The sequence below is a fragment of the Amphiprion ocellaris genome, chromosome 3, assembly GCF_022539595.1.
Source record: "Amphiprion ocellaris isolate individual 3 ecotype Okinawa chromosome 3, ASM2253959v1, whole genome shotgun sequence".
Lineage (NCBI taxonomy): Eukaryota > Metazoa > Chordata > Actinopteri > Pomacentridae > Amphiprion > Amphiprion ocellaris.
The window spans coordinates 35,448,750-35,506,554 of NC_072768.1; the positions used below are offsets into that span (position 1 = coordinate 35,448,750).

At 38.0% G+C, this 57,805-nt stretch overlaps 3 protein-coding genes across 3 annotated transcripts; 2 read left to right on the forward strand and 1 right to left on the reverse strand.

Moving 5' to 3' along the window:
- Positions 1 to 3,731: 3,731 nt before the first annotated feature.
- On the reverse strand, positions 3,732 to 14,006 carry usb1 (U6 snRNA biogenesis 1). The gene is made up of 7 exons (XM_023291815.3): positions 13,682 to 14,006; positions 11,282 to 11,421; positions 11,013 to 11,196; positions 9,175 to 9,228; positions 7,176 to 7,281; positions 6,101 to 6,181; positions 3,732 to 4,038 (listed from the first exon to the last, which is right to left on the reverse strand). Exons 1-7 carry the CDS (start codon positions 13,855 to 13,857, stop codon positions 3,931 to 3,933), a joined length of 849 nt encoding a protein of 282 aa, XP_023147583.2. The 5' UTR covers positions 13,858 to 14,006; the 3' UTR covers positions 3,732 to 3,930.
- Positions 14,007 to 15,827: 1,821 nt separating this feature from the next.
- znf319b (zinc finger protein 319b) lies at positions 15,828 to 25,343 on the forward strand. The gene is made up of 3 exons (XM_023291814.3): positions 15,828 to 16,179; positions 18,951 to 19,107; positions 19,196 to 25,343. Exons 2-3 carry the CDS (start codon positions 19,103 to 19,105, stop codon positions 21,048 to 21,050), a joined length of 1,860 nt encoding a protein of 619 aa, XP_023147582.1. The 5' UTR covers positions 15,828 to 16,179; positions 18,951 to 19,102; the 3' UTR covers positions 21,051 to 25,343.
- Positions 25,344 to 26,813: 1,470 nt separating this feature from the next.
- On the forward strand, positions 26,814 to 49,650 carry csnk2a2b (casein kinase 2, alpha prime polypeptide b). The gene is made up of 12 exons (XM_023291811.3): positions 26,814 to 27,326; positions 27,617 to 27,728; positions 32,690 to 32,791; positions 36,864 to 36,914; positions 37,028 to 37,087; positions 37,249 to 37,332; positions 40,211 to 40,321; positions 41,164 to 41,265; positions 43,296 to 43,396; positions 45,064 to 45,212; positions 45,317 to 45,398; positions 48,996 to 49,650. The coding sequence occupies exons 1-11, from the start codon at positions 27,223 to 27,225 to the stop codon at positions 45,391 to 45,393; spliced, it is 1,053 nt and encodes a 350-aa protein (XP_023147579.1). The 5' UTR covers positions 26,814 to 27,222; the 3' UTR covers positions 45,394 to 45,398; positions 48,996 to 49,650.
- The last annotated feature ends 8,155 nt before the right edge of the window (positions 49,651 to 57,805 follow it).

Consider the following 57,805-nt stretch of genomic DNA (forward strand, 5'->3'; position numbering starts at 1 on the left):
GCATATTTTGATAGTTAATACATAATTTGCATATTTATTAATAAAAAAAAATCTCTTTTAAAAGCTTGTAAAACACAAAAGAACTGTCTTAATATAAATAAACCGGGGAAGTACACAAGAACTTCACACAAAAATAGTGTAGAATTTTAAAAATATACAGAATTACTGTAGATTATAAGTTTTTTTTAATCATTCTGATTTATAGAAAATGTTATACCTAAAAACAAAGTGAAAATTAGTTTTTTCTCACAATATTTTCTGATTATGTATTAATCCAAATTCCTCTCTGCAAAAACTTTTAATATGTCAACAAAAACTTAATTTTCTAACCTGACTTGCTCTGGAAATGAGTGCAAATTCATGTATATTTTGGCAGTTAATACATAATTTGCATATTTATTAATAAAAAAAATCTGTTTTAAAAGCTTGTAAAACACAAAGCACCTGTCTTAATAGAAATAAACTGGGAGAATTTCATCAAGTAAGCAAGAACTTCACACATAAATAGTGTAGAATTTAAAAATATACAGAATTAGTGTAGATTATAATCGTTTTTTGCATCAAACTTTACAATTCTAAACTTTATTCTAAAGGTTTTTACGGAGGAGTTTCTTCATAAGTCATTCTTCTCCATATTTATTTTATTGCTAAAATCAGGGTAAATGTATTTTCTTGGCAGCATTTTCTGATTTATCTACTGATAAAAAAGAAAAGATATGACAAAGTTTGTATTTTTTTTTCAGTTCTATATTCTGAAGGTTTTTACTGAAGGGTTTGTTTAAATCAGACTTGGGCATCCTACGGCCCGCGGGCCACATCCGGCCCGCCGGACGACCCTGACTGGCCCGTATGAGGTCATTTGAAAATATTAAAAGTCAATGCAAATATATATCATCACAATACATGCAAGCAATACGCCTGCACTGCTTTTATTTTGAAAGATCTGCTAAATTAACGTTTTTTCGCGCGTGCTTTCCGTACTTAGCATAAGGTTTATGCACTGATTGGTTTGTTGGTCAGCTAACGGCAAAGAAAGAAAGATTGATTCCCAATGCAGAGTTTTTAACAAAGCATGGACTTCCAAGTATTTCTTCACTGAAGTCAGAGGTAAAGCTGTGGGCTAGTTTGTGGAGAACAGATCGCGGTGCTCAAGGATTATAATCTGAATCGACATTACGAGACCAAACATGGCGGAGAAGTACAAACATTTGATGCACAGCGGGGAGGATATCTGAAGGTTTGCTAGCTAAACTGCTAAAGCAGCAATGACTTTGTTTTACCAAAGCTCACATCAAGGGATGCAGCAGTCAAGACGAGTTTAGTAATATCCTACAAAATCGCCAAAAACAGTAAACCATTCTCTGATGGAGAGTTTATAAAAGAATGTCTGATGGACTCTGCAGCGTTTATATGCCCGGAGAAGAAAGGAGCGTTCGTTAATGTGGCCCTTTGGAGGCGAACCGTAACGAGGCGGGTGGAGAGCAGCGCCGAGAATCTGGAGCTTCAGCTGCACAACAAAGTGAACGATTTTGACGTTTTCTCCTTGACTCTGGACGAGAGCTGTGATGTCCGTGACACAGCCCAGTTACTCATCTTTGTACGTGGACTAACAAAAACTTTTGAGATGACGGAGGAGCTGGCAGCTGTGCAGCCAATGAAGGAACCACGACGGTGAGTGATTTATTCACTGAGGTAAATACACGCATGAACAAGCTGGGACTAAAATGGGAGAATTTGGTTGGTGTTACAACTGATGGCTGTCCAAATTTGACAGGGAAAAATGTTGGACTTAGTGACTGAAATAAGCCCAGAACAGAAACTGATATTTTTGCATTGTATTATACATCAGGAGGTGCTGTGTAAGTCAGTGCTAAAAATCAACCACGTGACTGATGTTGTAACTAAAGTAGTTAACTTCATCAGGGCAAGAGCATTGAATTACAGACAGTTTGTTGTCTTTGTGGAGGAGATGATAGTGAACATGGTGACCTTGGTTACCAGACAGCTGTCAGATGGCTCAGCCTGGACAAGGTGCTTAAACGAGTTTGGGATCTGAGAGCAGAGATTCAAGAGTTGGACATTGTACATCATTGTGTTGTGTAATTTACTGTTTTTATTGAGATATATTGAACATTGCTGTAAGTGTAGTGGGGAGCTGTTGTCTTTCTTTATGCTTCACAGTCATCTTAATGTAGATTTAGAAAAACTGACAACACCTCATAGCGTTCATGATGAACAAAAACTGACATGATAAGGCAAGTTTCAAATCTCTGCCAGCTGATGGTCATATTGTTGTGGAATAAATTCTGAGTGATGGCTTACTTACTTCGCTTGTGAAAACAGTGACTGCTGAAAAGTAATTAAAGCACTTGGAAAATCAGTTTCACATTTTAAGTATGTCTTTCTGATAGTAAATATCTACAACTCAATAGGCAGCAGTCATAGTTTGAATGAAAAAACAAAATCTTTCATTAAAGAGTTGTGTTCTGTGTTCCACATTTTCATTATATCATTGTATTGTTTCATTTATTGTTTTTATTGAGATATATATTGAGCAGAGCTTTTAAGTGTACTGGTCCGGCCCTTAACAACCGTCAAAGTTTCTCATGTGGCCCTGTATGAAAATTAATTGCCCACCCCTGGTTTAAATATTAAATCATATTCTGATTAATAGAACATTTTAGCCCTAAAAACGAGGTGGAAATCAATTTTTTTTCTGGCAGTATTTTCTGATTTATGTATTGATCCAAATTCCTCTCAGTACAAATCTTCAATATGTCAACAAAAAACACATTTTTCAACATGACTTGCTCTGGAAATTAGTGCAAATTCATGCCAATTTTGGCAGTTAATACCTAATTTTCATAGTTATTCTTAAGAAAAATCTGTTTTAAATGCTTGTAATATGAACAATAATTGTCTTAATATAAATAAATTGGGGAAGTACGCAAGAACCTCACACATAAATAGTGTATAATAGAATTACTATAAATTATAATAGTTTTTTTTCTCATATTTTGAGCCAGAAATTGCAATTTAATACATCAAGCTTCACAATTTTATTCCCAACTTCATTGCAAAGATTTTTACGGAGGGATTATTACGTAAATCATTCATATCCTGATTTATTTCATTCCTAAAATCAGGGTAAAGGTGTTTTTTCTAGTAATATTTGGTGATTTATCTACTGAAAGTACAAGACATCCAAATGTCCTCCTCTGTAAAAAACTTTAACTCTAATATGTCAAAAACTAAACTTCTCAACCTCAACTGCTCTGGAAATTCCTGCAGTTAATACCTCATTTAGATATTTAAACATAAGGATTAATAAAGTGTTTTTGTCAGTAATAAACTGGGGAAGTTTCCTGGTTTGATCTCCTGATTTAAAGTTATTTTTGCTCTTCAGACAATTCAGTCCGTCTCTGAATCACCACTTTTCCCCCCTAAAACCTACAATTAAAGATAGAAACTGACCGTTAGACTTCATTTAATCTCTGGTTTCTAGTTATTTGCATTTAACGACCCTCAAGACGTTGAGTAAAATCAGCACAAGAGTCATTTAACCGTTTAAAACGATGACAAACTGCTTCCTCCGGCTTCCTGTAAATGACTCGTTGAGGTTTTAACACTGATTAAGTCGATAGTTTCCCCTCAGTGATACTTTCACGTCTCACACGAGCATCGAAACTCTTTAAAAGCTTGTAGTTGCTCTTAACACACAGAAAAGTAAATATAAAACCAGCTTTATTTATTTACAGTATTAAATAACGCAGGAATGACAAGAAACTACTGATTAAAAGGGACTAAAAGGGGTTTTCTGAGGGGTTTCTCATCCTCACAGTTAACATTTGAGTAACATCTGGATTGAAACTGATGAATCCTCCTCGTAGATTTTTGCATTGTGGGAAGTTTTTCAGTTTCAGTTGCGTTTTAAGGCTCCAGAGGGAAGCGAAAAGTCTTGTTTCCGGTCCGACAGCGGAGCTCTGCACAGTCCAGCCTCAACACGAACGCTCCGTCTTCATGGTCGTCGACTAAACTCTGAAACAGGAAAAAATAAGAATCTGTCAGAACTACTGGAGTCCAGCTGGATGGAAAAGATTCAATGTTTTCCAACTATCTCTGGTCTGAACTCTGGGTTTGGGTATTCTCTGCAGGATCCTGACACTTAAAACTACTGGACAGACAATAAAATGGCAAAAAATAAAGAAAAACTGATATTTTTATGTCTGGATCACTTTTCTGTTCCAGGTTTATATGGAGCCAAAACAGCGACGGTTTGGCACCAAAAATAAAAGGTGGCCTTGAAAACTGAACTGAAAAAAGATACAATGAAATTGAAATACTGGAACTGAAACCAGTATTTAAAAAAATAAAATAAAATCTGCAGATTGCCATCAAGAAGCACATCAAAATACAAAGTAAGTAAATAAATAAAAAGAAATTATATTTAATGTTTTTGTTGTATTTTTCAGTTGAACTTCTTTCAGCATCATTTTACCTTCTTCACTGTCAAGGCGATTTTTTCCAAAGACAAATATTTTAATTCTAAATAAGTAAAAAAATAAAATCAGGAACTGAAAACTAAACCTGAACTAGAAAAGGAAGCACTGAAATGTAAATATTGGAAAAAATATTTTTAATTTGTGGGAAATACTGACAAAATGTGTGAACTGTCACTGAGAAGTATGTGAAAATATAAAAATATATTAAAAATAAAATCAAATAATTTTAAATATTTGTTTTTGGTTTTTTAGTTGAATTTTTCTTTCAGTGCCAAATATTTCTTTCAAACCCAAAACAACTTTTGCAAATAGAAATACTTCAGCTATAAGTAAATAAAATAAAAAAGGACACATTAGAACTGACATAATGGAAGTGAAACCAGTGAAAATATGAAAATATGACTTAAAAAAATAACTAAAAACCTGCAGAATGTGATTGGAAAGCACATCAAAATATATAAGAAATAAATACAATTTTGTTTTTTGTTTTTTTTGTTCAATGTCAAGACAATGTTTTTCAAATACAACTATTTTTATCATAAATAAATAAATACATTTTGGCATCAAAAACTAAACCTAACCTGAAAAAAAGACAGAATTTTTTTCATTTTTAAAATTTTTTGGAAATACTGCTGACTTAAAAAAAATAAAACCTGTGGATTGTTACACTAAAAATACAAAAATATATGAACATAAAATAAAATAATTTTAAATATTTCTGTTTTGTTTGTTATTTGAACTTTTTTCAGTTCCAAATATTTTTTAAAGCTAAAACAACTTTTGCAAATACAAATACTTCAAGTATAAATAAATAAAATAAAAAGTGGCATTGAAAACAAAACCTGAACTCAAAAAGGAAACATTAAAACTGACATAATGGGAGTGAAACCAGTGAAAATATGAAAAAATGCTAAAAAAAAAACAAAAAAAAAAAAACCAAAAACTGCAAACTGTCATTGAAAAGTACATAAAGACACAAAATAATAATAAAAAAAAAAAACAAAATTAAATCATTTTTAATATTTCTGTTTTCAGGTTCATTTTTTTTCTTCAGTGCCAATTAATTTTTTTCCAATATAAATATTTAAATTATAAATAAATATTTTTTTTCATATACAAATATTTAAATCATAAAGAAATAAAATAAAATTTGGCATTAAAAACAAAACCTGAATAAAAACAGTGTGACTATTATATTATTATAATCATCACAAATAGGGATTAGATTATTAATAATAATAAATATTACATCATTACATAGTATTGGATTGTTTATATTGTACTTTTATCAGTTGCATTTTTTTCCAATGTCAATAAAACTTTTAAAAATACAAATATAAAAAAGCTCAATAGAAAAAAACTGATATTCCAAATTATGTCATTTCATTTTTTTATTTGTTTTGTATTTTGATGAACTTTTCAATGACAGTTCTTTCTTTTTCGTTTTTCAGTCATTAATTTTAATTCCAGTATTTTAACTCTAATGCTCCTCTTTTCACTTCAGGTTTTGTTTTAATCCCACATCAACCTAAAAGCCTGAAAACACCACATGTTTGAGGATTAACTGTAAATCAGGAGAACACTGAGGTTGTGAGAACCTGCAGCTCCTGCATGGATTCCTTCATGTTCAGCGTCTGGTCTCCGACACACCAGGCCAGACTGACGTGGAATGAAGGATCCTGGAAAACACAGCAGAGGAAACACTAATGAGCTCTACTGCAGGCTCTCTGAATCATTTATTCACATTATTAACAGATATAATGAAGTAAAATGGTTAATGGACTGATAACAACAACAAACGGAACTGTGTGAGAGATATTTTAATGAAAAGCCATAAACCCACCAGCAGACTGGAAATGCATGTTATCTTCTTCAAAAATCAAGAAAATTATGTCAGAAATAGCAAAAACAGAAACGATTCTTAGATTTTCAACTTTCCTATCGTGTGTAACTTATGCTTTTGTTGGAAAACTTCACCAAATCTCAGCTTCAAATTGTGATATTTTGTCAAAATCAAAATCATTTTTTTCTGCATGTCTCTTTTAAAAAATTTGCCAAAAATAATCCATTTGCTCAAACCAGATTCTGTAAAAAACTAATAATTCTGCGTTTTTCTGCATAACATAAGTGACTCAGCTGTAGCCAAGAGTGATGTGACAAAAATTCTGAGATGTTTTGGTTGAACTGCAGGCAGTGTTTAAACAGCATAGTTATGGAACAAGTATGTAGGAAAAATAAAAAGTATATAGAGTCACTATTTTTTATAATTTTTTTATTATTTATAAATTGGTAACTCAAGTCAGCCATTAAAATAATGTTGCACATGGTAAATTTTATAATTGCTTGTACTAAAATTAATTAAAGAAATTCCACGTTTATTGTTTTCTTTATAATTTATGGTATTATTACTGTTGAGCTGCATAAAAGACATTTCTGAGTTCTCTCTACTTCTAGTCCTGGTTGTTCTGTTTCCATGGAGCTGCAGGACTTTATGTCGCAGTGAAAAATGAACCCACAGTGAGTAAAAATGCAGCAGATGTTCAGAAACTGCCTGGAGTTCAGAGGTTAAATAAAAAATGACACATACCTGCCATCCTGCAGATTTACTGAGGCGTTATTAATCACTACAGCTGCTAAAATCTGGGTGTGTTTTAATAATAAATGATTCCTGACCTCATAGAAAGTTTCCAGGCGAAACTCCGTCATTGTTTTGTCCACAACTCGCACCAAATCCAACAACTGAGCATGCCCAGTAGAGACCTGCATCCCCAGGAACGTCCTGCAGGGGACACATTATGAAGACGGACTAAAAGCAGGAAAAGGCTCTAAACATGCATGTATAAATGAGTTTTTTCCACAAATATTTACCCAGTTCTATTTTTAAAAATGCTATTTTTAGGACAGTTACACATTCAATTATTGACAACTTTGGTTGGACAACTCTGATTATTTTTTTATGTTTACCTTGTATTTTTTTTCTGTGATTTTACTGCTTCTATTTTGTTAAATTATCTGTAATTTAACAAAACAGGAAAAATCTCTGTAAATCAGAATTTTTTTTGGCTGATTAAACAACCGTAAAATTGTGTGATTCTACAGTAAAACATTGTGAAAGAAAAAACTGTCTTCTAAAAAAAGCAGAGATTTACGATGAGAAAATTGTTGACAGTTCTGGGTTGTATTTGTTTGTTTTTTTTAGCCAACATGTAATTTTTAAATTTAATATTGTTTTGTGATTTATTATATTATGTATAATAAAAAAAATTAAAAAGGGAAATCTGTAAAATAATAATGAAGTGTTTTTAAAAAATGACATATAAACCATTAACCCTCGTGTTGTCCTGCAGGTCAAAATTGACCCGTTTTAAAGTTTGAAAATGTGGAAAAAAATCTATATTTTCAGAGTGAAACTTCTGATGTCCACATTTTTTGGAAATTTTTGAAATTTTTTTGGTGGAAAAAAAGAAATGTTAAAAATGTTTCTTAATTCACAAAAGAAATCAACCAAAATCCAGCGAGTTTTTTTGTGAATGTTCTTAAAGAAAATATTAGAAGTTTTACTGATATATATGGAATCACTTTAGATATTTTTAGGATTTGTTTGGGAAGATTTTTACTCATTTTTTGAAAATATTTACAAGAATTTTCTTGCCAAAATTGGGGGATTTTTTTTATTAAATAAAACTTTTAAGGGAAAATTTTAAGGAATTTGTGGAATTATCTTCCAGAAGGTTTTGCAAATTTTCTGAAATTTGGGGAATTTTTTTGCAGATTTTTGGGATTTTTTTCAGACAAGGAAGCAATATTTTTTGGTGCCGGTAAATGAGGACAACAGGAGGGTTAAAACAGCACAATGATAGTTTACAAAACACTCTAAATTTCTGCTTTGGTGCTTTTAGTGTGAAATAAACTAATGGATTCTCTATGGTGGTGCCAAGTGGGTTACTATCAGTATAAAGAGATCTGTGTGGCGTTAAAGGCCTTTGAACACACCGCTGAAAGCTGTGGAGATGTAAAAACGGAGCAGATGGTGGACAGATTATGTAAAAAGACACAGAAAGGAAAAAAGTAGCAGTGAGAAGAAAAAAAAAGCCAGAAATGTGAAGAGACACAGCAGCGACTGTCAGGTAAATATGAGCAGGACGACGGCTCGATAAAAACAGGAACAGGAAACTGTAAAGTGTTCTCCCACTTTCAGTGAGCACAGATGTTCATGATGAATTTGAGAGTTAATATAAAAGGGATGACTTCATCTACCCAAGCTAGACCTGGACTCCACTCACTGACCAGACAGTTGCTTTCTTTTCTTTCCTTCTTTTATTTTGCAGTTAGCCGTTTCTAGTTCAGCAAGTGGCAGCAAAGCAACAGTTCTGATGGCAGCTTCACAAGTAGATAAGTAGATAAGGTGAAAAACCAGCTGCTACTCAGATCTTGTAGTTGAATCAGTCCTGCACAGCTGGCCGCAGATCTTAACACGCTTTTTTTAACAGAAGCTTACAGTGACTTTGTTTGAGCGTGGTCTCACCCCAAAAAAGTCACAAATATGACTCCAAAATACTGGAATGAAACAGACGAAGGGAATTTCCTGAAGTGCAAAGGCTGAAGGATGTGCAGCTGTCAGATAACTGGACTTCTGCACCATAAGAAACAGAGATAATTAGTTTGACTGTACCTCGTCTTCTCTGCGTTACAGTAAACCCTCAGCTTCCCCGCAGAACACACAAACCTGGAAACAAAAAACACACTAAAATCAGCCTGAGGTAGAATTTTCATATCATTCCCTACTAATTTATAGCTTCACCAGCTCTAGACAAGATTATACATTATACATATATAGTTCTGCTACATGAACAAAATGCAATCACATTTGGTTTGCAAACACTTTACACAAATAAAGTGCTTTTTAACAGCAGTCTTCCCTTTACACAGCAGCAGTTAAAACAGTTCTTGTAAATCTGAACCGAAACATGAATGTAATCAAATCAAACCAAAGCTATTTGCCACAGCAAAGGCATGAACGTTTTATCTGGTTCGTTATAGAAAAACAAGTTACGCTCAGAGTCCAGAGCCACGATCATAACATTAGAACAGGAACCTTCCCAGCAACAGCAAGTTAATATTTATATGTCTGTATTCTTATTTTTTCTGTGGTACCAGCAGAAACATTTTTCTTTCATCAGTGAGCAGCAGAAACAGTCTGTGTTCAGTAGCAGCTGTCCCTGTTAGTGAGGTGAAAAAGTCCACAGCTGGGACTGACTGCAGAAGACTTTGTAGTCTGTGAAGTTCATGTTTGGACTTCTTTTTTTTGGCCCTAACAAAATGACAAATGAGACTATTTGATATCACCAATTCCCATCCCTTGTCATCACAACTGAAATTCAGCTGTCTCTGGTGGTCTGAGCGCGTACACAGAGTGACTAAACCCAGCCTTCTTCAGTGTTCTGAAAGAGGGTACGAGGCCCTACAGTCCCAGTTTATATCGTCACATACAAAAAAACTTCCAGTGATACAAGTTGAGGTTCATATGTGCCGTCATTCATTGTAGATCCTAAGAACGTTCTTCAGGCCAACATCTTCCACAAACTAACCAGAATGCAGTCTATAGCTAACTACTTCTCTGCAGCATTTGTTAGCTTGTCTTGTTTTAGTTTATCTTTATTTCTTCCACATGCTGCATCCAACCAGTCTGCTGAAGTTTCCCTCCACTGTTAGTTTGGGTGAGACGTGATAACATCCCATCCCAAGGACTGATCAACATCCAGCCCTCCTGTGATCCATGGTTTGTCTGTCTGTGGATTCAGAGCCAGGGAGCAACGGACTTTCACAATAATAATAATAATTTAAAAAAACTGCATTAACACATGATAAAATAATTGTCAGCATGAATTAATTAATGCATTAACATGTTAATAATGCGTTAACTTGCCCAGCGCTAGAAAATATCAGGGCTGGCCCGAATAGCAATTTCTGGGCTCCGAATATTCGGCCCGATTAGTGATGAATACGGGGTGCTCCGAATATTTGGATCTCGAAATAAATACTCGGATACCACTGTAACGACCGAATATTTGGATATCCGGATATTCAGGTCCAGCCCTAGAAAATATACATACAACTATGAAAAAGTTGACTCATGCTATCTAAGTGTTGGACCAGAAGATGTCACAGAAATGCCAGCAGATATGTGTGAGCTGTGATTCCAACAGTGTGGCATCTTGTGGTCTGAAACTGACATAATTGCTGTAAAAATTAAGATATTTTCAGTATTTATTCATTATTTTTAAATTTGGTGTCTTAGAGAATATATGCTTCTCTTACCTGGACAGAAAAAACAGGTAAACATACATTTGAACTCCAAATATTGAAGTTAGTAGACATCATTTTTAATCTCTTAACAGCCATAACACACCATATAGCAGGAGAATCTCAGCCTTACTGCCACTAGCTTCATACAAGTGCTGTTTTGTTTATTTTTTATAAATTTTCTCAATCATGAGCAAGTGAACAAACCTTCTGCAGGCAGCCAGTCCCGCCCTGAGGCTCTGAGTGAAGGGCTGGATCCAGTGGTGTCTGAGCACCACCGTCTGGGACAAACTGAGGTGGAACTCCTCCTGCCGGGTTAAAACCACGCCTCGGTTAGCCGCCGCCGCCAGCAGCTCCTCCAGCAGCTCCTCGAACTCCTCCTCAGGACGGTCTGACGTGAAGAGGAGGCAAAAACGAACACAGCGTGAGAAATCAGGATGTGATTTTTGCTGATAATCACACGGTGTTGATCTCACATGGAAAGTAAACATAGGTGGCCCAGTTTCCTCTCTCGTGTTTGAAGGAGCGAATGCGTCCGCCGTGGAGTGAGCTGTCATCAGTCTGTGGATCCACTTCATCTGGAAACATGGTCAGCAGGCAGCCGGGGAGAGGAAGTCTGCAGCAGAGAGTCACTTTTATTAACAAGCTGCATAATTACATCAATATATCTAACCTGGGATGGATCCTTATCAAGAGTTAGTAACATTTTAAGGTCATATCGTACATGTTTCCTAAGTAATCCTGGTCATACATCAACATCTAAGAAATATGAACAAGTTTAAAAAAAAAAAAAAACGGACATAAAATTACCCCACATGTAGATTTTAAATGACGACATTTTTTGAGTGATTTTTTTCACACTTGCTGCAAAAATAATTAAATATTTTAAGATGACATTTAGTCTTTTTCTTAAAATATTTGACAGCAAATCAATCAAATATCATAGATGCTGCTTTGTAAGTAATAATTCTGTATAAAAATAATAATATATTAATAATTTCTGCAAGATTATTACTTCTCTCAGTATTTCTGTCCATGAAAGAATAAAAAAATGTGCAGTACTGTTGTTTCTAGAACTAAATTTGTGTATTTTTTTCTTTGTTTCTTTCCTACTGCTATTCCTTAAATGTTTGCATCTACTCTGCTGCTGTACAAAAGAAAAGCTTATCTTAAACAAAATAAGTATGGAAAATGATATTGAAAAGTCTAAAATTACTCAAATGGGTTGAAATAAAATGAAGACAAATTGCGTCTAAAGACTACAATGTTCTCAAAATGATTCAAAATGAGTCTAAAATGACATAAATCTTGTCAAAAATATTTTTCTAAATGTTCCAAATGACTAAAACTTATCCCAGATTCCCAAAATGTGTCGAAAATTAGGTGAAATCCATCCAAACTTACCTAAGTTTACCCAAAATTAGTCCAAAATGACTAAAAGTTGTCCAAAATGCATAAACATTGTGTACCTGGAAACACATGGCACCACATGATATCTGTTAAATTTGCAAGGTAAACTTTTATATTAATGTCGTTGCATCCTGGCATCTTAGGCAGTTATTTTCATTGCTGATTAATCTGGTAGTTATTTTCTTTATTAACTGAAACCAGAAAATGGTGAAAAATGCCTCTTGTAATGTTGAACAGATAAAATGACGTTTTTAAAAATCTTGTTTTTCATTTTTTTCTACATACATAAAAATCTGTGCAATATCAGTACGTTTAATGTCAGTATGTTCAAATCTGTGCATTATCACCAGTATTTATTGTTTTTGGGTTTTTTTCTATTGATGCACCTTTCTTTTCTCTGCAGCACATGTAGCAGAGTACGTATCACTCCTGAGCAGATGGTGGTGTGGAGTAAAGTGGTGTTATCACAGTAAGCTGCTAACTAGTTTGTGAAATACATTCACATAATTTCCCATTCGCAATAATACTCGAACATAAATACATATATGTAGAGGAAATATTGTCAAATACATCAATATTTACATTTTTATTGCCTTAAAATTGCACTATCTGCAGCACACGTAGCAGAGTATATATCAATGCTGAGCAGACAGTGGTGCGGAGTAAAGTGGTGTCTTCACGGTAAGCTGCTGACTACTTTGTGAAAAGTATTTCCATCATTTTCCCTTCTCAACAACACTCCAACATCACTATATGCATACAGAATATTGACAAAAATATTAATATTAGATATTTTTTATTGCCATAAAACTGGTACTGGCCCCAAGAATCCAATATCTATCGGTCTCTAGTGGACACTCAAAATAGTTTATGGCCAATTTAAATACCCTCTAGTGTTTTGAGGCATCTTTATTATCTTTTATTACATTTACAGCCAACAGAAAGCCACTGGAGACTCAGTTTATGCCTCTCATGTATTGATTTAGCATATATGAAGCTAACAGAGCTAACCGTTGGTTTTGTATGAGTAAGTGGAAACGGGTGATGTTTTACAAGCCCAAGAGACAGTTTTAAAACATTTAGATTTTTTTTAAGGCATTCTCCAAATCTTTGAGAACTTTATTAACCATCCAGGTGGAAAAATACCTGTTAACAGGAAGACAGAAAAGATTTTTTTAACCAAATTGCGACCTTGTTTTCTATCCGCCCTTCTTTGTTTTGACTCTCTAAACTTGGAAAATGAGTTTAAAATGGGCTGTAATCGCTCTGTGGATTGTTTGTTTATTAATTTAGATGATTAGAAAATATTTTGACGATCCCTGAAACTTTCGAAGCAATTTTAAGTATTTTTATACCACGTTTTGAGTTTTCCAAACATCTTCCAGCTACCTTCCTTACATTGACGGTTAGCTCTTTATGCTAACACTCGGACACGTGACAGGAGGCCGGTTAGCTACAACACACACCTGCTTTTAGGAGCTTCTTCCTCCGTTTTGAGTTTCTTCCTTGCAGGTAAACCATCATCATCCTCCTCCTTCTCTTCTCTCCTCCTTCCAGGGTAACTTCGGCTGTCTGTAGCCGCCGCTGCCGCTTCACTGTCGGCCTCACCGTCCTCCTCCGAGCTGCTGTAGCCGACCAGCATCCTCAGCTACCTGCTGCACGGCCACATTATTTACTGTTTAAATTAGTAAATCAGTGAGAAAAGACCGACTAAAGGAATTAGTGAAGTAGTTTAAGTTCCGCTGGCTTCAGCGCTGCGCTTCCGGTGTAAACAACCTGTTGTAACCAGAATAAAGGTCCGCCAGAAACACGTCAGTTACGAGCTGAAGTTTGCTTCCGATTAAGCAGTTAGAGGAAAAGTTAAGTGACTTATTTTTTTTTATCTTCACATTGTAATGACATAAATTGTGTTGAAAAACTTCAGGTAAACTTTTAATGCAGTCAGACACCCATTTACACATTTCCCAGACCTTTATTCTCTTCATAAAAAATGCAAAATAGGTAGATTTCACAGCTGTTTACTCACCTGGACCATATTAGACCAGGTTTAAATTCAAAATCACTACAGAAAAACGACTCACATCTGAACTAGATTGCCTTTACATAATCGCTTATTTGTAAATGAGCAAAAAAAAGTGACATTTCTCTTCCAGAACATCTTTGGTTATCCCACCTTTAAGAAAGAACATTCTGGGAACTAAAAGAAAACAATGAAAACAATAGTTGAACTTTGCTTTCTCAGAACGTTTTTAAAACAAAATATATTTGTAGGTGGGATCGGTGATGTCAGACAGTGTTGTAGGAACATTCCTTGCTAGATGGGTTTAATATTTACTGTCTTTAAAAAAATAATAATTTTGAACTTAAAAAAAAATCTAGTACATATTTAGTGTTTCTGCATTATGTTTTGGTGATATATGAACTGCTGCTGCAACTTTGCAATTTTCTTTTGAGGATCAATAAAGTTCTCAATCTGTTTTTCTATTGAAATGTATATAAACTGGTTGAAATCAGTTTATTTTTTTAAATCTTGGTAGATGATGTCTTTTGATAGCATTAGATGATAACAAAGGAAGAAGGCAGAGGAACAAATGAAGTTTTGAGAACATTGCAGCACAATAATTTATTATATTTATTTTTAAAAATAAGCATATTGTGTTTTTTATGTATGTTTCATTGTTGTGCAAACTGCTATAACAGAGGATCAATAAATCTGTCAATCTGCCTTTCTATTGAAATGTATATAAACTGGTCGATATCAGTTTATGTATTTATTTATTTTATTGGTAAATTATCTCTTTTTATAGTATTATATGAAAATAAAGGAAGCACACATTCAGTATAACTTTAACTTTTGAGAACATTACAGCACAATAAGTTTATTTTTATGTTCATTTTTAAAAAATCAAGCATATTGTTTTTATGTATGTTTCTATGATGTGTAAACTTCTGCTACAACAGAAGATCAGTAAATCTGTTAATCTGTGTTTCTATTGAAATGTAAATAAACTGGTTGATATGAGTTTATTTATGTATTGTTTTGGTAAATTATCTCTTATTGATAGTATTATATGATGATAAAGGAAGAATGCAAGAATGCTTTCATTGTAGTTCAGTTTTGAGAACATTAGAACTCAATACATTTTCTTCATATGATATGTATATATATGTATATATATATATATATATATATATATATATATATACACACACATATATATATACACACACACACATATATATATACTATTATTATTATCATTGTATTATATTAATTTAGCGTGTATTTTTTAAAATTTCGTTTTTACGTATATTTTTGTGTTGTGTAAACTGTTGCAACAGAGAATCAATAATTCTATCTTTCTATTGAAATGTATATAAATTCATTATTTATTTTATTTCTGATTCTGATTGTTTCGTTTTGATAACTGTTACAAATGTTGTGAATGAGAATAATTTTGCTATATTACACATGTCGGTGTGTGCTGTGTGTATTGTTGTGTATTTGTGTGTGTGTGTGTGTGTGTGTGTGTGTGTGTGTGTGTGTGTGTGTGTGTGTGTGTGTGTGTGTGTGTGTGTGTGTGTGTGTGTGTGTTGTGAGCGTGCCAATTAACTCTTGGTTTATTCATGTTCCCGTGCGCGGGCAGCGGCTCCGGAGCTAGCCGACAAGCTAGCTAGCAAATTATAGCAAAATGTACATCTGTCCGCCGGCCGAGAGGACGCCCTGAGGGTCGGAGAACCGTCTGCGAGAGGCGATGCCGTTCGTGGGTGAATAGCGGGAGAATTTCCGCTCATTTTAATGACCCGTAACTGCCATCTTTTCGGCCCCCGGAGCCACAGCGCCCGAACAAGAGAAGCACCAGAGCACGGATGTGAGGAAGGGACCTAACGCTACCCGGGGGGAGCGGCTAACCTGCTGGCTTTTTATCGGGGGACACTCGGCGGGCTCGACTGGACGCTCCAGGTGGGTAAAAGCGGGGTTTCCTGTTGTTGTTTACCCGCCGCTACCTGCCTCTTATCCCGCCGTTAGCCCGCTAACGCTCCGTCCATCCTGCGCCTTAGCAAGCGGCTATGCTAGCTAAGCTAAGCTATCCTGGTTACAGTGATCTTTGCCTGGAGACCAAAAACGTTATGATGCGCAGACGCTGCCTTCCACTTTTTTTTTTTAAACCGCGAAACGTTGAGCATTTGGATTTCTGCATAGACAGGGATGGACCTTCACACCCGATAAAATAACATTTAAATAAACACCGATTGTTTGTTGTCCAACTGTGTATGTTAATGAGTCCACTTGCTGCATCTTCACGCACCTCATTGTTTACAACCTGGATTTAACTGAACTGGGACGTTTTTTTTAGCAACACAAAGTCCCAGTTATCGTTCAGTTTCCGTCTACAGCTCGGTGCTTTCTGGATCATAAAGACAGAGGATGTAAACATGAAATTCAGCGGTGGTTTGATGATCACTTTTAGAGTTGGTTGATGTGCAGGAAGGAAAACGTGTTTTTGTTCCAGGTGTGTCTGCACAGTCTGACTTCAAACCTGCTATTACAATATCTCCACTGTCACTAAACAACTTTAAGTGCTTCTGTTTCTGCTGAATTTACTCAAACTGCCTGCTGCAGCTGATGTAACAGCATTGCAAAAGCATATGTGCAGTTTTAGTTTAGTTTTTTGCAAGCATTTCCTCCTGCAAAATGTGTTTTTCAATCAATGTAGTATGTTGTTAGAGGACTCTGTCTAGTCCAGAAAAGTATAGATTGTGACCTGATAATTGCTTGATTTTCAAGTGACTGCAGAGTAAAATTTATCTAAAACCCACATTAGCATCACAGTGAATGCAGACAAGCCTTGTACCCTTGAATTAGTCTAATTTATGATGATTTATGGAGCTGTAATCATATAGAGCACTCTGCCTTGTGACAAATAGAGCAGCAACCATTAATTGATGAATCAACCTAAATTAATTGCCAACTGTTTTGAGTGATTTTGCAAGAAACAAAGTCAAAATTATCTAATTTGCAGCATCTTAAATGTGATTATTTTCCGGTTTCTTTCCTCCTCTATGACCATAAACTGAATATTTTGGGGTTGTAGACAAAATAAGACATGTGAAGGTGATATATTGGGCTTTAGGGAACACTAATCAACATTTTTAACCATTGTCCAACTAATCCATTAATCAAAACAATAAATATAGTATATAATTGTCAGTTTTAGATGTCAGCTGGAGTGCAATTGTTAGATGTTATAGGTTGATAATGATGTAATTTGAGTAACTGAACCTTTAAATAGTTCAGGAGAAGAGTTGCAGGTGCTGGAGAGGGGAAAAAGTTCACAGATCAAAATAAATAACTAATAATATTCAGATCAAATCAGCTCTCTGTGCTAGTGATAAAAAAAATACTGAATATTCTATCCAACTTTATCCAAATCTAACTACAGTTACAGGAGATAGTTCTTCCTCCACGTCCTCTTGTCCTCACCTTTACAAAGTTCCTTTATTGTTATTCTATCCACAGCTGTCCACTGTTGCCTGAATTAATGAGTTAATTGGATACTACCACTATTGTTTACAATAGAATGCACTAGTGTGATGTAGATCTGCTCAAATAAAAGAGTTGTTAAAATCCTGAACTTATAAAGGAAAAACATATATAGCTGTCCAGATATGCATTCTTAATTTCAAATCAGATAAAACGGCTATAACGGATCAAAAATATTACAAAACAAATACAGAAAATATCACACAGGACTGAGATGGATAATAGACTCAAAAATGTTAGGACCGACATAACCAGTAATTAATAGAACAAAGCAGGGCTAGTTAATAGAATATACTTGATGAAATACTGTTGGTAATTAAAAATATATCAAATACAAAACAAACACAGTAATGTACTAAAACCTTCAGTCTGCCTTCTAAAGGTTTTCAGTTGAGTTAAATCCACCAGGTTTGTGCTGTAATTGCTGACTGTCATCGATCGAGTGTCTAAAAATCTTACTTTCAAGGGGTTTGTTGCACAATTGCAATAATTGCAATGAGAAATGAATAAATATGGGGTTGTCTACAAAACACTCTAAAGCTGCACCCTCAAATATCCAGGCTGGACAGTGCCACTGCTCTTATTACCCACGTTTTTTAATTCCAGAGTTAGTTATTGTCCAGGGAGGAAAAATGTGTTTTGTTACAGCTGTTTTCCACCTCATATTACAGCAGCTTTTACCACCTCTGTCTCTGCTGAATTTACACCGACCGCCTGCTGCAGCTGGCAACACTGCAAATGTGCACTCTTTTTGTATTTTTGGTAAGCATTTTACCCACACACGGTCTTTTCAGTCAGGATGTTGGAGATACAACATGGTGCTGAAGCTTAAAACCAAAGACACTTTTGTTATTAAATGACCTACAATTCTACACTTTAATTTAGCTTTTATCCAAAGCGACGTACATCTGAGAGTAGATAAAACACAAGCAAGGATTTAGTCAGAAGAAAAAAACTGGATTAGAGCCATAAAACAAGTTCAAATGTAATATTAGGACCTTGGGGCCTTGGTAATAAATTTAAAGTATTAAAGTTTTTTTTAAATTTTTCTCAGTCTGTCAAGTGCAAAGGTGTTCAGTGAAGAGCTGGTTTTTAGCATTTAAAGACTGAGAGACCAAACAGGGTTGGGTAGCTGGGACCTCTATCTGCAGATGCTGTTCTGATTCACCTCTATTCTGTTTTTCATTCAGATAACTCTTGAAAGGAAAGGATAAAGTGAAAGAAGTGGATTTCCTTAAAGCTTTCCATACAGCTGTTCTCATCTGCACCTGGCTGTCTTAAATCCTCCGTCACGGCCCCTTCACCGAGCACCGTCTACGGTTCTTCAGTGCCACTTGCAGACATGGAGTGAGTGTTTTTTCTTTTCTCCTTGACACTGTCGAAAGCCTTCAGTCCATTACTCAAATATCTGCTGATCTTTCTTCTCTTGTTGTAGTTGGGCCACTCCAGCTGCCAAACTGAACCCCTACAGCCGAGCCCGTATGACCGAGGCCTGGCAGCAGCATGCGGTCGCTCCGCCTCCGGTCGTGCACACCATCCCTCCAGGAGCTGAGAACGCATTGGGCTGCGCTGTGTACGGCATCGTCCTGCAGCCGGACGCTACGTCTCTACAGCAGCAGCAGCAGCAGAACCAGCACGGACAGCACAGCCAGCACAACCAGCAGCATGGAGGCGGACAGCACAGCCAGCAGCAGCACCCAGCCCAGGCCCAGCAGACCTCCCTGCAGGTCGGGACGGAGGGGGGGCACAAGTGTGGGGCTTGCGGACACGATATCTCCCACCTGGCAAACCCTCACGAACATCAGTGCATGGTGAGTCAGGACCGGTCGTTCCAGTGCACCCAGTGCATGAAGATTTTCCATCAGGCTACGGACTTGCTGGAGCACCAGTGTGTTCAGGTGGAGCAGAAGCCGTTTGTGTGTGGAGTTTGTAAAATGGGCTTCTCTCTGCTCACCTCTCTAGCTCAGCACCACACGTCACACAACAGTACCAACCCCATGAAGTGTTCCATATGCGAGAAGACGTACCGACCCGGTTCTTCTGGCAACGCCACGCCCAACTCCTCCAACAGTTCCCAGCAGGCCAGCAGCGACGGGGCGTCGGCCAGCAGCAGCTCGTCTATCCTCCCCTTCCCCTCGGCCCGAGACCGGCCGTACAAATGCTCCGTTTGCCAGAAAGGCTTCAAGCACCTGTCAGAACTCACGCGACACGAGCGGGTGCACACGGGAGAGAAACCCTTCAAATGTGACACGTGCGACAAGGCCTTCAGCCAGTCGTCGCACCTGCAGCACCACCAGCGAACGCACAGCAACGAGCGGCCTTTCAAGTGCGCCGTTTGTGAAAAGAGCTTCAAGCACCGCTCCCACCTGGTGCGCCACATGTACGTACACTCTGGCGAGCACTTATTCAAATGCAACTTGTGCGAGCTGCACTTCAAGGAGTCGTCGGAGCTCCTGCACCACCCCTGTCACCCGCAGGGTTCTCGGCCGTTCCGTTGCGCCACCTGCGGTAAGGGTTTCAAGCGGCCATCGGACCTTCGGCAACATGAGCGAACGCACTCGGAGGAGCGTCCTTTCCACTGTGACGAGTGTCAGATGAGCTTCAAGCAACAGTACGCACTCGTACGCCACAGACGCACGCACAAAGACCCCACCGACCGGCCATTCAAATGCAATCTGTGCGACAAGGGCTTCATGCAGCCCTCCCACCTCCTTTACCACCAGCACGTCCACGGCATGGACAACCTGTTCAAGTGCGCCTCATGCCAGAAGGAGTTCAGCCAGTCAGGGGAGCTGCTCAGACACAAGTGCGGCGAGTCGTCCAATACCTCGCCGGACAAGCCGTACAAGTGCGACGTTTGTGGCAAAGGTTACAAGAAGAGTTCCACATTGCAGCGTCACCAGAACTCACACTGCCAAGAGAAGCCGCTCAAGTGCTCGCTGTGCGACCGCCGCTTCCTGTCCTCATCGGAGTTCGTCCAGCATCGCTGCGACCCGTCGAGGGAAAAGCCGCTAAAGTGCCCGGACTGTGAGAAACGTTTCAAGTACTCGTCAGACCTGAACCGACACCGGCGCGTGCACACGGGCGAGAAGCCGTACAAATGTGGCCATTGCAACAAGGGCTTCAAACAGCGCGAGCACTTGACCAAACACCAGAGCACGCACTCCAGAGAGGGCCAGTTCAAGTGTGTTTGGTGTGGAGAGCGTTTCAGTGACTTGGGCTCTTTGCAGGATCACACGGTGCAGCACACGGCCGACGGAGGCGGTTACCCTGTTCCCCAGTGCTTATAAACCCTCGGACTTTTCTCTCCAAACAGGCAGAAACCCTGAAACACGCTGTCCTCTTGTCTGTCCTCTCTGAGTGATTTCTTAAAATGAATCACGTCTTCAGGATGGTCCCGAGCCGTTATCATCGCTTCCATTCCCACCAGTGCCACATCAGGTCATTGTTGCTCTGCGAACCTGCTCAGTTATCATCACTTCAAATCTGTCATTCCATGAAATAGGAACTTTTTCTGTCTTTTTTTTTTTTTATGCCCCACATTGAAACAGCAAAAAAGGCCATGACCACTAAATTCAATCAGACTTACTTCCTGGTGCCATAATACAGGTTGATATAACAAATAAGTCCTCACTAATTTCCTCCTCCACAGAATTTAGGATGTGTCCTGATCATCTTGACAAAACTTTAGAGCCTTTGTTGTTTTTTAAAGCAGTTTGGCGGGAAGTCTTTTTAATCATTCCCTTGTTTTATCTTTCCCTCTCTCATCTCCTAAGTTTCCTCTCTGCATCATCTCTCTTTTTCTCTTCATCTCCATCTTTAGCTGTTTAGTATCAGAAGACTGGAAAGTCACATTCAGACACTCATTCATTTGTTTTTGGGGTGAACTACGAAGCAAGTTTGACACTTAGAGGCTTTTCTTATGTAAGCTGACTCGACAAAACTTAAAATTTTCACCAGAAATAATAAGAATCATGACGGTGGTGGAGGCTTACTTTGTTAACCTGGTTTCTTTCTTCAGAATCTCACGTAAAATAATTGTTTCACGCTATATATGACTCTTCTGCGCAAAATTGACCAATCACATGCCACCCACTTCAGTCTGACAAAAAGGTTGTTATAATGAAGAATGTAAAAATTGATTTGTGTAAAAAGCACATTTTACTAACTAATGATACAGAAGCGGAATGCTGGTACAAAACTGTTAAACATTTACGTTAATATATTTATTTTCCCACAGATATTCTCAATGTGTTCACTTCTTTCTAACAGGATGGCTCCATGTTTTAGTTTTTAGTTGGTTTATTAGTTTACTTTGCAGTGTCAGCGCACAGTTAGAAGTAACTGAACCAGAGTTAGCTAGCAACTAATTTGCATCTTTTGATAGAAGACAATTTAGTTTTCGGCCAAATTCAATTAAAACTTTTACTGTCTTTGATAAATACTAATAAAATGATCAGTTTTCTGAACTGTATTCAATGAGTTGCGGAACCAGTGGTGTAAAAAAAAAAAAAAGTCAGGATCTGGCAGGAAAACACATTAATGCAATTTTGAGTCACTAGTTGAATGTGTGTAAAGTCCTGTGGCAACACAACATTCAATTTGTGTCGTTGTGCAGCTTCATTCAGCAGTATTTTCAACATAAATAACACATAGCGGTTCTTACAGCTGATTTAAATCCCAAGCACTGACCATAACGTCCTCCAGAGCAGGTTAGCTGTGCGTTATCAGTTACCATGGTGATCGAGCCTTGCAGCATCAGTTACCATGGTGATCTAGCTGTGCAGCATCAGTTGCCATGGTGATCTAGCTGTGCAGCATCAGTTACCATGGTGGTTTAGCTGTGCAGCATCAGTCGCCATGGTGATCTAGCTGTGCAGCATCAGTTACCATGGTGATCTAGCTGTGCCGTATCAGTTACCGTGGTGATCGAGCCTTGCAGCATCAGTTACCATGGTGATCTAGCTGTGTAGCATCAGTTGCCATGGTGATCTAGCTGTGTAGCATCAGTTACCATGGTGATTTAGCTGTGCAGCATCATTTACCACGGTGATCTGTGCATCATCAGTTACCATGGTGATTTAGCTGTGCTGCATCAGTTACCATGGTGATTTAGCTGTGGTGCATCAGTTACCATGGTGATCTAGCTGTGCAGCATCAGTTACCATGGTGATCTAGCTGCGCAGCATCAGTTACCACGGTGATCTGTGCAGCATCAGTTACCATGGTGACCTGTGCAGCATCAGTTACCATGGTGATTTAGCTGTGCTGCATCAGTTACCATGGTGATTTAGCTGTGCTGCATCAGTTACTGTGGTGATTTAGCTGTGCAGCATCAGTTACCATGGTGATTTAGCTGTGCTGCATCAGTTACCATGGTGATTTAGCTGTGGTGTATCAGTTACCATGGTGATCTAGCTGTGCAGCATCAGTTACCATGGTGATCTGACGGGTTAAAACAGAGTTTTAATCTCCACATACTTCGCTAACGTGTTCATCTTGCTTCGTAGTTCACCCTCATGTGAAGAAAGGCCCAAACAGTAAAATAGTGTACCAGCCTCCATTCCTCTCGACTTCCTTCTGTGTTTTAGGATTTATACTTCTCCTTTAAGAAGTTGCCTGTAAACTCCTCGACTTATGTGAAGCGACACAGTATAACTTTGGGAATGTATCGTCCTGCAGTGAAATAATTCTCATGGCAACTCTTGTTTTAAACCAAAAGATGAACCGACCATCCGAAGTTAGCCATCACTTTAAAGCCCTATTGGCTGATATCGATCTCCAGTACAAACCTTTAGATAAATCAACATTTCACTCGTCATTATTCCTGCAGAAGTCAGCGCTCTTAAACGTCTGTGTCCTGAAAACGTCTGACGTTCCATTTCCTGTCTCAGCCTGTACATACTGTGTGAGTGTACTTAGCCGGATGAGTTGGAAACTTGTCTTTCTTAAACAAATGGGGGAAAAAAAATGTATTGAAGAACAGTTTTGTATTCTTGCTACTTTTTACCATGTGAAACATTTTGACAAAATGCTCTTTTTTTGGGTTGTTTTTTAATGTAGTCCACGTAGTGACTGTGCCAGTATGTTGCGGGGAATCTCAAAGAGAAACCTGCGCGTGAGTCTGAATGCGTGAATGTAAAAAAAGTAACGGTATTTCTGTCAAACAGGGAAATTCAGACTGAAGAGAATTGTAGTAGAACATGTTTCAACAGACCTGCGCCTTTCTCTCTGTGTGTGTTTTTTTTTAATTGACTAACCTTACTGGTCTGTCTGAGAGCTGTTTCTGCAGGTTTTCCGTGTTCAGTATTTTTGAAATGGTTCTGTTTTCTCCTGTTACATGTCGAGATGTTGTGTCTGTCGGGTTCGAGTGAATGACGCCTTCCTCCTCTCTGAATGCTACGAGATTCTAGTCGCGCTTAAGAAGCCTGGAGTTGGTTTACATGAAACGCCATCACTCCTTTCTTTAAAATTTTACTTTGTTTGTCTTCGTCTGGGGAGCCTTTTCCCTCCTCTCTCGCCTCCCTGTTTTTCACAAGGTTTGAGTGCAGTATTGAAAAGTATTTAATACAAACTGAGGAGTAATATTTGTTTATGTTCTGTTTGTTTTTGCCTTAAACTCTCTGCCTCCTCTTTCAGCTTTTGAGGTCAGACGGTCGTCGCCTGTTACAGCCGTCGTTTCTTATTTTATGAATTTGGCATTCAAAAGAGAACAAGTTGAAGTGTTTTTTTAACGGTTTCACTTTTCTTTCCGTTATTTTAAATCCTTTAAATTGATATGAAACCTGTATTCCTGGAGGGAGAGACCAGGGCCTTGGGGTGTGTGTTCAACTTTTAAAAGGCCAAATCATAGAAAAGTAAATATATCAGGAACCGGTGAGGGCGGGTTCGTAGTTTGCCAAGAATCGCGAGTGCAGAAGGACTTGTTAATTGGTGCTGACACATCATCAAGATGTGTACAATAAAAATAGATGCTCCAGGTTGCAGATAAGGACCTCACATACGTCTAGTAATAATAATGATAATAATAATAATAATGAGAGTGTATGTTAAAAGCCAAAGAATAACTGAACTCCAGCCCAGCAGCACTCATACAGTTGTTGGCGGTGCATCTGTCCTGTGTTATATTGTTTAAAATAATCCATATCTGGGGCAGTAAGGAGAGGAGAAGCTCCTTTTATAAGCACAAATGATTAAATCCACTCTCCTGCAGTTTCACCGGTGGTTTAGAAGTCGGTCAATCCGCCCGTTTCCTCCTCAGTTTCCGTTAAAAACCCCGTCAGACCCTGGTGTCTCTCGCTCTCTGCATGCTCGCTGTGTTAGTTCCTGTGTTTCTGTCCCTGGGAACCGGTGCTGGACCCCTCCATCCTCCCCGACCTCCTCCTCCTCGCAGCACTGTTCCCTCCTATAGCTTTTTTCAAATTGTACTGTAGTTTATGTGAATGATGTTGAAAAACAAAACTCTGAAAAGAAAAAAACTTTGTGGCGACGTACAGTACGTGTACATTCATGCTAAGATTATCTGTATGTATGTAGCATTCGATTACACACAGCACTAACAAATAAAACTTTTTTCATTTATACATTTACCAGAGTCATGCAGTCATTTATGCAGGAAATCAACTTCGGCGTGTTTTTTCTTCTTGGATTTTGCTCAGGACATTTGTTAAGTTATGGGGTTTTTCTATTAGAATATATTTAATCACATTATTTTATGTTATTTTGACAGATAATTTAGCTATGAAAGTATAGAAAAATACAACCACAATACACTGTAAAAAATGAACTTAAAATAATTTTAACTATTTTTGCAGTATTTTAGTTATTTTATTAATTTCCACAGTTTTGTTGAATATTCAACCATTTTAAACTTACGTCTGACATATGACGCTTTATCAATTAAAATTTTTATAAACAATAAAATATTAAAATATTATTAAAATGTTATTAGTCTCTAGTTGACCCCCTAAAAGTGTCAAAACACTGTACATCTCAATGATATATATATTTATGATATATGACCATAAATTAAGATTAAGTTTATGATTAATTGAATACATCTGAAAAATTATTAATTCATCATGAACTTTAAAATTTAAGAGGAAATGAAGGAGTGAATTGGTTTCTCCTTATTTTTTATTTTTTTAGATTATTTTGAAATATTTGTCAAACCTTTTAATATATACAGATGCATTAATTCTCAATTCAAAGCTTCATAAGCAAGAATTAAATATGTTAATTCTGTTAAAACATTAATTAGTCCTTAATTTACCCCATAAAAGAGACAAAACATCTTAAAATTAAATAATATGTATAATATCTATGACCAAAATTTTATCTAAATGTACTGATTAACTGACTAGATCTGAAAAAAATGTAAATTAATCCTAAGATTTAAAATTGAACAGGATATGGAGTGTCTTCGTTTCACACGGTGTTTTAAGTATGTGACACCACCTCCCGCCGACCAGCAGGGGGCGCTGTGTCGCGGCTCTCCGCTCCGACGCCGCCTGCCTCCTCTTCACCCCGGCAGCCCGCAGCTTTCACATCCGGGCGGCTCTCTCGCTGCTCTTCAATCGCAATCCGCTTCCCTTCCCTGCGCTGTCCACCGGGGAGGTCCGAGGCTGCAGCACGAACCCCCCGAATCCCGGGCCCTCCGTCGGCGTCTCGCACCGGGCCTCCGAGGCGCTGCTCCCCCCATCCCCCTGCACAGCCGGTCGCACATGACGCGGGCTCGGCCGATGGTGGTGCCCGGAGCCGAGCGCTCCCCGTCGGTGCGACATCTCCGCGCTGAAGTAGCATCGCTGGCTAACGTTAGCTAACAACATCGATCTCCGAGCCGCTCCACCCCCCCTCTCCCTCCGGTCGACCCCCGCTGCCGATCCGTCACTTCAGCAGCTGATTGATAGCAAACACCGGACCACCGAGGGCATCCCCCCCCGCCTCCTCCCCGACCGTCCACCGTGTAGCGCAGGAAGCCTCTCCCCCTCCTCCGCCGTCTCCTCTCGGATTCGGGGCCCGCAGAGAGAGAGAGAGAGAGAGAGGACCGTTAGCTCCGGAGGTTTAAACCCGTCATATTTCCACCACCAGCCCGCTCCTCCAGCCCCGCTGTGCTCCTTCAGGGCTCCGTTTCTTCTCTACCTCAGCACCCCGATGCCTCCCCGGGCCTGCGTGTAATCTCCAGCCCCCTCCGAGCTCCACCGACTCTGCTGCTTCTAACTCCCCCACCGAGGGACGCTGCTCGGCGGGCACTGACTGCAGCAAACCCCGGCTGGTTCTCCTCCATCCCCGCCTCCCTTTATTTTCCTCTCCCAGCTGGATCTACTTCCCTCCGGGAGCTAGCTGGCTGGCTACATCCACTCCACACACTCTCTCAGCGGATCCAGCCACCCCTCCAGCCCGGTTCCCAGCCTCCACACCCCCCGGGCCAGATCTCCGTGACTCCGAGCCACGGGTCTCGCCATGCCGGGTCCGGTGGCCGGTAGCAAGTCCCGTGTGTATGCAGACGTGAACACGCTGAAGACCCGGGAGTACTGGGACTACGAGGCCCACGTACCCAACTGGAAGTGAGGACATTTCTGATTGCTGCAGGCTGCTGTGGTTGCATGCATGATAGTGGATTTTTATGACATTTTCTCTTTTAGATGGATGTTTATTTTTACACATGACACTATTTTAACACTTCCTCACACTCTCCTCCCCCTCACCTGCATCTCCATCTCCCATAATCTTCCTCACCTCCACACCAGAACCACATCAGCCTCCATCTCAGAGCTCAAACATCCACTAAAATGCACACAGACGCTGAAAAATGTCATTTTCTCACCTCGACTGTTGTTTCCGTCTGCCCCCACAGCAACCAGGAGGACTACCAGCTGGTCCGTAAGCTGGGCAGAGGGAAGTACAGCGAGGTGTTCGAGGCCATCAACATCACCAACAATGAGAAGGTGGTGGTGAAGATCCTGAAGGTGAGCATCTGGAGCTCCACCACAGTGTCCTGCATGTGTGTTTTGGATGTAAAATATGAGAAATTGGAGGCTTAAATTGCTAAAATGTTCTGATGATGATGTTTAGTTGAATGGTTTGGTCTCAAAGCTGTTAGTTTTAGAGGAGGTGTCCTGATTTTACCTTGTTTCTGGGCGTTTTTTGCTCACTGTGGGCTCATTTTTCACTGCACTGCTATGGAAACAGAAAAACCATGAAGAAAGACTGAGATCAGATGAACTTTACTGATCAGCTGCTAGAAATAAATGAAGTAAAACTAAAGTTGTAATAAGGACAATGTACTCCTTTCCCATGTACAGATGTGGTATAATAAATAACACTGAATTGTAGGATGCAAGACCTGCAAAATCAGATAAAATAAGACTTAATTTTCTTTTTTTTTAAAAAAAGACTTAATTTTCAAGTTTTGATAAGTAATAATTAATCTCGAAGGAAATTCTCATGCCAGATAATGTTCAAAGTTTAGTACTTAAAATTGTAAAGAGTTCAAAAGAGTAAAAGTGTTACTGAACTTGAAAGAAATATATAGAAAAAGACCAGTAACATTATCCATCCATCATCTATACACCGCTTAATCCTCACTAGGGTCATGGGGGGGTGGAGTCTATCCCAGCTGACTCAGGTGAAGGCAGGGGACACCCTAGACAGGTCACCAGTCTGTCACAGGGCTACATACAAAGACAAACAATCACTCTCACATTCACACCTACGGGCAATTTAGAATGATCAATTAACCTCAGCATATTTTTGGACTGTGGGAGGAAGCCGGAGTACCCGGAGAGAACCCACGCATGCACAGGGAGAACATGCAAACTCCATGCAGAAAGATCCCGGGAAAGCCGGGACACAAACCAGGGATCTTCTTGCTGCAAGGCGAAAGTGCTAACCACTACACCACTGTGCAGCCCCCCAGTAACATTGTTATTGCATAAAAAAATGCATTAAAGGAGATTTCTTTGATTATTTATTTTGCTAAAATGTAAAAATTCTGGAATCACCATGTCCAGTATTTGTCCAGATTTCCCCAGGTGTTACCAAAACTGAAATATTAGAATACAAGACAGATTCTACCAGTGGAATTTGAATAACATTCTTGTTCTCAAGGTTTTTATTGTAAGATTTGTTGTGATTAATTGAATATTTTTGGGTTTGGAATGAGAGTAAAGCAAAACATGCATCTTAAACATGAAGTATGAGAAAACTGCAATTGCAATTTTGGTTTAGTTTAGTAAATTTCAGAAAAGTCAATCTAACGGAGCAAATAATAGCAAATAATTTGCTGATGTATGTATTTTTTAATTTAATCTACTGATTGATTCGTCTGTAAAACACTAGAAAGCAGCAAAAATAACACAAATAAATCCAGCGTTACATCATCAAATGTCTTATTTTGTCGGAACAAATGGTCCAAAATAGAAAAATATCCGATTTGCAGTGGAGCCCGATACGTACAAGCAGCATGGAAACCTTTAACCGTCTAATTTTAGCTTTTCATGCTCAATTGATTAAAACTAGTGGAGTCATGGTTGCAGCTCTGGGTCACTAACTGCTGATCTCAGCCTGTAAAACCTTCTTTAAATCCCAGCGGAGGATTAAAGAAGTTGGTGGCAGCAGGATGAGTTCTGACTGCAGCATTCAGTGACAAAGAATTAAATATGTTTACTGTTGCATAAATAGAGTGATACGTACATGAATAAGAAAATAAATACATTATTTATAGTATTTTTTGGTTAATTTGTGTTTAACGCTTCAAGACCTACTATTGTGCAAGTCCTACAGGACATACTCTTACATTTTTACATACTGTAGTGCAATTTTTTTGAGTATTTTTACTTGTTTTACATCAATATAACCCTTATATCCCAAATTTTAATAATATGTATTAACATTTTATGTCTTAACTACTACAATAAATTGCTTAAAAGTGCAACAAACCTAAAAAAAAGAAAATATTTTTTGTTTTTTCACATACTTGAAATACAGAAGTAGCATAGCTGTATCCCTCAAATTTGTAAATTTAAAAAAGTTTCACACTATCCTGTGGTCTCCGTTTATAAAGATTTTTGTTTTGTGTGCTTTATTGTGTATTTTTACAAACCCATCACTGCAAATAAAAAGTGCTGTGAGACCAGATGAATGTGTGAAACATTAGTGGAACTCTCCAGATTTTATATACACAAAGAATGATGGATCTAATCTGGTTTCAAATCTACAACCCATCAAAAATGCAAACGCAGTCCATTTTAAATTGAAATTTCAAGCAATGCAGTTAGCTCCAGTTTATAATATATAATATGCAGCACGTCTGACTCAGGGTTTATGCTTTGTCATTGTTATTTTATTGAACTTAACTGCAAATTGTGAAATATTTAGGTGCTGCTTATGAGCCATGAATAACCACAGATTGTTTACAGAATAGCGTCTTATTGGAAATATATATATATTTTATTGTTATTGTTTTATTTATTCAACTTAAGACATTAGCAGCTTTTGTGATAATTGTTTTATCTCATATGTCATTGAAAAATTAAAATAAATACGTGTTTTGAAGCAGTTTAAATCTTTAGCCTGTCATTTTTGCATTAGGTAATATTTTGATCATCTCTTTTGTTATCTTGCACATTAAAGTTTGAGTCAGAGCTGTAAAAATATATTACAAATTGCCATATTTTTGACTAAATTAAGTGGTTTCTCCTACATTTAACAGCTGTGGTGAAACTCAGTGATTTCAGTTCCTGCTAACAGACACAACGTAAGCAGTGCCTATAACCAGATTTATTATCTCTATTGAATTAACATCTGGTCGCTGATTTCTTTGTTTTGTTCTGGAGGACGATCATGTGAGGAGCGAGACGATTCAGGAGACAGTAGTTTCTGAAAGTTTCTTAAAGTCCAGACTAAAATGTGACTCCAGAGTTTAAAAAAGTTTCAAAAAATTCTAATACTCAGTAGTAGCAGTCGTTTTTATTAATGCGAATGTTGTCTAAAGTAGCATCAATATCGGGTTGTTAACATTAACACTTGCGAATGATGTTTTTCCATGTCGAAGCATCACTTTCTGCTCTGATTTCCTGGAAACTTTTTTATTATGAACTTCGGTTATTTAAAATGGTATCTGTTAAATTTTACCTGCATATATTAAGTACTCTTTGAGGTAATTTTTTATAAAACTGCCTGTTAGCCCACTTTCAGTAGGTTTTTCCAGATGTTAAGCTTTAACCCAGAGAACACCAAATCTATTGTCAAGCACGGTGGTGGCAGTATCATGCTCTGGGGATGACATAGAAATTTGAAGCTGTTTGAATAACAATATCTCAGGAAGTATTAAAGATAAAAGCCTGAAATGTTCACTGTTATCTCTCCTTTCTTCCTATATGTATTCAGTAATTATAAAAGGTCACTCTGTTTTCTCCAGATTTCATCCTAATGTGGTGATAATTTCCAAAAAAATGGCACAAAACTACATGAAAAGTCTCCTCCAAACCAAAGTTTGTACCCACAGAGTTCGGTCTAAGTTTGAAAAATATGCTGACTTTCAGAAGTAATTTCTTGGTTATATTTTGAGAACCATTTAGAAACTCCAGTGATGCCATATTTTCAATTTTGTGTTACAACTTCACAAACCGACTCAATCAGTTATGAAAGTTCAACAAAAATAACTTTACAGGGGGTCCTCGACTTACATCAGAGTTCCGTTCCTACAGCCGACGCAAGTCGATTTTCGCCGTAAGTCGGAACTCCATCAGAAAAGCATAACTTACACTTGGGAGCCATAATGAAGGGCAAAAAGTTAGTGAATGTAGCACAATCTAAGGTGGCGTACAACCGGAGAATGGAAACAAAGCCGTCTTACAGCACCACATGACGACGTATTCGTCCGCTCCGCTCGCCAGCTAGCTCCATGTAACCAGTTCCGACGTAACGATGAAACGGCGTAAGTCGAGGATGTCATAAAGCGAGGACCCCCATATTTAATTTTTGTGACCAAGTATTTCATCTTATAAAATATTCTATGTTTTATTTTGTATTATCGTGACATGCAGCTATATGTGGTTCATAAAATATCACTCGACTTCTGCTCTATTAATTTTGTTGTTCATGTTCTCAAAGATGGGACTTTTCATGACGACTTCAACATTTTGTTTCATATTTGAATTCGCCCATAATCAGAGATTACTTGATCTCCTTGTCTAATACTGTAGATTCTGAATTAATGCAATGCTATTATAGGAATTAACAGTGAAAATGTCAGGCTTTTATCTTTAATAGTTCCTGAGATAATGTTGTTCCAACAGCTTTAAATTTCAGTGTCAGCCCCAGAGCATGATACTGCCACCACCGTGCTTGACAATAGATTTGATGTTCTCCTGAATCTTGTCTCCTCTAAACATATTTCTGGTCACTCTGTCCAATCAAGCTGAAATTTCACAAACATCTTCATAAATATACGTATTTTATGCCATTAAAATCTCAGGCTTTGACTCTGATGGCTACAAGTTTATTTATATTTGTGTGTCTAATTTATTTCGCCCTCTTTATTGAACAGGCTGTGAAGTTTTCTGTGTTCTCAGATCATATTCCAAGTCATAGTGATATAGATTTCTAATAGTAGCTCCTTGTTGCAGAGGATTATGCAAAAGAATGAATAGATTTTCAGTCCGTTCTCGGCTTGCCACAGTCGGTTGCATCTGTTGGAATGACCTCTAACCAAAGATAAACTCCCTCATGGCTTCACACTGCATCTGTTTGCAGCTTACACCCGAGTTTATAACCTCTAAAAAAAATGGGGACAAGGTGACGCATGGAGGGTCATTTGAATGAGCCTCAAATCAGCAGAATCAAGATCAGGAGTTTCACTTTTCTTATCCTGTACCCAAAGAACTCCATTAAATCTGCTTGTTTTTTGTTTTTCTGGTTGCATCAGCCGGTGAAGAAGAAGAAGATCAAGCGAGAGATCAAGATCCTGGAGAACCTGCGAGGAGGAACCAACATCATCCGATTGGTGGACACAGTCAAAGACCCTGTGGTAGGTTTGATCATAGCGTGTTTTATATTTTATTTATTAAAGCCAGGAATGTGGGTTAAAGCTGCTAAACACTGAGTGACTGTGGGGTCAAACGTGCATCAGCTTCTGTAAGCTGCTTTTTCAGCTGTATTTAATGTCCTGGTTTCCTCAAAGGAATAATGTGACTCAGGATGACAGAATGCTGAATAATTAATTGCTTAATGTTTCCTTTAAATCCTCACTTTAAGAGCGTTGAATGATATGATTCCAGCAACTAAACTTGAGTGTTTCTAGGCTAAAAATAGAGATGTTTTTTGTGCATTTTGACACAATCAAAATTACACAAATCATAAAACAGGCAAAAAACAAAACTCATATTTTTTTTGATTATTTATTTTGCAAAAATGTTAAAAAAAAAAATAAAATAATTTAAAAAAGTTAAAATAACATGTACAGCCTTTTTGTGCCCAGTGGTGTTACCCACACTGGAAAAAATAACTTACTATTTACAATTGTATTTTGTTTATATACTTGATTCCTCTCTGCTCTGTGTAAACACTGTCTGCAGTTCAGCCCAATAGTCTCCAAATTTTTTCTCATGTTACTGCTGTTTGTGACCTCTGGTTAGTAATAGTTTTATGGCTGCGTTAGCAAGTACAGAATCTTTTGTTTTTTACAGAATCTGGTTAATGGAAACGGTTGATTCTTGACAAATTTTTCAATCAGACTTAAAATATAGAATTTGATGAAATATCACGATTTTAAGCTTTGATTCAGTTCAATTTATGGTTCAGATAAGAAAGTTGAAAATCCAACTACTCTTTCTGTTTGAACAGTTTCTGTCTCTGACAAGTGGTATAAATTTGGCGATTTAGAACAAAAAAAAGATGATATGCCTGTCAAATCTGCCAGCAGCAGACGGCTCATGTCGAGTAAAAGTTGAGTTACTGTTAATGTTGTCTGGGCTGAGTTACTGAATTTTTGTCATGTGACTGTTGGTCGCAGCTGAGTCACCAATGCCTTCACAGTTGCACCAAAAAGTGCAGAATTTTTTTGTTTTTTACAGAATCTGGTTAATGGAAAAGGTTAATTTGATAAATTCTTAAATCACTCTTAGAATAAAGTGAATCTGATCAAATAGCACGATTTTAAGCTTTGATTCAGTTCCGTTTTCGGTTCTGAAAAGTTCAACAACTGTTGGACAGTTGAAAATCCAACTATTGTTTCTGTTTTAACAATGTCTGGCTTTGATAACTGGTATAAGTTTGCCAATTTAAAAAAAAGATGCTGTGCCTGTCAAATCCACCAGCAGCAGACGACTCACTGGACTAAAATTAGACGAAAATTAGAACCAGACCTGATACCAGTTCATGCTTCACACTGGTGCATCCCTGTTTACAGTAATCTTTGCATTAAAATATACACTCAGTGTCCTGTTATTAGTTTATTTTATTACTTATAGTTGTACGTTCTAATGCAATTCACTGCAACACTGTCATACATTCAGGCTATTTAGTTTTTAATTTTTTAAATTCAGTAAAGTCTTTCTCTCCAGCCGTTGATTAAACATTTAAAAAGCTCATTTCTGTGTGTTAAAGTCATGGATTTAGCTTTTTTGCCATTAAAATTATCCCCTCTTTCCTTAAAATGGCTTAGATGGATATTCAAGTTGCAGCTCCAGCACACCAGCTCACTTGTAGAAATAATTACTACATTTTCTGGTGTAGAAGGAATTCAGCCAACCAGGTCTGAAACAGATTCTAAAGAAGAATAAAGATACAGAAAGCTTCACACTGCAAGTTGACAGGATTGATTCCTTGTTTTTGGAAATTTCTTTGATTCTCTGACTGCTTATGTTGCTACAGATATGTCTTTAGAATGCAGAAAAAAAAACATGTGAACACTTTAAAACAAACCTTGATTTGTACCAGAGTGTCTTCAAACCTACAACCCTGACTTAATGCTGTTTTTCATTCAAAACTATACCCTGAACATCTTCAATCATCCTGAGCTTGATTGTGATCCAACTTCTGTTAAATAGCTGCAGTTCTGTGAGAGTTAGCATCCTGTTTTTTTTTTTTAGAGAAAAACTTCTGTAAAGTTCATTGAGATTATCTCAGCTTATCTGCTCAGGACAAGAACAGCAACCAAACCAGTTCCGATACATTTGTGAAGTTTACTCCTTTTGTCAGATTGTTTTGTAGCATTTATTGTCTCTGATGCGCAAACTCAGTGTAGATTATTGTTGCTGATGATGGAATAGCAACTTTTCCTGCTTTTTTTTGGACATTTTATTGGATTTAAAAGATTAAGAGGAACAACGTTTTCTCTCTGAGATGGGAGAAGGTGCAGTTGGGAACATTCCGCCTCAATTCATCAAATGATCATCTTCAATTTCACAGATTTTTATTTCGAAGTGTTGAATATTGATTGAGCTTCAAGGTGGTCCAAAATAGCAGGAAACATGTCTGAAATTACCTAAAATTTGCCAAATTGACTCAGAAAATGTCCCAAATGACTCAGAAAGTGTCCTAAATGGATTGAAACTTGTCCAAAATTACTCAGAAACATGTCTAAAATTTAAAAAAGTTGTCCAGAATAACTTGAAACGTGTCCTGAATTAATAAGAATTGTAAAAAATTTCTCAAAAGATGTCCAAAATGACAAATTTGTCCAGAATTATTTAAAACTTGTCCTAAATGACTCAAAACCCATATAAATTCACATTTCACCATTTGAAACAGCTTCATTTTCAGTTTATTGTGTATATTTTTTTTAAAAGAAGACATAATATACATTGTATGTTTCATGGTTATTTTTTCCATATAAAGAGAATTTTTTTCATTTCTTCCAGCATTTTTAACATAAACGAGCTGTATTTTCTCTTTCTAATAAATTTTGTAATGTTATTAGAAACATACATGAACTGGCGAATATTACAGTATAAGGCTTTCTATTAAAAAAATGTAAAATTATACATGTAACAGCATTAATTTGCTGCAAAAATAGCATTACTGTGGTGCTTTGAAGTTTTAGAATCCATGTGTTTATTCTAGGGTCCTACGTAACCCCAAATCCTGCTTCGTTCTACAGGCCTCTGGTGCAGCAAGTGATAAAATCAGTTTTGGGAAGATGCCTACTGTGATTGTGGATGATTACATCACATGGGACAAAGAAACATTCCAATTATGCTTGTTGTGATTTCATTGATTCACACACTACGTTTGGGGAATATCAGGGAGATTTACACCTTCTACTGCGTCTACATATATTTCTATATATTCTGCGTTTTCTGCATTGAAAACCAGCCTGAATCCGACTTTTCTGAGCTGGAAAACATCAACAGACGAGGAAGGTAGAATATTTTTAGGCCGTGGAAGTGCTCTGACTAAGGCAGGACGTGTTTGAGTGCTAGAGACTAGTGAGGGAGGCCACCAAGACACCTATGATTCCCCTGAAGGAGGTTACAGGAAAGAGACTAGTGAGGGAGGCCACCAAGACACCCACAACTCCCTTGAAGGAGTCTACAAGAATGCGGCTCAGGAGGAAGGCCACCAATACATCTGTGATTCCTCTGAAAGAGGTTACGATACAGAGATTAGTGAGGAAGGCCACCAAGACACATATGAGTCCCCTGAAGGAGCTTATAGGAAAGAGACCGATGAGGGAGGCCACCAAGACACCTATAATTCCTTTGAAGAAGTTTACAATAAATAGACTAGTGAGGGAGGCCACATAGACACCCGTAACTCCCCTGAAGGATTTTACGATAAAGGCACTAGAAAGAAAGGCTACCAAGACATCAATGACTCTCCTGAAGGAGCCTATAAGAAAGTGACTAGAGAGGAAGGCCACCAAGACTCCTGAGAGTTTACTGGAAAGACACTAGTGAGGAACACCACAAAGACATGTATGACTTTTCTGAGGCCACCAAGACAGCTATGAGTTCTGCGTGTTGCGGAGGGTGCTGCTGTTTGTCAGATCAGTGATTGATCAGGTGACTGGATCAGTAATGAAGGACTTCTTGCTCTTTTCTGGAGTTATTTCCGTGATTCTGACGCTCCTCTCTCTCTCTCTCTCTGCTGCTGTCCAGTCCAGAACTCCAGCGCTGGTCTTTGAATGCATCAATAACACAGACTTCAAGGTACAAACCACCTTCTGCATGCTGGATTCCAAACTGAATTCTCTGCTTCCTCTGCTGCCTCTTTACTCTAATAAATCCTGATGCAGATGTGTTTTTTTGTTTTATTCCTGCAGGAGTTGTACCAGAAGTTGACAGATTATGATATCCGTTTCTACATGTATGAACTACTGAAGGTGAGACTCGACCTTTTTTTCACCCGGAGTGTTTCCTTTTTCTATTTATTACCACTCCGCTCTCCCACTCAGTTTCTTGGCGAGTTTCCCAGGAAATGGAGAGACTGAGCGCTGATTTGAATCTTTGTCTGCTCTGATGATGTTGTGTGTTTCTCTGCCAGGCTCTGGACTACTGTCACAGTATGGGAATCATGCACCGTGACGTCAAACCCCACAATGTGATGATTGACCACCAGTTGAGAAAGGTAGGAGGTGCCCTATTTAGACTTCTTTTTTTCCCTTCTCTCTGGTGCCCACACTCAGAATATTATCTCTCACCCTGCTATTTCAGCCCTTCTTTCTCTTCTGTCTCTCGCTGGTTATTTTCTCTCTTTGCCTTTTATTCCCCTCTTTTGTTAGGTTTTTTTTTTTTCCCATTTCAAAAAGCAGTCGGTATTGCATTAGCGTAGGCTTTTCTACACACCGAGGCCCCGGTGCGAGTGCATTAGGCGTGAGGTGCTTAAAATAACAGCAGATATAATTTCCATTGTGCTGCTCTCTGTTGGTGCAAAACAATTAAATCTGCGCTCAGTTTTATCAGTGTTTATTGTTGCAAGTCTGAGTATCTCGGAAAACTAAATCTTTACCAGCATCAGCTAAAAAAAACAACATTAAAAGGTTTTTACATTTGAGTTTTCTTCTTTTCTGCTGCAGTAAAACTTCTGTTGGGAGGAAATGTACCATCTTATACAGTGTCTATAAAAAAGTGTTCAACCTCTGTGGTGGTTTTGCATTAAGTCATGGTCAATGTAGTTTGGCTTTTTTGACAAGAATTTATTTTAAAAAGTCTCTTTCAACCAAAACACCTCACAACAACACACTTATGATTCTTCTGAGGCCACCAAGACACCTATGACTACTCTGACGCCACAAGATACCCATGGACTAATCTGAGGTTCCCAAAATACCTATCACTCCTCTTAGGCCACCAAGACACCCATGACCCCTCTGAGGTCACCAACAAACCTATGACTCCTATGAGGCCCCCAAGACATCTATGATTCCATAGAGGCCACCAAGACACCTACGATTGGTCTGAGGCCTGCAAGACACTTATGGCTCCTTTGAGGCTACCAAGACACCTATGACTCTTGAGGCCACCAAGGCACTTATGACTCTGCTGAGGCCACCAAGGCACTTATGACTCCTCTGAGGCCACCAAGACACCTATCACTCGTCTGAGGCCACCAAGACACTTCCTGTTCCTCTGAGGCCACCAAGACACTGATGACTCCTCTGAAGCAACAAAGACACTTATGACTCCTCTGACATCACCAATGACCCTTCTGAGGCCACCAGGACATCTATGACAACTCTGAGGCCCCCAAGATACCTTCAACTCTTCTGAGGTCACCAAGACATCCATGACTTCTCTGCAGACGTTACAAGCTTCAGGGGCTGAGATGTGAGGGACTATGAATACAGTAACTGTTGTTTAGGCGCTGTCATGTCCAGTTGTTGATTTTTAGCGTTAATTTGTTTATTTGTGTGTTTTGGAGAATATATTTGTAATTTTCTAGCTGCCAGTAGAAGCTTTTTGGGGTTTTTACCTTTTGCTTCTATGTGTTTCTTAGCTGTCAGTTTAAAAAAAAGTCTGCAAAACTTGAAAAGAGTTCTTCTCATACAGAAAACTCTGCTTTTTACCTGCCTGAAAAACACCTCTTTTAAAGTCCTTGCTTTTCTATCGTTACTTATCTACATCATCATGTCACACATTTGTATCTTCTGCTAGAACTACGTCTCTCAGTCTATACATACATACATATGCATGTTTATCTACAAAGAGGCTAAGCTAAAAAATCCTAGCAGCGAGGTGATCATCCCACATCGTTCAGGTCTGAGAGGCAGGCAGATGTTTCCAGATGTGTGGTCCAAGCTCTTCTACAGGAGCACAAAGAACCAGGCAGCGCTGTGGAGCAGAAACTCGCCGGTTTGAATCCAAACCGGGCCGACGTCCAGCAGAAACCAGCTGGTGCATTCAGGGCTCTTTGTGAAACACTCGCAGCCAAAAAGCACATTTTCTCTGATGTGGAAAACAAAGTCAGGAGACTCGACTCAAGCAGTGGAGAGCAGAGGAACGGCAGCAGCAGGTGATCTGGAGTCGGAGTGTGGAATATTTGGCTGGAGCAGGAGGCCGTCGTTCACCGTGGAGGTTCTTAGTTTGTGCGGATTCTCATGCAGCACCTTCAGGGAGGCGTTTATTCATTCTGCAGCTCCATAATGACACCAAACATTCAGACCTGTAGGAACGTGGTGGTATTCCTTAGTTTTCCTCATGTCCTCAGCTGCTGGAGTTACCAAACAGCCTGATTTGAAGCCTCATAAGGAGACCATTGCATTAATCTAATGGACAGGAAATAAAGGCGTGGGAGATCTTCCAAGGTTCTGCTTTGACATCATTTCTCTGACTCAACTGATGTTATTTAAGAGCTGATAAAGTTATTGATTTCATGTGGCCATGACCATGAAAAGTCTTCTAACTCTTAGTCAGAAGAGGGAAGGATTCAGACAGTTTTTCTTTCTTGTGGCCCATGAAGATAATTGTGTTTAAACTTTCACTGCATACATAAAACCTAAACTTTAGAAGACAGTTTGCAGCTCATCTTTTTACAGTGATGTATCTTAAACTACATTTATATGAAACATCTGTATAAAATATGTGCAAGATATGAAGTAAAACAGGTCTAATGAGAGACTGTGTCCAGCAGAGGCTGTTTTAGCTCCATTTTCATGATGTTTTATTGTTAATTCAAATTTTTGAGTAATTTTGATTAGTTATGGTTCATTTTGGGCAACTATAGAGTAATTTTGATTAATTATGGTTCAGTTTGGGCAATTTTTGAGTAATTTCTGACGAATTATGGTTTATTTTGGACAATTATAGTTTATTTTGGACGATTATTGGATAATTTTGGCAAATTGTGGTTTATTTCGGGCAATTATTGGGTAATTTTGGCAAAATGTGATTTATTTTGGACAGTTATTGAATAATTTTGACAAATTATGGTTAATTTTGGGCAATTATTAAGTAATTCTGATTAATTATGGTCTGAATAAGGTTATTTTTGTTTGTTTTCTTCACAGCTACGCCTTATAGACTGGGGCCTGGCCGAGTTCTACCATCCATCCCAGGAGTACAACGTCAGAGTGGCCTCGAGATACTTCAAAGGTCCAGAACTCCTGGTGGATTACCAGGTAACACAAACACCTGAAACTGTGCCAGTTAACCCTCTGGACCCCGAGCAGCTTCTGGCCATTTTTACTCACTGCGGCCTCATTTTTTACTACAAATCTAAAGTCCTGCACCCCCACGGAAAAAGAACAACCAGGACTAGAAGCAGAGAAAACTCAGAAATATCTTTTGCACAGTTTGACACAATTTTAATGCTACAAATCATAAAAAAGAAAAAACGAGAGTTGAATTTCTTTGATTTTTTTTTTTTTAGCAAAACATGCAAAAAGCTGGAATCAACATGTACAACGTTTTTCCGAGCACACAAAAGTGATACAAATACTGAGAATAAATGGTGATTCTGCACGCTGTAGATATTTTGCTACTGTTGCATTTTTATTTTTGTTTCTATACTTGTTTCCTCTCTGCTCTGTGTAAACACTGCCTGCATTTCAACCGAATAGTCACAGAATTTTTACCACATTACATTTGGTCACAGCCGAGTCAATAAATGTTTCACAGTTGCAGCAAGGAGTGCAGAATTTTTAGGTTTTTATAGAATCTGACTAAAGCTGGCGGTTCTTTTTTGTCAATTATTAGAAGTGGATATAGATTACAGGGATTATTGATGAAATTTCACAATTTTAAGCCTAGATTTGAGAAACATTCCCGCAATAAGTTGAAATTTCTTCCCATGTTTACAGTTTTTGGCTATGATAGTTAATATTTTTTTATTTTTTTTTTAAAAACCTGGCTGGGGTTCAGAGGGTTCAGCTCCTTGATGCTCGGCTGTTTTTCTGGGTGGATAATTCTCCCGTGTGTGTTCTCATCATCGGCAGCGCTGTTTGATGATCTTGTGTTGCAGATGTACGACTACAGTCTAGACATGTGGAGTCTGGGCTGCATGTTGGCCAGTATGATCTTTCAGAAAGAGCCCTTCTTCCACGGACAAGACAACTACGACCAGGTAGCCGACACTCACCTGCAGCTGCAGCACAATAAAGACTCTATGAACACGTTTATACCTGATCAGACTAGCAAATAAAGACTGTTAATGAGTCATTTCATGCACACATATGTAGAGAAACTGATCAGAATGTTGGCAGCTTCCTGTATCTCAGTTGAGCACAGTGTTGTTGTTTTCCTGCACTCTGAGCAGCAGCAGCAGGAAGGGGGCGCTGTTGTTCCAGCTCAAACACAACCACAGAGTTTCACACTGGAGAGTGGAAGGTGTTAAAATCTGTTATGTGGCCGCCCAAGTAGCTCAATTAATTAGGGCTTTAGTTAACTAAAGAAAATCTTACTGGACTGAAATGATACCTGGTTCATTCCAGAACTGGAGGACTTTTGGGCTAAACCTTCTCTTTTACAGTTTTCTGCTACATATTCATCAATAATTGGTAATAAACTATCAAAGGCTTGATTGGCTCAGATTATACATCAGTGGTACCATTTTTATTCTGTGTTTTATGTGTTGTTTGCTAACCCTACTCTAATCACAGTAACAGGGTTGCTAATCCATGCTAATGTGATCTTTTTCTCAGCAGTAGAAGCTAGATATTTAGCTGCTGTTACTGCTGACCAAGAGGACAAACTGACTGATGGAAAACAGTCCAAAGAATTAGTCTGATCCTGATAATATGAGGTAGAGTGAGACATTCAATCAAGGCTGACAATTTTATGATAATATGAAAAATAGAAGAGAAGACATAGCTTTGCTCTACCCATTCTTTAGGACAACTGTTTTATGATGTTGACGACAAAAACAAGACACAAAATGACAAAAAGAAGATCCAAAATAAGAAAAACAAGCCAGAAAACAATGAAAATGAGACATAAAATGAGAAATTCAAGACACAAAATGATAAAAACAAGCTAAAACATGACAAAAACAAGACGGAAAACAAGAAGAACAAGACAGAAAATCACAGAAACAATGTACAAAATGACAAAAATGAGACAGAAAACGACAAAAATGAGACATAAAATGACAAAAACGTGACACAAAATGACATAAATGAGACAAATGACAAAACAAAATGACAAAAACGAGACAGAAAACAACAAAAACAAGACAAAATGACAAAAACAAGACACAAAACAAGAAAAATGAGACAGAATGACAAAAAAGAGACACAACACGACTAAACGTCATCAACAGAGTTTTGTGTATGTTGTGGGACACGTTCCATAGATAATGGTAATTAATTAAAATATGTTTATTAAAAAAAATCTACAATTACAAGAGACATCAATGAAAAAATAGCACCAATAAAAGGAGATTTAAATTTCGTTTTTACTGTTTTATTTGAGATTGAGTTTGGTCATCAGGGGGGTGGGACAAGAGAAAAATGACATTTTAGGGGGAACTCCAGACTTATCTGGTATTTTTAAAATATTTTCAAACATTCTTTTCTCCTAGTTTCTTTTAGATTTGGTCTCAGAACAAGTACATTTACACAACAGCTGCATGTTTTAGTATTATTTGAAATTTGATGGGTGGGATGTAAACTGTCCTCCACTTCTGGAATGACCCAGCTACTTTTCAACCAGTTAATTGGTCACATGGTAGAAAAATCTGCAGGTTTTCTGTGCATTAACACTCTACCTGCAGCATTATTGGCCTGAATGAATTCCAAATCAACATAAAAAGCTCATATTTGCAGCATATTTAATCATTAGTTGTCCATTTATATAGAAATAATAAAAGCAGGCATGAAATAGAGCCTCCACATACTATAGATATTTAACTACTTAGATTTGTTCCATTAGTCATCACTATTTGCTCCGTGGAAACACAGCCTGCAGTTCATCCTAAAAGATTTTTTTGTCACATGACTGTTGGTCGCAGCTGAGTCAGTTATAGCTCCTTGGTTTCAGCAAGGATGCCAGAATTTTTAGTTTTTTAAAGAATTTATTTATAGGAAACACTTTATTTGATATGAGTGGAAGATGTTGTTGAACTATCACAATTTTAAGCTCATTTTTGTTTCCTAGCTGGTGCGAATCGCCAAGGTCCTGGGGACGGACGAGCTGTTCGGCTACCTGCGCAAATATCACATCGAGCTGGACCCACGATTCAAAGACCTGCTGGGACAGTAAGTCTGCTCTGAAGATGAATCTGATAGACAGCAGCCGAATATGAGGTCAGATGAGAATACAGGCTGAAAATACCCAAAGAAAGAATGATAGAAGAGCATCATTCCTGCACTGATTCACATTTCTGCCTTCTCTCCTGCAAATAAACCCCTAAAATGTAAAATCTCCACATTCCCACTGATAGAACAAGAACTTCTCACATCTGGCAAACTTTTTTAGTCTGTTTATTTTTTAATCCGTACTATTGAGACCCCTTCTTGTATTTTAGAAAAGCCATAAATCAGGGGTGTCAAACTCATCTTAGTTCAGGTTCCACATTCAGCCCAATTTGATCTCAAGTGAAATCTGAGCATAATAACTTATAAATAACCACAACTCTACATTTTTCCTTTGTTTTAGTGGAAAAAATTCACATTTAAGGAATTATCTTTTTACAAAACATTATGAAAAACCTGAAATTTCTTAAGAAAAATAAATTCAATTTGAACATGATGCTCCAGCTTATCATTTACACGTTAAAATTACAGATCACTGAGTGTCTACAAAGACACAAAACATTTAGTCACAGATATCTAGAGCTGAACAATATAGTATTTTACTTAAAAAAAAAAAAACAAAACGAAAAACAACAAAAATAAGACAAAATATTACAAAAATTAGACACAAAATGACAAAAATAGACAAAAAACACAAGCGAGACAAAAAGGAAACACAAAATGACAAAAACAAGAGACAAAAAAGACAAAAAAAAACAAGAAAAGAAGACAAAATATTTCAAAAATGAGACACAAAATGACAAAAGAACAATAAGTAATCTAGTATTTTACTCAATGATCTAAACAACTTGTCATGGTCTGGAATTTATTTTAATTTTATAGTTTTACAAATTGCAGTTAATGTCTTCTGTGTAATTTTTACTCTTTACAAAGTCGTCCCAGGGGCCAGATTGGACCCTCTGGAGGGCCGTTTTGGCCTGCGGGCCGCATGTTTGACACCCCTGCCCTAAAGAATACCATCAGTTTTCTGTAGAACGACTGTTGTGGTCGGAAATAAAGATTCCTTCTCTTAATCCTTTGTGAAAAACTGACCAAAGTTCCTGTGACAACTTCTAGAATGTAGATTTAGAGTAATTAATGATATGATTTACATGTTGTGGATAAAAAACCTTCTAAAAAGTGTATAAAGTTAGACTTTACCTGACTCTACTACATATTACAGCTAAGTCCCTACAGTAACATGAAGACCAGAACTTAACCTGGACATGAATCGGTCTAATTTTGAGCCAGAGGTTTTCACCCTACAAAAATATACATAAAAGTCCAACAGTTTCAGGTGTGGTGTCCCCTATGAGCAACCTTTGTTTTGTAGCCTGAAAGATGTCCTTCATTGGGCAAATAAGACCATTTGTCTGATGAAGGTCTACTGAAATGTTGCACCAATAAATTTATGACAACAAGTTTGACAGTGTTAGTTTTGTACCTGTTGAATGTGCTCCTCCCTCTCCTACACACCTGCCTCATGAAACAGATGTACGAAGCGCTCCCTTGAGATAAAAGACAAATAATCATCTCCCAGTGTTGTGTACTGAGCTAAATGTTGCTCTTTGTAGATTTAGCAGCAGTTCTGATGGTTTTGGTGTCTAACTGTCGTCGTCGTTTCCCTGCAGGCAGAGCAGGAAACGCTGGGAACAGTTTGTTCAGACGGAGAACCAGCACTTGGTGAGTCCTGAAGCTCTGGATCTGCTGGACAAGCTGCTACGCTACGACCACCAACAGAGACTGACGGCCACAGAGGCCATGGAGCATCCATACTTCTGTAAGCACACAGCTTTTCACAGATACACCTGGAAATAACAGGAAGAGATGGTTTTGATGCTCCAACTCCAGCTAACTTAAAGATAAACTGTGTGATTCTTTCAGACCCGGTAGTAAAGGAGCAGTCTCTGTCCAACTCTGACAACAACATGGTTACCAGTGGCAACACTACAGCGCGATGAAACAGGTGATGCTTTCAGAAACTGGTCATCCACCACACTAGTTTAACCCTCCTGCTGTCCTCATTTATGGGCACCAAAAAATATTGTTTCCTTGTCTGAAAAAAAATCCAAAAATTCAGCAAAAAAAATAACGCCAAAACTATGACTGCATTTTCATTTTTGATTAGCGGTAGATTTGAAACTAGATTAGATCATCATTCTTTTTGCATATAAAATCTGAAGAGTGCCACTAGCGTTTCACACATTCACCAGGTCTCAGAGCGCTTTGTCGTTGCAGTGATGGGTTTGTAAAAATACACAATAAAGCGCACATAACTAAAATCTTTATAAACAAGACCACTGGATGCTGTGCAACTTTTTTTTTTTACAAATTTGAGGGACACAAAGTGCTATATAGTACATGCTATTTCTGTATTTTGAAATACATGTGAAAAAAACAATTTTCATTTGTTTAGGTCTGTTGCACTTTTAAGCAATTTAAGGATAAGGATAAACTTTATTGATCCCACAGTGGGGAAAGTTCACCGTTACAGCAGCTCCAAAGAAAAAGTATAAAGGCAGTGCAGGAATAGATAAGAAAAAGAAACACAGTGCAAAAATTGCAGAAAAAAACATTATATACAGATGATTTTTTTCTTCTTATAAATATGTAGAAGATTATATACAAGAGGAAGTATTATTGTAGTAGTTAAGCCATAAGTCAATACATATCATTAAAACTTGGGATATAAGGGTTATATTGATGCAAAACAAATAAAAATGCTATAAAAAATTGCACTGCACTATATAAAAATGTAAGAATATGTCCTGGGGGACTTGCACAATGGTAGATCTTAAATGTTTAGCAAGTATTTTGCTATAGTTGCAACCTTATTACCAAACATGAACCTTTAACCATCTGAGCCCCAAAACACAGATTTGAAAAGCAAGTTATCAAAAAATAAATGACTAAAACAAGATGTCCCAAACAACTTGATTTACACTTGACTCAATCCAAGTCATTAACTATTTAGTCCTGAGTACCATTTTAATAGATAATACAAAATCAATCCAATATATATGTTTGACAACTGAATAACTCTGCAATGAATTAAGAAAAAATTGCATTTCTGCATCCAAGCTGTTGTCTAATGTTCATTACGTGGTCAGGATCCTTGTAGTAAGGCTCCTATTGGTCACTGTCTGAAATGTAGTGTAAAAAGGTAGGGAGTAGTGTGGTTCCACAAGCTCCAAATGTCAGAGAAAAGTCTTGTGGATCAGCTGTAGTACCTGGTTGTTCCTCCAGGTGGAGCCTTTTGCTGTTTAATACTGTACAAACCAGAGGAGTCATCATTCAAGCTACAGGCAGTTTCATGCTGACAATCAAATAGCATTGTGCTGCTTTAGCTGGCATCAGGCACCATGACAAAGACTCCCGTGGTGCTTAATGACCTCCGACCAGAGCTCATGTGTTTAACTAGGACAGTGGTCTTATACTCCAGTGTCATATGTGACCGAGCCGCTTTCGTGACTCATATCAAGTGTCCGTTGACTGAAATAGAAACATCAGTGCAGGACAGAGGTTTACAGTGACTTGTGTTGGGTTACTCCATTATTGATTGAGGACGCTGCTGAACATTGAGTTTAAAAAAAAAAAAAAGTCTTCAAAATTTGTGCCAAGCCACAATTTGTGCTCTCCCTTCCAACACCAGTGTGACCGTGGACACAAACAAAGGATCGGGGTTAAGTTTGTCGATACTGATCAGTTAAGAGATGCCTCGGCCCTGATCTCAATCATTGAGAATGAACTGGGACATCTTTAGTTGTACATTTATGATTTATAGCATTTTAGTTTTCTTGTTCTGCACAGACGACATTTCTGGGTTCTCTCTACTTCTAGTCCTTGTTGTTCTGCTTCCATAGAGGTGCAGGACTTTATATTACAGAAAAAAATGAACCCACAGTGAGTAAAAATTATCCCAAAACTACCTGGGGTCCAGAGGGTTCCCATCTGGATTTTATTTGCTCTAAAAATGATCTCAGAATGTTCTGCGAAGTTCTAGTAATGTTCTTAGTAGGAAGTTGTTTCAAAGTTCACAGAAAGATGTTCTTGAAGTTGACACAACTCGAGACTTTCAAAAAATGTTTGGTGATAACATTGTTAGACCATTATGACCTAAAGTTCTTAAATCGTTCTCTGAATGTTGCATTGAGAACGTCCTTCCTTTGTCATTGTGGAACATTACAAGAACATTTCATAAAAACATTGTCATCTGAGGCCTCAACAATATCTTTTTGGAATGTTGCATTGAGAACATCCTTCCTTTGTTGTCATTGTGGAAACATCCTATAGAAGAACATTCTATAATATGTTCTCTCAACAAAAAGACAGAATGTTTTACTTTCAATATATCACATCACAGGAACGTTATTGAACGCTCTGTATGCAAAAACATTCTGTCATCGATAACATTTTACATTTTACATAATGTTTGAGAACCTTCTTCCTTTGTTGTCATGGAACATTGTAAGAATGCATTACAGGAGAATGTTCTAGAGCGCATTCCCTCAAGAACATCCCAAAAAGACTCTCAGAAAATCAGAAAAAGTTGATTTGTTCTTAGTTTACCTTCATCTGACAACTTCCCCTAAACAGCCTCTGAATGTTGCAGCTGAAAAGTTGCGTCTTTGTAAATTTTTAACCTTGTAGGAACATTATTTGAAAAGATAAACATCCTTAAAACGTTCAGTTGAAACTTTAAAACGCCGTTTGATCCTGTGGACGATGTTTGCTAAAGTTGAGGGAGCGTTCCCTGCCAGCTGGGTTTATGTTTATTGATTTTATCTGATAAAATATTGATATTTGAAGGGTTTGGAAGCCATTTTCTGTAGTTTTTGAGAAAATGGGTTCAAAGTTTTGCGTTTTCCAGAATAGTCTGACATTCCACTGTAATGCTATAGGCACTTTTCCACTGACACCGACTCGACTCGACTCGACTCGTCTCGGTTTAGTTGTTTTTCCATTACATTGAGTACCACCTCATCGTGGGTGGAGTCGTCATAGCACGGCGGCCCGGAAGTCCCGTAACGTCATTTGTGTGCGACACAAATGCAACACAGCAAAGGAGGACATGGAGGCGACGGTATACCTGCTGTCCACGGTAAAGGTCTGGTTGCCATATTGAAATTTTGCTAAGTTCCATGAAGAACAATGTGCACCGATGCTGGTGCCAGTTTTTTTTTTTTTAAATAGCAGGTTTGGCTTTCTTGAAGGAGCCGCTCTCATGAATCGTCACTCCCTGTCCAATCAGTGGCCTGCACTCTGTAGACGTCACATTATCGGCTCAACTCAACTCGCTTGGAATCTCAGCCGAGTAGGTACTAAAACAGTACCTGTTACCAGGTACTACGTCCTAATGGAAAACCTCACAAACCGAGTGGAGTCGAGCCGAGTAGATGCTAGTGGAAAAGAGCCATAAATTTGATTTGTGGGTTAGACCACTTTGCCACTGAAATCTAGATCTTACAGTATTACAGAAACGATATAAAACTCAGTTCCGTTTTTTGGTTTTGTTTTTTTTTTGTTCATTAACATTACGTTTCTCTCTCTGTCTTTTCTGCAGAAGTGGAAGAAGAAGGATGTTTGTTACCTCAACTTTGTACCCGGTTGTGACAGTAACTTTGACAAGTGTACAGTGACAATGGATCAAAGTAACTCTGACCAGTTACACACTCACGGATATGTGATACACACATCTATACACACCGACAACAGCAAGCACACTTCTACACAAACAGCAGACGCACACACGTATACATACATACATACACCCTCCTCCTCTGTATCAGTCTGTGATTGGCTTGTCCTGGTTTTCCTGTCCAGCAGCCTGACCAATGAGCTTGAAGCTGCTCCCCCCTCCATCGTCCCCTCAACCGGTGTCCCAGCTCAGTCTCATGTAGGTCAACAAAGACATTTAAAGACGATTCAGTCCCTCGTCCTCTCTTTGTCATCCCTCCTTTATATCTCCCCTCTTTGTTTGCATCAGCATGGAGAATGAACAGGAGTGTGAGCCTGTACAATCCCGACTCCCCCTTTATCCTCCCCGGTCCGATCCATCCGTCTGCCCTCTTTTACCTCCCCATCCTCTTCCCCAACAGACAGACAGGCGTCTTAGCACTACTCCAGATCTGAAAGTGGCATGGTGGACTCTCTCTCTAGATAGAATGATGATGATAATAATAATATTAATGAAAAATAAATGATTTTTATTTAGATGAGCCGCCTGCGTCGTGAGTCGCTTTGTGTTGGTGAGGTAGAAGCATTTATTGAGCTTCATGTTTTTGTTTAAAGGGAGTGTGAAACATCTCTCGTACCATTATTTTGTACAATGTGTTTGAATTTCATGTATAGTGTTCTACATGTTGCTGTTTGCGCAGAAATATGACTTACATTAAGAAGTCAGTCGAGACATAACTGCAGCAGTAATCAGGATGGTTTATAATGAGCTGGAATACCGTTAATCATGGCTGCAGCGGTCATCCTCCTAAAATGACGTCACAGAAAGTGCACCACAGGGGGTCCTCGGTTTATGACGTCCTCGACCTACGGCGTTTCATTAAGTCGGATCTGGTTTGTGGACGAATACAAGACTGCTTTGTTTACATTCGCTGGTTGTACTCCACCTTGGATTGTGCTACATTCTAACTTTTTGCCCTTCATTATGGCTCCCAAGTGTAAGTCAAACTCCTCTGATGCTTCAAAGAAAAGGACATCCATCTCCATGGAAGTGAAATTAGATTTAAAAAATTAAAAAACGCTCAGAACAGAGCGAAACACCGACAAACATCAGCATTATTAGATCAAGTTGTAAAAACAGTGCAACGTATTCTGTTGTTTTCTTGTAAAATGATTCATACATGCATGAAAGTCGTTGGTATTCATGACTTTTAAGAAGAGCTGATTGATTTTGCGATGCATGTACCGGTTTTGTTTACGTTTTCACTGGAGTTCCGACTTACGAGGACCTCCTGTACTTTCACAATCGAGCTCTGAAAAGCAGCTGCTGCAGACTTGATATAGGAGTTATCATTGGAAATCGTCGGCATCTAAGAAGTGTCCAAAAAAAAAAATTCTTGCTTTGGTGCAAAACTGCGAGAAGAAATTAAGAGGACATGGAAAGAAACCTGATGAATGTTGTTTGTTATGAATCTGACTACCACAGTGAATGCATAGTCGGGTATCAAAGAAGTCATAGTACCGCCAATCATGGCTGCAGTTTTGTTGCTTTTAAAATGAAGCCACAGATGGTTTACTACTTTGACATTTTAGCTGTGAAAAAGCTGATTCAGACTTGACGCAGGGGTCATCAATGGAAATTTGATTTTCTGTAACAGTTCAGGGTGAAGGACAGTTCAGAACATCAACCCCTGTAGACGACGTCCAAGAAGAGAAACTCTTGGTTGTTCTGCATAAAAGAAGAAACTTTAGTAAAGAACATGAAAAGAAATCTGATGAATGTTGGGAGCAAGATGAAGTTGTTAGACGTGAACCTGACAAGGACTACCACGTTGAATGTGTAGTCCTGACAGTGAAGAATAGAGGTGGGAGTGTGATGATATTGGGCTGCATGAATGCTCAAGGTGTTCGGGAGATGATGTTTATAGATGCATCATGAATGTCTGGATACCAAAATCCTGGCTGACAAAATGGTTCAATCTGAAGAAGCTTGGCAGAAAAGGAAAATTCCAGCATGATAATCATCCAAAGCAAAATATTTTCTAAAGAAGGAAAAATGTGGAGACCGTGGCCTGGAGAGGAATGTTGCCTGACTTTGAACCACCAGAACTTGTGTACTTTAAAGGTAGAGGTCTGGCAACAATCCATGGAATCACAGTTGCAGCATTAATCAGGAGCCATAGTACCACTAATCAGGGCTGCAGTGGTCATATTAGTAGAATTACGCCCCAGAAAATGCACTACTTTCACAATCTTGCTCTGAAAATAAGACAATCGGCTGCTTCAGAGGTTTTCAAAGGAAATCGGAGTCTCTGTGAAGTTCAGAAAGTGTCAGTGTGATTTCAAAATGTTTTGATATTACTCAAAAACAGACTAACGGATTTGGATGAAATTTTCAGGGAAGGTCAGAAATGGCACAAGGACCAAGTGATTAGATTTTGGCAGTGATGCGGTTATAGTCTGGATTCACGGCTTTGTTATAGATTTCTGTATCATTGCGAGATAGCGGTTCGGCGTCACTGTAACTATGGCAACAAGTGAACACTACATCAGCTGCCTGCTGATGATCACATGATTGTGATCCTACTACAAATCCACCGCTGCAGACTTATCGTGACTTATCCATCGGAAATCATACAAGGAACAATTGATTAAATTGTGGGGGTGTTTCTGAGTCCCATCAATTCCCGCCACCTGCTGCATATTTAGGTCACCTGATTCGGTATCCGTACATAACGTACACATGTATAACACACGCCTGTGATCAGTGCAAGGTCATTTTGTTTGTGGGTACATCTATATTAAATGGACACATTCTATAGTGCTGTGATTTCGGATCATCAGTAACTAGTAAACAAATGCTGCATTTCTGGCAATGCCCTATGAGGGAATGAACAGCCTTGGAAGAGTACTGTGGTCTCTGAGTGCTTTTCTTGTTGTTTTATTGGTCCTGTTTTAATGCTTCATGCATATTCCCTAAAACTGGACAGTAAAAACTGCTAACGTGTGGTTAGCCTCTTTCGTATGGTTGAGATGAAGTTCCCATCCATCTATAATGTCTGTGAAGATTCTCAGTCTTCCAGATCATGGTAACTGTTGAGGCTTCAGCAAAAATCAACTGGACTTCTCTTGTAGATTGTTGAAGACATTTCACCGTCATCCAAGAGGCTTCTTCAGTTCTGGAGAAGCCTCTTGGATGAAGGTGAAACATCTTCAGAATGTTCTCCAGAACTGAAGAAGCCTCTTGGATGAGAGGTGAAACGTCTTCAACAACCTGCAAGAGAAGTCCTGTTGATGTTTACTGAAGCTCCTACGATCCATCTATAATACAATGCATTCCTGCACGTTGAACACCAGAGGCACAGTGTGAATATCACACAGATTTACGGACATACAAACAAACCCAGTGTTCCTTCCTCCTAATTGAGTGCGTGGAGCGTGAGTGATGCTAAGCAAAGCTACCGCAATGCTAACGAATGCTTCATTCCAAAAGAAGGTGAAGTTCCTCTCAGCTGCCCGACTACAGTCCAAAACAGGAAAAGGCCACCACGGGTCATCAGCATGATCTGTTGTTGTTGTGTGTACAGGTCTGACGTCTCAGCTTCCAGTTGTATAGAAACCAGAGCTTTGCTTCCTGTTCGAAAACCCGACTCCTCGCTCACGTTCAGGCACACTAGAACATATATCCTGGTACATCTGGGCCATGAAACATTCAGCAGCAGACGTGTTCGATCAGCAGTGGCCACTGTCCGTTCTCCTTATCCATCCAATCTGATCGTATCTCCGTTGTCGCTGTGCAAATGTACAGTGAGCTGTAGTTTCCATACTGTTCAGACGGCGAATGAATAATTCTGGGCGGTAAACAAACTTCTGGGTCTCGTGAATAGTACATTTCCATCTGACTGCCCGTCCTTTGGTTCACATGCACTCATCTGCACGTGCACAACCAGTATCTGGGTCTCTGAGCGACCACAAGTTTTCCTTCGTTGACTCTTTGGTACCGTTGATGTCGCTCAGGTGCTTTTTTTTTTCACAACATTTTGTGGTTTTTTTAGGGATTGAAAAGGAGCCAAAAGCAAGTACAAATCTCCCAGAAAATACCAAAATCACAGCTAGAAAGTTTTATTCTTACAGGAAAAACACTTTTTCTTCAACAAAATGTGGAAATTTTCATGTTCTATAGCAGACAACTGCCAACGAATACCCGTTTCAGGATGATTCATAGAGGTGTTTATGCTTAATGAGTGGTATCGCAGTGTTAATTTCATACTTACTGCCATTGTTAGCAGGAAAACTATAAGAAGTTCCTGTATTTTTGGTCTTTCAAAACCTAACGTTTGCCTCCATAAATGCATTTTTTTGAAAGAAAAATCAAACGCTGTTTTTAATTTGGCAGATTTTTTAAAAAATAGTATTTGCTCTATTGGTGAATTTGTTACATTTCATGGGGTTGAAACTGCAGATTATGAAACAAAAAAACGCTATTGCAGTAATTTGAGGTCCTTTTTCAACTTTACAGCAGCTGGTTCTATGTGGAGAAACCAAAACAGAACAGGTTCGATACCAGCTTTCTTCTATACATTTGTAAAACTCTACAAACTGAAAGCAGTGTTCAGCAATCACGCCTGCAGTTTCTACAAGAATTGCCGTATTCTATTACCTATTACATTTTCTCCATGTGTTTCACCGTGCAATAATTCCAGTATGCTTGCAGATAGAAGGATGTTCACTATGTTTAGAAGATGCTTTTTTTCTCTGTCATTTAGTCCTGAGATGTGTAATGATTCACTCCTTATTAATATTTTAGTGAATTTTACGATGAATGGGATCCTATGGGAGAACAGACTAAACTGTCATCTAACATACTCAAATTTTAAAGCTCACTGTTCTGACATATATCCACCTAGAGACCCCATTTAAGTCTTAAAAAACTCCCAAGGATTCGATCGTTTAATGTGGGACTTTCCATGTGCTAAAAATGTTTAGTTTTGGAGATATTTGCCCTCAAAGTGAAGTGTTTTGCTGCTTTTTGGAGAATTTATCAGTGTGTCATGTGAGTAGCTGGAGAGTGTGGAGCAGTGGCTTTAGGACACCAGGAAAAAATATTCTAACTTGTTCCAGTCTGCACATTTATCTCCAAAAGAACACATTTGGAATTAAAATATTCTTCTCACAGTTTTAATATTTAACTCAAACAAGCTTTTGTATTTTTGATATGAGCCATAATTAATAGAAAACTCACTGTCAGGTTCTCATTGACCACAATAGAAACTGTAGTTTAGTTTTCTCCTCACTAGTGATGCCGTCTGTCGTGTTTGAAGTGTAGAAACATGCTGTAAATTTGTGTGTTTAGCAGCTCAAGCTTTAGCTAACACCAACATTTACAGCTCAGTTTGTAAAAAATCTGCAATTTCAAGGCAAAAGTGCTTTTTAAATGTCATTTTAACAAAACTGTGTGACTCAACCAAATGTGTGATGTTATTTTAGGTTAATTCTGGGTTCTTTGAAGGTTCCTTGAAGGTTCCTGTTTGCTGGAATGAGCTTAAATCTTTATGATGCACCAACCATGATCTACTAACTCGGTTTAACACTTAAAATGCATTTTCTAGTAAGACATTTATAAAAACAATGGACCCTTTTAAGGACCAGGAACTTTTATTCAAAGGCAGCAATGTATGAGAAATTGTAGTCTATAAAATATATTTTAGAAATCAAGAAAAAATAATGATTGAACTTGATGTAGAAAAAAAAGTAAAAATGGCTAAAAAATGTTCATGTCCAAAAATCTGTATTTTTATGAACAGATATTTGTTCTTTCAATTGTAAAGTTGCGTTTTTGTCCCCCCCCCCCCTTTTTGCTGAATTAAAATCAATTAAACAAAATTACAGATACTGTTATTTGAAATTTCAAAAACATGTAAATTAAAGATTGAAAAATGGCAATAAATAAATAAATTCATTTAAATTGTTATTTTACAGATTTTTCCTGTTTAGTTCGATTACAGATAATATCCAGTAAATCCGCAGAGAAAAATGCTGTAATTTACTACTTAACTGTAAAAAATAAATGAACAAGCAACTAATAATAAAATAGTAATAAAAATAAAAATAAGAGAAAACCCTCAATAACATAAAAAAATTCTTTGGTGTTTTCCAATGTGTGGCTAATAAATGATACATGATTTTGATTGTTTTGTTTTTTGGTTTTTTACATAATATCTTATTTTCCATGTATTTGTTGTTATAGGCACTTTTTTCAATTTTTGAATGTTGCAATATTTCACAGTTTTTCATTATATTTTATCTGGCTCCTGTTTTTTTTATGCTTTTTTAAAATTTATTCATTTTTTACAAACTTTAACCCAGCAAAAACAGCTGATTTAATGCTGTGAGTCATCAGAACAAAGAGGAGACAAACCTTTAAAATGTCTCAGTTTAGAACAAACACAAATTTGCACGCTGTAATGTGAAGTTTCATCAGTGATTTCTTAAAACTTTATTGCACATTTAAGAAATAATCGCACAAAAAAAGACAACACTGCAGACAAAGAACAGAAGGATCAGCTGCCACTTTAATAGGTTCAACTTTTTGTTCACTGCAATCACATTAGCCAGAATTTATCAGTGTGGTACTTTGAGTGGTCGTTTTTCATCGATTAGGAAACAAATTTATTCATCAAACTGTCTGAAAATTTCTTAAAAACAAGCTGCATTGAGAAGTAAAGTCCAGAAGATGAAGTAGCCTGATTGAAGTCCTGCATAAATGAAAAAGTTCCACTCCAATAAATAAAACAACAACAAAAACACTCAAAAGAGTTGCTTAAATGATCCTTGTCTCTAAAAAATCTCCACTTTCTACAGTGAAAAGGGGTTTGGGAAAAAGTCTTCCTCTCCTGACGGACCGCAGGTCAAACGTCTCCCCAACGTCCTCCGTCTCAGAGCCGAGTGTCCAGATGGGACTAAAGATCTGAATGAGCGTCTCCACTTTAGGAGGACTGAAGCTGAGCTGTCCGTCTCCTGCTGTGAGAGTCTGAACTGGGCTTTGGGGTGAAGCTTGGTCTGCGGCCGGCCAGGACTCGAGGGTCAGCCGACTCGTTTTATGCTGCGTTTGTGCCGCAGACAACTCGGGACGCATTTCTTCTCCGACTTGGTTCCTGGAGACGCCGGAGCCGGAGCTGCTGAGGAGGTCTGCTTCCTGGAGGACAGAGACGGAAGACGATTCCATTATTAACAGCAGAATACGGATTATCCTCAACCCTCCTGATGTCCTCATTTACGGGCACCAGAAAATATTGTTTCCTTTTCTGAAAAAATCCCCAAATTTCTGAAAATTTGCAGAACCTTCAGGAATAACATCCCAATAATTCCTTAAAAGTTTCATTTAAAAAAATCCCCCAAATTTGGCAAGAAAATTCTTGTAAATATTTTCAAAAAATGAGTAAAAATCTTCCAAAAAAAATCCTAAAAATATCTAAAGTGATTACATGTATATCAGTAAAACTTCTGTTATTTTCTTAAGAACATTCACATAAAAATCTACCAAAATCCAGCGAATTTTGCTGGATTTTGGTAGATATTTTTTTTGTGAATGTTCTTAGACATTTTTAACATTTCTTTTTCTCCACCAAAAAAATGTTCAAAAATTTCCCAGAAATGTTGAAAATGTAGACATCAGAAGTTTCATTGTGAAATTTTTTTTCCCCCACATTTTTAAACTTTAAAACAGATCAATTTGACCCACAGGACGACACAAAGGTTAATATATACATGCATCAATAAGGTGTTAATCTACTGGATGGATGGACTCATCACTCTGCAAAGTGCTCATTAATATTAGATTAGTCTGGTTAATAACATGCTGAACCCCCAAAATCTGACGCAGGAAATAAAAGCATGTTGTCTCTAAAAAAAAAACATTAAAACTTGAAAAATTTGCCGAAATTTCAACTTTCCCACGTTTGTTGAACGACTCATCTGTCATTAGCTTTTCCACTGGAATAATTTGTCAAATTTTAGTATAAAATTGTGATTTTGTGTGATTGATGGAACAGTCAGCGGCCAATAATAATGAACCTACAGAGACCCTCTGTACCCAAAACTCACTGCTAGTTTGGAAGTAATATGGTCTCAGTTTTTAAAAATAAGAAAAGAAAAAGGCCAAAAAATGACACCTGAAACTGTAAAAACTTTGTTGCATTTTCACTTTTCCCACAACTGTTGAAATACTCATCTGTGAGTGGTCTTTGTTTTTAAAAATTACCAGAAACTGTAAAAATAGGAAAATTTGTCAGATTTTCAACTTTCTTAAGCTGCTCATCTGTAATTGACTGTTCTGTTGGGAAAATTGATTTAACTTCGACTGAAAATTGTGATTTCTTAGAGACCAAGGGGAAATCTATGTCTAATTTATTGTGGACCAACAGTTGATTTTCTAAAAGTATTTAGTTTATTAACTCTATGCAACTCCAAACCTGGTGGCAAATTTCAATGACATGTTTTCTTTAAAAAGAGAAACTCTAAAAACAGAAAAAAACATCAGATTTTCAACTTTATAACAATTGCTGAGCTAATATCTGTGATGTGCTCAGGAAAATTAATCAAATTTAAGCCTAAAATTGTGATTTTGTGCAAATATTATTTATTAAATGTTAAAAAATAAAGATGACCACAGCAAGTTCCCAAAACATAAGCTGAAGT

Excerpts from the sequence above, each read along its gene's own strand:
- usb1 (XM_023291815.3), bottom strand. The coding sequence starts at position 13,857 with ATGCTGGTCGGCTACAGCAGCTCGGAGGAGGACGGTGAGGCCGACAGT. Across the intron at positions 11,197-11,281 it reads CACCTATGTTTACTTTCCAT|ACCGTCCTGAGGAGGAGTTC; the intron begins GTGAGATCAACA and ends TCTTCACGTCAG. Across the intron at positions 6,182-7,175 it reads GCCTGGAAACTTTCTATGAG|GATCCTTCATTCCACGTCAG; the intron begins GTCAGGAATCAT and ends TGTGTTTTCCAG.
- csnk2a2b (XM_023291811.3), top strand. The coding sequence starts at position 27,223 with ATGCCGGGTCCGGTGGCCGGTAGCAAGTCCCGTGTGTATGCAGACGTG. Across the intron at positions 40,322-41,163 it reads AACTCCTGGTGGATTACCAG|ATGTACGACTACAGTCTAGA; the intron begins GTAACACAAACA and ends CTTGTGTTGCAG. Across the intron at positions 41,266-43,295 it reads GACAAGACAACTACGACCAG|CTGGTGCGAATCGCCAAGGT; the intron begins GTAGCCGACACT and ends TTTGTTTCCTAG.